This window comes from Nothobranchius furzeri, chromosome 1 (genome assembly GCF_043380555.1).
Source record: "Nothobranchius furzeri strain GRZ-AD chromosome 1, NfurGRZ-RIMD1, whole genome shotgun sequence".
NCBI lineage: Eukaryota > Metazoa > Chordata > Actinopteri > Cyprinodontiformes > Nothobranchiidae > Nothobranchius > Nothobranchius furzeri.
In genome coordinates, this window is record NC_091741.1 from 4,563,911 (window position 1) to 4,634,680 (window position 70,770).

Sequence of the window (70,770 nt, forward strand, 5' to 3'; positions counted from 1 at the left end):
CACGTGTCAACACTGGGTCTGATTGAGGGCCTTCTGGAGAGAGGCCCAAGCAAGACGCGCCCCGAGGAGCGTCTTGCCACATGTCAACAATGGGTCTTACTGAGGGCCTCCAGGAGAGAAGCCCAACCAACACGCGCCCCGAGGAGCTTCTTGCCACATGTCAGCACTCGGTCTGACTGAGCGCCTCCAGGAGAGAGGCCAAAGCAAGACGCGCCCCGAGGAGCGTCTTGACACATGTCAACACTGGGTCTGACAAAGGGCCTCCATGAGAGAAGTTCAAGCAAGACACGCCCCGAGGAGTGTCTTGCCACATGTCAACACTGGGTCTGACTGAGCGGCTCCAGGAGAGAGGCCCAAGCAAGACGCGCCCCGAGGAGCGTCTTGCCACGTGTCAACACTGGGTCTGACTGAGCGCCTCCAGGAGAGAGGCCCAAGCAAGACGCGCCCCGAGGAGCGTCTTGCCTTATGTCATCACTCGGTCTGACTGAGCGCCTCCAGGAGAGAGGCCCAAGCAAGACGCGCCCCGAGGAGCGTCTTGCGACATGTCACTACTCGGTCTAACTGAGCGCCTCCAGGAGAGAGGTCCAAGCAAGACGCACCCCGAGGAGCGTCTTGCCACATGTCACTACTCGGTCTGACTGAGTGCCTCCAGGAGAGAGGCCCAAGCAAGACGTGCCCCGAGGAGCGTCTTGCCACATGTCAACAATGGGTCTGACTGAGGGCCTCCAGGAGAGAAGCCCAAGCAAGACGCGCCCCGAGGAGCATCAGGCCACATGTCAACACTGGGTCTGACTGAGCGCCTCCAGGAGAGAGGCCCCAGCAAGACGCGCCCGGAGGAGCGTCTTGCCACATGTCAGCACTCGGTCTGACTGAGCGCCTCCAGGAGAGAGGCCCAAGCAAGAAGCGCCCCGAGGAGCTTCTTGCCACATGTCAACAATGGGTCTCACTGAGGGCCTCCAGGAGAGAAGCCCAACCAAGATGCGCCCCGAGGAGCGTCTTGCCACATGTCAACACTGGGTCTAATTGAGCGCCTCCAGGAGAGAGGCCCAAGCAAGACATACCCCGAGGAGCGTCTTGCCACATGTCACTACTCAGTCTGACTGAGCGCCTCCAGGAGAGAGGTCCAAGCAACACGTGCCCCGAGGAGCGTCTTGCCACATGTCAACAATGGGTCTGACTGAGGGCCTCCAGGAGAGAAGCCCAAGCAAGAAGCGCCCCGAGGAGCGTCTTGCCACATGTCAACACTGGGTCTGACTGAGCGCCTCCAGGAGAGAGGCCCAAGCAAGACGCGCCCCGAGGAGTGTCTTGCCACATGCCAACACTGGGTCTGACTGAGCGCCTCCAGGAGAGAGGCCCAAGTAAGACGCGCCCCGAGGAGCGTCTTGCCACATGTCAACACTGGGTCTGACTGAGCGCCTCCAGGAGAGAGGCCCAAGCAAGACGCGCCCCGAGGAGCGTCTTGCCACATGTCAACACTGGGTCTGACTGAGCACCTCCAGGAGACAGGCCCAAGCAAGACGCGCCCTGAGGAGCGTCTTGCCACATGTCAACAATGTGTCTGACTGAGGGCCTCCAGGAGAGAGGCCCAAGCAAGATGTGCCCGGAGGAGCGTCTTGCCACATGTCAACACTGGGTCTGACAGAGGGCCTCCAGGAGAGAAGCCCAAGCAAGACGCGCCCCGAGGAGCGTCTTGCCACATGTCAACAATGGGTCTGACTGAGGGCCTCCAGGAGAGAGGCCCAAGCAAGATGCTCCCCGAGGAGCGTCTTGACACATGTCAACACTGGGTATGACTGAGGGCCTCCAGGAGAGAGGCCCAAACAAGACGCGCCCCGAGGAGCGTCATGCCACATGTCACCTCTGGTTCTGACTGAGCGCCTCCAGGAGAGAGGCCCAAGCAAGACGCGCCCCGAGGAGCGTCTTGTCACATGTCAACACTGGGTCTGTCTGAGCGCCTCCAGGAGAGAAGCCCAAGCAAGACACGCCCCGAGGAGCGTCTTGCCACATGTCAACAATGGGTCTGACTGAGGGCCTCCAGGAGAGAGGCCCAAGCAAGACGCGCCCCGAGGAGCGTCTTGACACATGTCAACACTGGGTATGACTGAGGGCCTCCAGGAGAGAGGCCCAAGCAAGACGCGCCCCGAGGAGTGTCTTGCCACATGTCACCACTGGGTCTGACTGAGCGCCTCCAGGAGAGAGGCCCAAGCAAGACGCGCCCCGAGGAGCGTCTTGCCACATGTCAGCACTCGGTCTGACTGAGCGCCTCCAGGAGAAAGGCCCAAGCAAGACGCGCCCTGAGGAGCGTCTTGCCACATGTCAACAATGGGTCTGACTGAGGGCCTCCAGGAGAGAGGCCCAAGCAAGATGTGCCCGGAGGAGCGTCTTGCCACATGTCAACACTGGGTCTGACAGAGGGCCTCAAGGAGAGAGGCCCAAGCAAGACGCGCCCCGAGGAGCGTCTTTCCACATGTCAGCACTCGGTCTGACTGAGCGCCTCCAAGAGAGAGGCCCAAGCAAGACGCGCCCAAAGGAGCGTCTTGCAACATGTCAACAATGGGTCTGACTGAGCGCCTCCAGGAGAGAGGCCCAAGCAACACGCGCCCCGAGGAGCGTCAGGCCACATGTCACTACTCAGTCTGACTGAGCGCCTCCAGGAGAGAGGCCCAAGCAAGATGCGCCCCGAGGAGCGTCTTGCCACGTGTCAACACTGGGTCTGATTGAGGGCCTTCTGGAGAGAGGCCCAAGCAAGACGCGCCCCGAGGAGCGTCTTGCCACATGTCAACAATGGGTCTTACTGAGGGCCTCCAGGAGAGAAGCCCAACCAACACGCGCCCCGAGGAGCTTCTTGCCACATGTCAGCACTCGGTCTGACTGAGCGCCTCCAGGAGAGAGGCCAAAGCAAGACGCGCCCCGAGGAGCGTCTTGACACATGTCAACACTGGGTCTGACAGAGGGCCTCCATGAGAGAGGCCCAAGCAAGACACGCCCCGAGGAGTGTCTTGCCACATGTCAACACTGGGTCTGACTGAGCGGCTCCAGGAGAGAGGCCCAAGCAAGACGCGCCCCGAGGAGCGTCTTGCCACGTGTCAACACTGGGTCTGACTGAGCGCCTCCAGGAGAGAGGCCCAAGCAAGACGCGCCCCGAGGAGCGTCTTGCCTTATGTCAGCACTCGGTCTGACTGAGCGCCTCCAGGAGAGAGGCCCAAGCAAGACGCGCCCCGAGGAGCGTCTTGCGACATGTCACTACTCGGTCTAACTGAGCGCCTCCAGGAGAGAGGTCCAAGCAAGACGCACCCCGAGGAGCGTCTTGCCACATGTCACTACTCGGTCTGACTGAGAGCCTCCAGGAGAGAGGCCCAAGCAAGACGTGCCCCGAGGAGCGTCTTGCCACATGTCAACAATGGGTCTGACTGAGGGCCTCCAGGAGAGAAGCCCAAGCAAGACGTGCCCCGAGGAGCGTCAGGCCACATGTCAACACTGGGTCTGACTGAGCGCCTCCAGGAGAGAGGCCCCAGCAAGACGCGCCCCGAGGAGCGTCTTGCCACATGTCAGCACTCGGTCTGACTGAGCGCCTCCAGGAGAGAGGCCCAAGCAAGAAGCGCCCCGAGGAGCTTCTTGCCACATGTCAACAATGGGTCTCACTGAGGGCCTCCAGGAGAGAAGCCCAACCAAGACGCGCCCCGAGGAGCGTCTTGCCACATGTCAACACTGGGTCTAATTGAGCGCCTCCAGGAGAGAGGCCCAAGCAAGACATACCCCGAGGAGCGTCTTGCCACATGTCACTACTCGGTCTGACTGAGCGCCTCCAGGAGAGAGGTCCAAGCAACACGTGCCCCGAGGAGCGTCTTGCCACATGTCAACAATGGGTCTGACTGAGGGCCTCCAGGAGAGAAGCCCAAGCAAGAAGCGCCCCGAGGAGCGTCTTGCCACATGTCAACACTGGGTCTGACTGAGCGCCTCCAGGAGAGAGGCCCAAGCACAACACGCCCCGAGGAGCGTCTTGACACATGTCAACACTGGGTCTGACTGAGGGCCTCCATGAGAGAAGCCCAAGCAAGACGCGCCCCGAGGAGAGTCTTGCCACATGTCAACACTGGGTCTGACAGAGGGCATCCAGGAGAGAGGCCCAAGCAATACGCGCCCCGAGGAGCGTCTTGCCACATGTCAACAATGGGTCTGACTGAGGGCCTCCAGGAGAGAAGCCAAAGCAAGACGCGCCCCGAGGAGCTTCTTTCCACATGTCAACAATGGGTCTTACTGAGGGCTTCCATGAGAGAAGCCCAAGCAAGACGCGCCCCGAGGAGTGTCTTGCCACATGTCAACACTGTGTCTGACTGAGCGCCTCCAGGAGAGAGGCCCAAGCAAGACGCGCCCCGAGGAGCGTCTTGCCACGTGTCAACACTGGGTCTGACTTAGCGCCTCCAGGAGAGAGGCCCAAGCAAGATGCGCCTCGAGGAGCGTCTTGCCACGTGTCATCACTGAGTCTGACTGAGCTCCTCCAGGAGAGAGGCCCAAGCAAGACGCGCCCAGAGGAGCGTCTTTCCACGTGTCACCACTGGGTCTGATTGAGCACCTCCAGGAGAGAGGCCCCAGCAAGACGCGCCCCGAGGAGCGTCTTGCCAAATGTCACTACTCGGTCTGACTGAGCGCCTCCAGGAGGGAGGTCCAAGCAAGACGCGCCCCGAGGAGCGTCTTGCCACATGTCACTACTCGGTCTGACTGAGCGCCTCCAGGAGAGAGGCCCAAGCAAGACGTGCCCCGAGGAGCGTCTTGCCATATGTCAACAATGGGTCTGACTGAGTGCCTCCAGGAGAGAAGCCCAAGCAAGACGCGCCCAGAGGAGCGTCTTGCCACATGTCAACACTGGGTCTGACTGAGCACCTCCAGGAGAGAGGCCCAAGCAAGACACGCCCCGAGGAGCGTCTTGACACATGTCAACACTGGGTCGGACTGAGGGCCTCCATGAGAGAAGCCCAAGCAAGACGCGCCCCGAGGAGAGTCTTGCCACATGTCAACACTCGGTCTGACAGAGGGAATTCAGGAGAGAGGCCCAAGCAATGAGCGCCCCGAGGAGCGTCTTGCCTTATGTCAGCACTCGGTCTTACTGAGCGCCTCCAGGAGAGAGGCCCAAGCAAGACGCGCCCCGAGGAGCGTCTTGCCACATGTCAACAATGGGTCTGACTGAGGGCCTCCAGGAGAGAGGCCCAAGCAAGATGCGCCCGGAGGAGCGTCTTGCCACATGTCAACACTGGGTCTGACAGCGGGCCTCCAGGAGAGAGGCCCAAGCAAGACGCGCCCCGAGGAGCGTCTTGTCACATGTCACCTCTGGTTCTGACTGAGCGCCTCCAGGAGAGAGGCCCAAGCAAGACGCGCCCCGAGGAGCGTCTTGTCACATGTCAACACTGGGTCTGTCTGAGCGCCTCCAGGAGAGAAGCCCAAGCAAGACGCGCCCCGAGGAGTGTCTTGCCAAATGTCAGCACTCGGTCTGACTGAGCGCCTCCAGGAGAGAGGCCCAAGCAAGACGCGCCCCGAGGAGCGTCTTGCCACATGTCAACAATGGGTCTGACTGAGGGCCTCCAGGAGAGAAGCCCAAGCAACACGCGGCCCGAGGAGCGTCTTGCCACATGTCTGCACTCGGTCTGACTGAGCGCCTCCAGGAGAGAGGCCAAAGCAAGACGCGCCCCGAGGAGCGTCTTGACACATGTCAACACTGGGTCTGACAGAGGGCCTCCATGAGAGAGGCCCAAGCAAGACGCGCCCCGAGGAGCGTCTTGCCACATGTCACCTCTGGTTCTGACTGAGCGCCTCCAGGAGAGAGGCCCAAGCAAGACGCGCCCCGAGGAGCGTCTTGTCACATGTCAACACTGGGTCTGTCTGAGCGCCTCCAGGAGAGAAGCCCAAGCAAGACGCGCCCCGAGGAGTGTCTTGCCAAATGTCAGCACTCGGTCTGACTGAGCGCCTCCAGGAGAGAGGCCCAAGCAAGACGCGCCCCGAGGAGCGTCTTGCCACATGTCAACAATGGGTCTGACTGAGGGCCTCCAGGAGAGAAGCCCAAGCAAGACGCGCCCTGAGGAGCGTCTTGTCACATGTCAACACTGGGTCTGTCTGAGCGCCTCCAGGAGAGAAGCCCAAGCAAGACGCGCCCCGAGGAGTGTCTTGCCAAATGTCAGCACTCGGTCTGACTGAGCGCCTCCAGGAGAGAGGCCCAAGCAAGACGCGCCCCGAGGAGCGTCTTGCCACATGTCAACAATGGGTCTGACTGAGGGCCTCCAGGAGAGAAGCCCAAGCAACACGCGGCCCGAGGAGCGTCTTGCCACATGTCAGCACTCGGTCTGACTGAGCGCCTCCAGGAGAGAGGCCAAAGCAAGACGCGCCCCGAGGAGCGTCTTGACACATGTCAACACTGGGTCTGACAGAGGGCCTCCATGAGAGAGGCCCAAGCAAGACGCGCCCCGAGGAGTGTCTTGCCACATGTCAACACTGGGTCTGACAGAGGGCCTCCAGGAGAGAGGCCCAAGCAAGACGCGCCCCGAGAAGTGTCTTGCCACATGTCACCACTTGGTCTGACTGAGCGCCTCCAGGAGAGAGGCCCAAGCAACACGCGCCCCGAGGAGCGTCAGACCGCATGTCACTACTCATTCTGACTGAGCGCCTCCAGGAGAGAGGCCCAAGCAAGACGTGCCCCGAGGAGCGTCTTGCCACGTGTCAACACTGGGTCTGATTGAGGGCCTTCTGGAGAGAGGCCCAAGCAAGACGCGCCCCGAGGAGCGTCTTGCCACATGTCACCACTTGGTCTGACTGAGCGCCTCCAGGAGAGAGGCCCAAGCAACACGCGCCCCGAGGAGCGTCAGGCCACATGTCACTACTCAGTCTGACTGAGCGCCTCCAGAAGAGAGGCCCAAGCAAGACGCGCCCCGAGGAGCGTCTTGCCACATGTCAACAATGGGTCTTACTGAGGGCCTCCAGGAGAGAAGCCCAAGCAAGACACGCCCCGAGGAGCTTCTTGCCACATGTCAGCACTCGGTCTGACTGAGCGCCTCCAGGAGAGAGGCCAAAGCAAGACGCGCCCCGAGGAGCGTCTTGACACATGTCAACACTGGGTCTGACAGAGGGCCTCCATGAGAGAGGCCCAAGCAAGACGCGCCCCGAGGAGTGTCTTGCCACATGTCAACACTGGGTCTGACAGAGGGCCTCCAGGAGAGAGGCCCAAGCAAGACGCGCCCCGAGGAGTGTCTTGCCACATGTCACCACTTGGTCTGACTGAGCGCCTCCAGGAGAGAGGCCCAAGCAAGACGCGCCCCGAGGAGCGTCTTGCCACGTGTCAACACTGGGTCTGATTGAGGGCCTTCTGGAGAGAGGCCCAAGCAAGACGCGCCCCGAGGAGCGTCTTGCCACATGTCAACAATGGTTCTTACTGAGGGCCTCCAGGTGAGAAGCCCAAGCAAGACGCGCCCCGAGGAGCTTCTTGCCACATGTCAGCACTCGGTCAGACTGAGCGCCTCCAGGAGAGAGGCCAAAGCAAGACGCCCCCCGAGGAGCGTCTTGACACATGTCAACACTGGGTCTGACAGAGGGCCTCCATGAGAGAGGCCCAAGCAAGACGCGCCCCGAGGAGTGTCTTGCCAAATGTCAACACTGGGTCTGACTGAGCGCCTCAGGGATAGAGGTCCAAGCAAGACGCGCCCCGAGGAGCGTCTTGCCTCATGTCACTACTCGGTCTGACTGAGCGCCTCAGGGAGAGAGGTCCAAGCAAGACGCGCCCCGAGGAGCGTCTTGCCACATGTCAACACTGGATCTGACTGAGTGCCTCCATGAGAGAAGCCCCAGCAAGACGCGCCCCGAGGAGCGTCTTGCCACATGTCACTACTCGGTCTGTTTGAGCGCCTCCAGGAGAGAGGCCCAAGCAAGACACGCCCCGAGGAGCGTCTTGACACATGTCAACACTGGGTCTGACTGAGGGCCTCCATGAGAGAAGCCCAAGCAAGACGCGCCCCGAGGAGCGTCTTGCCACATGTCAACAATGGGTCTGACTGAGGGCCTCCAGGAGAGAAGCCCAAGCAAGACGCGCCCCGAGGAGCGTCTTGCCACATGTATACAATGGGTCTGACTGAGGGCCTCCAGGAGAGAAGCCCAAGCAAGACGCGCCCCGTGGAGCGTCTTGCCACATGTCACCTCTGGTTCTGACTGAGCGCCTCCAGGAGAGAGGCCCAAGCAAGACGTGCCCCGAGGAGCGTCTTGCCACATGTCAACACTGGGTCTGACACAGGGCCTCCATGAGAGAGGCCCAAGCAAGACGCGCCCCGAGGAGCGTCTTGCGACATGTCACTACTCGGTCTAACTGAGCGCCTCCAGGAGAGAGGTCCAAGCAAGACGCGACCCGAGGAGCGTCTTGCCACATGTCACTACTCGGTCTGACTGAGCGCCTCCAGGAGAGAGGCCCAAGCAAGACGTGCCCCGAGGAGCGTCTTGCCACATGTCAACAATGGGTCTGACTGAGGGCCTCCAGGAGAGAAGCCCAAGCAAGACGCGCCCCGTGGAGCGTCTTGCCACATGTCAACACTGGGTCTGACTGAGCGCCTCCAGGAGAGAGGCCCAAGCAAGACGCGCCCCGAGGAGCGTCTTGCCACATGTCAACACTGGGTCTGACAGAGGGCCTCCAGGAGAGAGGCCCAAGCAAGATGCGCCCCGAGGAGCGTCTTGCCACATGTCACCTCTGGTTCTGACTGAGCGTCTCCAGGAGAGAGGCCCAAGCAAGACGCGCCCCGAGGAGCGTCTTGCCACAAGTCAACAATGGGTCTGACTGAGGGCCTCCAGGAGAGAAGCCCAAGCAAGACGCGCCCCGTGGAGCGTCTTGACACATGTCAACACTGGGTCTGACAGAGGGCCTCCAGGAGAGGGGCCCAAGAAAGACGCGCCCCGAGGAGCGTCTTGCCACATGTCACCACTGGGTCTGACTGAGCGCCTCCAGGAGAGAGGCCCAGGCAAGACGCGCCCCGAGGAGCGTCAGGCCACATGTCACTACTCAGTCTGACTGAGCGCCTCCAGGAGAGAGGCCCAAGCAAGACGCGCCCCGAGGAGCGTCTTGCCACGTGTCAACACTGGGTCTGATTGAGGGCCTTCTGGAGAGAGGCCCAAGCAAGACGCACCACGAGGAGCGTCTTGCCACATGTCAACAATGGGTCTTACTGAGGGCCTCCAGGAGAGAAGCCCAAGCAAGACGCGCCCCGAGGAGCTTCTTGCCACATGTCAGCACTCGGTCTGACTGAGCGCCTCCAGGAGAGAGGCCAAAGCAAGACGCGCCCCGAGGAGCGTCTTGACACATGTCAACACTGGGTCTGACAGAGGGCCTCCATGAGAGAGGCCCAAGCAAGACGCGCCCCGAGGAGTGTCTTGCCACATGTCAACACTGGGTCTGACAGAGGGCCTCCAGGAGAGAGGCCCAAGCAAGACGCGCCCCGAGGAGTGTCTTGCCACATGTCACCACTTGGTCTGACTGAGCGCCTCCAGGAGAGAGGCCCAAGCAACACGCGGCCCGAGGAGCGTCTTGCCACATGTCAGCACTCGGTCTGACTGAGCGCCTCCAGGAGAGAGGCCAAAGCAAGACGCGCCCCGAGGAGCGTCTTGACACATGTCAACACTGGGTCTGACAGAGGGCCTCCATGAGAGAGGCCCAAGTAAGACGCGCCCCGAGGAGTGTCTTGCCACATGTCAACACTGGGTCTGACAGAGGGCCTCCAGGAGAGAGGCCCAAGCAAGACGCGCCCCGAGAAGTGTCTTGCCACATGTCACCACTTGGTCTGACTGAGCGCCTCCAGGAGAGAGGCCCAAGCAACACGCACCCCGAGGAGCGTCAGACCGCATGTCACTACTCATTCTGACTGAGCGCCTCCAGGAGAGAGGCCCAAGCAAGACGCGCCCCGAGGAGCGTCTTGCCACGTGTCAACACTGGGTCTGATTGAGGGCCTTCTGGAGAGAGGCCGAAGCAAGACGCGCCCCGAGGAGCGTCTTGCCACATGTCACCACTTGGTCTGACTGAGCGCCTCCAGGAGAGAGGCCCAAGCAACACGCGCCCCGAGGAGCGTCAGGCCACATGTCACTACTCAGTCTGACTGAGCGCCTCCAGGAGAGAGGCCCAAGCAAGACGCGCCCCGAGGAGCGTCTTGCCACATGTCAACAATGGGTCTTACTGAGGGCCTCCAGGAGAGAAGCCCAAGCAAGACGCGCCCCGAGGAGCTTCTTGCCACATGTCAGCACTCGGTCTGACTGAGCGCCTCCAGGAGAGAGGCCAAAGCAAGACACGCCCCGAGGAGCGTCTTGACACATGTCAACACTGGGTCTGACAGAGGGCCTCCATGAGAGAGGCCCAAGCAAGACACGCCCCGAGGAGTGTCTTGCCACATGTCAACACTGGGTCTGACAGAGGGCCTCCAGGAGAGAGGCCCAAGCAAGACGCGCCCCGAGGAGTGTCTTGCCACATGTCACCACTTGGTCTGACTGAGCGCCTCCAGGAGAGAGGCCCAAGCAAGACGCGCCCCGAGGAGCGTCTTGCCACGTGTCAACACTGGGTCTGATTGAGGGCCTTCTGGAGAGAGGCCCAAGCAAGACGCGCCCCGAGGAGCGTCTTGCCACATGTCAACAATGGTTCTTACTGAGGGCCTCCAGGTGAGAAGCCCAAGCAAGACGCGCCCCGAGGAGCTTCTTGCCACATGTCAGCACTCGGTCAGACTGAGCGCCTCCAGGAGAGAGGCCAAAGCAAGACGCCCCCCGAGGAGCGTCTTGACACATGTCAACACTGGGTCTGACAGAGGGCCTCCATGAGAGAGGCCCAAGCAAGACGCGCCCCGAGGAGTGTCTTGCCAAATGTCAACACTGGGTCTGAGTGAGCGCCTCAGGGAGAGAGGTCCAAGCAAGACGCGCCCCGAGGAGCGTCTTGCCACATGTCACTACTCGGTCTGACTGAGCGCCTCCAGGAGAGAGGCCCAAGCAAGACACGCCCCGAGGAGCGTCTTGCCACATGTCACTACTCGGTCTGTTTGAGCGCCTCCAGGAGAGAGGCCCAAGCAAGACACGCCCCGAGGAGCGTCTTGACACATGTCAACACTGGGTCTGACTGAGGGCCTCCATGAGAGAAGCCCAAGCAAGACGCGCCCCGAGGAGCGTCTTGCCACATGTCAACACTGGGTCTGATTGAGGGCCTTCTGGAGAGAGGCCCAAGCAAGACGCGCCCCGAGGAGCGTCTTGCCACGTGTATACAATGGGTCTGACTGAGGGCCTCCAGGAGAGAAGCCCAAGCAAGACGCGCCCCGTGGAGCGTCTTGCCACATGTCACCTCTGGTTCTGACTGAGCGCCTCCAGGAGAGAGGCCCAAGCAAGACGTGCCCCGAGGAGCGTCTTGCCACATGTCAACACTGGGTCTGACACAGGGCCTCCATGAGAGAGGCCCAAGCAAGACGCGCCCCGAGGAGCGTCTTGCGACATGTCACTACTCGGTCTAACTGAGCGCCTCCAGGAGAGAGGTCCAAGCAAGACGCGCCCCGAGGAGCGTCTTGCCACATGTCACTACTCGGTCTGACTGAGCGCCTCCAGGAGAGAGGCCCAAGCAAGACGTGCCCCGAGGAGCGTCTTGCCACATGTCAACAATGGGTCTGACTGAGGGCCTCCAGGAGAGAAGCCCAAGCAAGACGCGCCCCGTGGAGCGTCTTGCCACATGTCAACACTGGGTCTGACTGAGCGCCTCCAGGAGAGAGGCCCAAGCAAGACGCGCCCCGAGGAGCGTCTTGCCACATGTCAACAATGGGTCTGACTGAGGGCCTCCAGGAGAGAAGCCCAAGCAAGACGCGCCCCGTGGAGCGTCTTGCCACATGTCAACACTGGGTCTTATTGAGGGCCTTCTGGAGAGAGGCCCAAGCAATACGCGCCCCGAGGAGCGTCTTGCCACATGTCAACAATGGGTCTTACTGAGGGCCTCCAGGAGAGAGGCCCAAGCAAGACACGCCCCGAGGAGCGTCTTGACACATGTCAACACTGGGTCTGACTGAGGGCCTCCATGAGAGAAGCCCAAGCAAGACGCGCCCCGAGGAGCGTCTTGCCACATGTCAACACTGGGTCTGATTGAGGGCCTTCTGGAGAGAGGCCCAAGCAAGACGCGCCCCGAGGAGCGTCTTGCCACATGTATACAATGGGTCTTACTGAGGGCCTCCAGGAGAGAGAACCAAGCAAGATGCGCCCGGAGGAGCGTTTTGCCACATGTCAACACTGGGTCTGACAGAGGGCCTCCAGGAGAGAGGCCCAAGCAAGACGCACCCCGAGGAGCGTCTTGCCACATGTCACCTCTGGTTCTGACTGAGCGCCTCCAGGAGAGAGGCCCAAGCAAGACGCGCCCCGAGGAGCGTCTTGCGACATGTCACTACTCGGTCAAACTGAGCGCCTCCAGGAGAGAGGTCCAAGCAAGACGCGCCCCGAGGAGCGTCTTGCCACATGTCACTACTCGGTCTGACTGAGCGCCTCCAGGAGAAAGGCCCAAGCAAGACGTGCCCCGAGGAGCGTCTTGCCACATGTCAACAATGGGTCTGACTGAGGGCCTCCAGGAGAGCAGCCCAAGCAAGACGCGCCCCGTGGAGCGTCTTGCCACATGTCAACACTGGGTCTGACTGAGCGCCTCCAGGAGAGAGGCCAAAGCAAGACGCGCCCCGAGGAGCGTCTTGCCACATGTCAACAATGGGTCTGACTGAGGGCCTCCAGGAGAGAAGCCCAAGCAAGACGCGCCCCGTGGAGCGTCTTGCCACATGTCACCTCTGGTTCTGACTGAGCGCCTCCAGGAGAGAGGCCCAAGCAAGACGTGCCCCGAGGAGCGTCTTGCCACATGTCAACACTGGGTCTGACACAGGGCCTCCATGAGAGAGGCCCAAGCAAGACGCGCCCCGAGGAGCGTCTTGCGACATGTCACTACTCGGTCTAACTGAGCGCCTCCAGGAGAGAGGTCCAAGCAAGACGCGCCCCGAGGAGCGTCTTGCCACATGTCACTACTCGGTCTGACTGAGCGCCTCCAGGAGAGAGGCCCAAGCAAGACGTGCCCCGAGGAGCGTCTTGCCACATGTCAACAATGGGTCTGACTGAGGGCCTCCAGGAGAGAAGCCCAAGCAAGACGCGCCCCGTGGAGCGTCTTGCCACATGTCAACACTGGGTCTGACTGAGCGCCTCCAGGAGAGAGGCCCAAGCAAGACGCGCCCCGAGGAGCGTCTTGCCACATGTCAACAATGGGTCTGACTGAGGGCCTCCAGGAGAGAAGCCCAAGCAAGACGCGCCCCGTGGAGCGTCTTGCCACATGTCAACACTGGGTCTTATTGAGGGCCTTCTGGAGAGAGGCCCAAGCAATACGCGCCCCGAGGAGCGTCTTGCCACATGTCAACAATGGGTCTTACTGAGGGCCTCCAGGAGAGAGGCCCAAGCAAGACACGCCCCGAGGAGCGTCTTGACACATGTCAACACTGGGTCTGACTGAGGGCCTCCATGAGAGAAGCCCAAGCAAGACGCGCCCCGAGGAGCGTCTTGCCACATGTCAACACTGGGTCTGATTGAGGGCCTTCTGGAGAGAGGCCCAAGCAAGACGCGCCCCGAGGAGCGTCTTGCCACATGTATACAATGGGTCTTACTGAGGGCCTCCAGGAGAGAGAACCAAGCAAGATGCGCCCCGTGGAGCGTCTTGCCACATGTCAACACTGGGTCTGATTGAGGGCCTTCTGGAGAGAGGCCCAAGCAAGACGCGCCCCGAGGAGCGTCTTGCCACATGTCAACAATGGGTCTGACTGAGCGCCTCCAGGAGAGAGGCCCAAGCAAGACGTGCCCCGAGGAGCGTCTTGCCACATGTCAAAAATGGGTCTGACTGAGGGCCTCCAGGAGAGAAGCCCAAGCAAGAAGCGCCCCGAGGAGCGTCTTGCCACATGTCAACACTGGGTCTGACTGAGCGCCTCCAGGAGAGAGGCCCAAGCAAGACACGCCCCGAGGAGCGTCTTGACACATGTCAACACTGGGTCTGACTGAGGGCCTCCATGAGAGAAGCCCAAGCAAGACGCGCCCCGAGGAGAGTCTTGCCACATGTCAACACTGCGTCTGACAGAGGGCATCCAGGAGAGAGGCCCAAGCAATACGGGCCCCGAGGAGCGTCTTGCCACATGTCAACAATGGGTCTGACTGAGGGCCTCCAGGAGAGAAGCCAAAGCAAGACGCGCCCCGAGGAGCTTCTTTCCACATGTCAACAATGGGTCTTACTGAGGGCCTCCATGAGAGAAGCCCAAGCAAGACGCGCCCCGAGGAGTGTCTTGCCACATGTCAACACTGTGTCTGACTGAGCGCCTCCAGGAGAGAGGCCCAAGCAAGACGCGCCCCGAGGAGCGTCTTGCCACGTGTCAACACTGGGTCTGACTTAGCGCCTCCAGGAGAGAGGCCCAAGCAAGATGCGCCTCGAGGAGCGTCTTGCCACGTGTCACCACTGGGTCTGACTGAGCTCCTCCAGGAGAGAGGCCCAAGCAAGACGCGCCCCGAGGAGCGTCTTGCCAAATGTCACTACTCGGTCTGACTGAGCGCCTCCAGGAGGGAGGTCCAAGCAAGACGCGCCCCGAGGAGCGTCTTGCCACATTTCACTACTCGGTCTGACTGAGCGCCTCCAGGAGAGAGGCCCAAGCAAGACGTGCCCCGAGGAGCGTCTTGCCACATGTCAACAATGGGTCTGACTGAGGGCCTCCAGGAGAGAAGCCCAAGCAAGACGCGCCCAGAGGAGCGTCTTGCCACATGTCAACACTGGGTCTGACTGAGCGCCTCCAGGAGAGAGGCCCAAGCAAGACACGCCCCGAGGAGCGTCTTGACACATGTCAACACTGGGTCGGACTGAGGGCCTCCATGAGAGAAGCCCAAGCAAGACGCGCCCCGAGGAGAGTCTTGCCACATGTCAACACTCGGTCTGACAGAGGGCATTCAGGAGAGAGGCCCAAGCAATGAGCGCCCCGAGGAGCGTCTTGCCTTCTGTCAGCACTCGGTCTTACTGAGCGCCTCCAGGAGAGAGGCCCAAGCAAGACGCGCCCCGAGGAGCGTCTTGCCACATGTCAACAATGGGTCTGACTGAGGGCCTCCAGGAGAGAGGCCCAAGCAAGATGCGCCCGGAGGAGCGTCTTGCCACATGTCAACACTGGGTCTGACAGAGGGCCTCCAGGAGAGAGGCCCAAGCAAGACGTGCCCCGAGGAGCGTCTTGCCACATGTCACCTCTGGTTCTGACTGAGCGCCTCCAGGAGAGAGGCCCAAGCAAGACGCGCCCCGAGGAGCGTCTTGTCACATGTAACACTGGGTCTGTCTGAGCGCCTCCAGGAGAGAAGCCCAAGCAAGACGCTCCCCGAGGAGCGTCTTGCCAAATGTCAGCACTCGGTCTGACTGAGCGCCTCCAGGAGAGAGGCCCAAGCAAGACGCGCCCCGAGGAGCGTCTTGCCACATGTCAACAATGGGTCTGACTGAGGGCCTCCAGGAGAGAAGCCCAAGCAACACGCGGCCCGAGGAGCGTCTTGCCACATGTCAGCACTCGGTCTGACTGAGCGCCTCCAGGAGAGAGGCCAAAGCAAGACGCGCCCCGAGGAGCGTCTTGACACATGTCAACACTGGGTCTGACAGAGGGCCTCCATGAGAGAGGCCCAAGCAAGACGCGCCCCGAGGAGTGTCTTGCCACATGTCAACACTGGGTCTGACAGAGGGCCTCCAGGAGAGAGGCGCAAGCAAGACGCGCCCCGAGAAGTGTCTTGCCACATGTCACCACTTGGTCTGACTGAGCGCCTCCAGGAGAGAGGCCCAAGCAACACGCGCCCTGAGGAGCGTCAGACCGCATGTCACTACTCATTCTGACTGAGTGCCTCCAGGAGAGAGGCCCAAGCAAGACGTGCCCCGAGGAGCGTCTTGCCACTTGTCAACACTGGGTCTGATTGAGGGCCTTCTGGAGAGTGGCCCAAGCAAGACGCGCCCCGAGGAGCGTCTTGCCACATGTCACCACTTGGTCTGACTGAGCGCCTCCAGGAGAGAGGCCCAAGCAACACGCGCCCCGAGGAGCGTCAGGCCACATGTCACTACTCAGTCTGACTGAGCGCCTCCAGGAGAGAGGCCCAAGCAAGACGCGCCCCGAGGAGCGTCTTGCCACATGTCAACAATGGGTCTTACTGAGGGCCTCCAGGAGAGAAGCCCAAGCAAGACGCGCCCAGAGGAGCTTCTTGCCACATGTCAGCACTCGGTTTGACTGAGCGCCTCCAGGAGAGAGGCCAAAGCAAGACGCGACCCGAGGAGCGTCTTGACACATGTCAACACTGGGTCTGACAGAGGGCCTCCATGAGAGAGGCCCAAGCAAGACGCACCCCGAGGAGCGTCTTGCCACATGTCACTACTCGGTCTGACTGAGCGCCTCAGGGAGAGAGGTCCAAGCAAGACGCGCCCCGAGGAGCGTCTTGCCACATGTCAACACTGGATCTGACTGAGTGCCTCCATGAGAGAAGCCCCAGCAAGACGCGCCCCGAGGAGCGTCTTGCCACATGTCACTACTCGGTCTGTTTGAGCGCCTCCAGGAGAGAGGCCCAAGCAAGACACGCCCCGAGGAGCGTCTTGACACATGTCAACACTGGGTCTGACTGAGGGCCTCCATGAGAGAAGCCCAAGCAAGACGCGCCCCGAGGAGCGTCTTGCCACATGTCAACACTGGGTCTGATTGAGGGCCTTCTGGAGAGAGGCCCAAGCAAGACGCACCCAGAGGAGCTTCTTGCCACATGTCAGCACTCGGTCTGACTGAGCGCCTCCAGGAGAGAGGCCAAAGCAAGACGCGCCCCGAGGAGCGTCTTGACACATGTCAACACTGGGTCTGACAGAGGGCCTCCATGAGAGAGGCCCAAGCAAGACGCGCCCCGAGGAGCGTCTTGCCACGTGTCAACACTGGGTCTGATTGAGGGCCTTCTGGAGAGAGGCCCAAGCAAGACGCGCCCCGAGGAGCGTCTTGCCACATGTCAACAATGGTTCTTACTGAGGGCCTCCAGGTGAGAAACCCAAGCAAGACGCGCCCCGAGGAGCTTCTTGCCACATGTCAGCACTCGGTCAGACTGAGCGCCTCCAGGAGAGAGGCCAAAGCAAGACGCCCCCCGAGGAGCGTCTTGACACATGTCAACACTGGGTCTGACAGAGGGCCTCCATGAGAGAGGCCCAAGCAAGACGCGCCCCGAGGAGTGTCTTGCCAAATGTCAACACTGGGTCTGACTGAGCGCCTCAGGGAGAGAGGTCCAAGCAAGACGCGCCCCGAGGAGCGTCTTGCCACATGTCACTACTCGGTCTGACTGAGCACCTCAGGGAGAGAGGTCCAAGCAAGACGCGCCCCGAGGAGCGTCTTGCCACATGTCAACACTGGATCTGACTGAGTGCCTCCATGAGAGAAGCCCCAGCAAGACGCGCCCCGAGGAGCGTCTTGCCACATGTCACTACTCGGTCTGTTTGAGCGCCTCCAGGAGAGAGGCCCAAGCAAGACACGCCCCGAGGAGCGTCTTGACACATGTCAACACTGGGTCTGACTGAGGGCCTCCATGAGAGAAGCCCAAGCAAGACGCGCCCCGAGGAGCGTCTTGCCACATGTCAACACTGGGTCTGATTGAGGGCCTTCTTTAGAGAGGCCCAAGCAAGACGCGCCCCGAGGAGCGTCTTGCCACATGTACACAATGGGTCTTACTGAGGGCCTCCAGGAGAGAGGCCCAAGCAAGATGCGCCCGGAGGAGCGTTTTGCCACATGTCAACACTGTGTCTGACAGAGGGCCTCCAGGAGAGAGGCCCAAGCAAGACGCACCCCGAGGAGCGTCTTGCCACATGTCACCTCTGGTTCTGACTGAGCGCCTCCAGGAGAGAGGCCCAAGCAAGATGCGCCCCGAGGAGCGTCTTGCCACATGTCAACACTGGGTCTGACAGAGGGCCTCCATGAGAGAGGCCCAAGCAAGACGCGCCCCGAGGAGCGTCTTGCGACATGTCACTACTCGGTCTAACTGAGCGCCTCCAGGAGAGAGGTCCAAGCAAGACGTGCCCCGAGGAGCGTCTTGCCACATGTCAACAATGGGTCTGACTGAGGGCCTCCAGGAGAGAAGCACAAGCAAGACGCGCCCCGAGGAGCGTCTTGCCACATGTCAACAATGGGTCTGACTGAGGGCCTCCAGGAGAGAAGCCCAAGCAAGACGCGCCCCGTGGAGCGTCTTGCCACATGTCAACACTGGGTCTTATTGAGGGCCTTCTGGAGAGAGGCCCAAGCAATACGCGCCCCGAGGAGCGTCTTGCCACATGTCAACAATGGGTCTTACTGAGGGCCTCCAGGAGAGAGGCCCAAGCAAGATGCGCCCGGAGGAGCGTCTTGCCACATGTCAACACTAGGTCTGACAGAGGGCCACCAGGAGAGAGGCCCAAGCAAGACGCGCCCCGAGGAGCGTCTTGCCACATGTCACCTCTGGTTCTGACTGAGCGCCTCCAGGAGAGAGGCCCAAGCAAGACGCGCCCCGAGGAGCGTCTTGCCACATGTCAACAATGGGTCTGACTGAGGGCCTCCAGGAGAGAAGCCCAAGCAAGACGCGCCCCGTGGAGCGTCTTGACACATGTCAACACTGGGTCTGACAGAGGGCCTCCAGGAGAGGGGCCCAAGAAAGACGCGCCCCGAGGAGTGTCTTGCCACATGTCACCACTGGGTCTGACTGAGCGCCTCCAGGAGAGAGGCCCAGGCAAGACGCGCCCCGAGGAGCGTCAGGCCACATGTCACTACTCAGTCTGACTGAACGCCTCAAGGAGAGAGGCCCAAGCAAGACGCGCCCCGAGGAGCGTCTTGCCACGTGTCAACACTGGGTCTGATTGAGGGCCTTCTGGAGAGAGGCCCAAGCAAGACGCACCACGAGGAGCGTCTTGCCACATGTCAACAATGGGTCTTACTGAGGACCTCCAGGAGAGAAGCCCAAGCAAGAAGCGCCCCGAGGAGCTTCTTGCCGCATGTCAGCACTCGGTCTGACTGAGCGCCTCCAGGAGAGAGGCCAAAGCAAGACGCGCCACGAGGAGCGTCTTGACACATGTCAACACTGGGTCTGACAGAGGGCCTCCATGAGAGAGGCCCAAGCAAGACGCGCCCCGAGGAGTGTCTTGCCACATGTCAACACTGGGTCTGACAGAGGGTCTCCAGGAGAGAGGCCCAAGCAAGACGCGCCCCGAGGAGTGTCTTGCCACATGTCACCACTTGGTCTGACTGAGCACCTCCAGGAGAGAGGCCCAAGCAAGACGCGCCCCGAGGAGCGTCTTGCCACGTGTCAACACTGGGTCTGATTGAGGGCCTTCTGGAGAGAGGCCCAAGCAAGACGCGCCCCGAGGAGGGTCTTGCCACATGTCAACAATGGTTCTTACTGAGGGCCTCCAGGTGAGAAGCCCAAGCAAGACGCGCCCCGAGGAGCTTCTTGCCACATGTCAGCACTCGGTCAGACTGAGCGCCTCCAGGAGAGAGGCCAAAGCAAGACGCCCCCCGAGGAGCGTCTTGACACATGTCAACACTGGGTCTGACAGAGGGCCTCCATGAGAGAGGCCCAAGCAACACTCGCCCCGAGGAGTGTCTTGCCAAATGTCAACACTGGGTCTGACTGAGCGCCTCAGGGAGAGAGGTCCAAGCAAGACGCGCCCCGAGGAGCGTCTTGCCACATGTCACTACTCGGTCTGACTGAGCGCCTCAGGGAGAGAGGTCCAAGCAAGACACGCCCCGAGGAGCGTCTTGCCACATGTCAACACTGGATCTGACTGAGTGCCTCCATGAGAGAAGCCCCAGCAAGACGCGCCCCGAGGAGCGTCTTGCCACATGTCACTACTCGGTCTGTTTGAGCGCCTCCAGGAGAGAGGCCCAAGCAAGACACGCCCCGAGGAGCGTCTTGACACATGTCAACACTGGGTCTGACTGAGGGCCTCCATGAGAGAAGCCCAAGCAAGACGCGCCCCGAGGAGCGTCTTGCCACATGTATACAATGGGTCTTACTGAGGGCCTCCAGGAGAGAGGCCCACGAAAGATGCGCCCGGAGGAGCGTTTTGCCACATGTCAACACAGGGTCTGACAGAGGGCCTCCAGGAGAGAGGCCCAAGCAAGACGCACCCCGAGGAGCGTCTTGCCACATGTCACCTCTGGTTCTGACTGAGCGCCTCCAGGAGAGAGGCCCAAGCAAGACGCGCCCCGAGGAGCGTCTTGCCACATGTCAACACTGGGTCTGACAGAGGGCCTCCATGAGAGAGGCCCAAGCAAGACGCGCCCCGAGGAGCGTCTTGCGACATGTCAACACTGGGTCTGACTGAGCGCCTCCAGGAGAGAGGCCCAAGCAAGACGCGCCCCGAGGAGCGTCTTGCCACATGTCAACAATGGGTCTGACTGAGGGCCTCCAGGAGAGAAGCACAAGCAAGACGCGCCCCATGGAGCGTCTTGCCACATGTCAACACTGGGTCTTATTGAGGGCCTTCTGCAGAGAGGCCCAAGCAATACGCGCCCCGAGGAGCGTCTTGCCACATGTCAACAAAGGGTCTTACTGAGGGCCTCCAGGAGAGAGGCCCAAGCAAGATGCGCCCGGAGGAGTGTCTTGCCACATGTCACCTCTGGTTCTGACTGAGCGCCTCCAGGAGAGAGGCCCAAGCAAGATGCGCCCCGAGGAGCGTCTTGACACATGTCAACAATGGGTCTGACAGAGGGCCTCCAGGAGAGGGGCCCAAGAAAGACGCGCCCCGAGGAGTGTCTTGCCACATGTCACCACTGGGTCTGACTGAGCGCCTCCAGGAGAGAGGCCCAGGCAAGACGCGCCCCGAGGAGCGTCAGGCCACATGTCACTACTCAGTCTGACTGAGCGCCTCCAGGAGAGAGGCCCAAGCAAGACGCGCCCCGAGGAGCGTCTTGCCACGTGTCAACACTGGGTCTGATTGAGGGCCTTCTGGAGAGAGGCCCAAGCAAGACGCACCACGAGGAGCGTCTTGCCACATGTCAACAATGGGTCTTACTGAGGGCCTCCAGGAGAGAAGCCCAAGCAAGACGCGCCCCGAGGAGCTTCTTGCCACATGTCAGCACTCGGTCTGACTGAGCGCCTCCAGGAGAGAAGCCAAAGCAAGACGCGCCCCGAGGAGCGTCTTGACACATGTCAACACTGGGTCTGACAGAGGGCCTCCATGAGAGAGGCCCAAGCAAGACGCGCCCCGAGGAGTGTCTTTCCACATGTCAACACTGGGTCTGACTGAGCGCCTCCAGGAGAGAGGCCCAAGCAAGACGCGCCCCGAGGAGCTTCTTGCCACGTGTCACCACTGGGTCTGACTGAGCGCCTCCAGGAGAGAGGCCCAAGCAAGACGCGCCCCGAGGAGCGTCTTGCCACGTGTCACCACTGGGTCTGATTGAGCGCCTCCAGGAGAGAGGCCCCAGCAAGACCGGTCAGGCCTGCAGTGTACACATCAGAGACATGATGTTCTTTCACAGAACTGAGGTTGTTCATTACTAAATGACTTTTACAGGAATATTGTTATTATACTATTCAACAGGTTGATCATAATAATGTGTATTAAACCCACAACCTAGCACTGAGGACAGAGGGACTTTATTTAAATTAGTACTTAATGGAAACGATACATAATGATACACAAGAGCCATGTCATACATTCAGCCTAGGAATAGTAGCATTGTGCACTATTAAAAATATACACATCAATTGCTCGAATCCCATTGTTGCAAAGTAAAACTCTAATAAAACTCTAGTCTGACATCAACAGAGAAGACTTAGTGTATGCACTACAAATACAGCATTAGGATTTCGAGTGGACCGTGCACCTTGTGAACCATCAGAGGCTTATGACGCAACATATCTTCCAGTTGCTATTAGACAAGTTATAATTCTCGACCATTTTTCGGAACTGGTTTCTTGGGTCTGTGAGTAAATGCCAAATGAGATAATAGTCCTTAAGTAAGTTCCTTGCGATCCCATGTCACGCTCTTGCCCATCAGCCGGTGAACGCTGAGATGGAACTCGATGAGAGCGATGTATTTTTTAAGTGCTCCGAATGTACTTCTAACAAGCGTGCGATTCACTTCGTGAGTAAACCGCAGCTGCAGCTGATTCAAACAGTCGAGCCAACTTTCTACATCACAATATTCGTTTTGTAGTTAGTCGAGTTACCTTTTGTGTGGCGCATGCACGGGTCGTTAGCGTCCAGCTCCCAGCTTAGAGAGTCCTGTATTGACACAGACGTCAATACATCTCGATGTCATGCAACACACAAAGTCTGTCGCATACAGGTGGGTTAACACATGTACGATACCTTTTGTGTGGCGCATGCACGGGTCGTTAGCGTCCAGCTCCCGGCTTATAGAGAGTCCTGTATTGACACAGACGTCAATACATCTCGATGTCATGCAACACACAAAGTCTGTTGCATACAGGTGGGTTAACACACATGTACGATGTGTGCGATGGCACGCCCAGTTTACAATGGGACACGACGATGATCATTGTTAACCAAACTCTTGTTTCTCACGACAGGTGGTAGCGTTGTCTCCTGCACCTGGTCTTCGTGCACAGAGGGTGCTGTAATGTGCTCGTCATAGTCGCGATCGTTGTCACTCGAATCCGTTGTTCTCACGACAGGTGGTAGCGTTGTCTCCTGCATGTTGTCTTCGCGTGCGGCAAGCGTTGTGCTGTGCTCGTTATAATGGTTGTCTTCGTACAAAGGGGGTGTTGAATACTCCTTCGCGAGTAGTGTAGGAGGTGGTGTGATGGGACGTATCTCAGAGGCGTTATGTGAGCGTACCACCATGGCCTGAGCAACTGCGACTACTGAGAGTACACCCAGTACAGACAGCGAGATCATTTTTTTACTTGGGTGTTGTACGTGTGGGTACAGCCGCTTTAATGGCAGTGAGAGCAAGTGGTCAAATGTATTTATAGGTCACTATCAGAAACTAAGGCACATGGTCAGAGTGTAATCGTAACCACCGTAGCTCTTGTCATAATTTAATTAACATAGAAATCAGAAACGGGCATGTCAGGATAGACATCGCGAGTGATAATGCGGCCAGTATCTGTGTGCGCTTGAGAGCTCCTTGTTGTTCTACTGTGGTGCCCACGCCGCCGGGTCTGTAAATGTCATCGACCTTCTTTATATACGCATACGCTAAAGACCGTATATTCTCTATGGATTTGAACACGTCCTTTGTTTTGCGTAACACTTGAGCTGTCTCGAGCGTGATTTTGTGAGTGTACGCCAGTGTTTCGCGTGCACCGAGGTCCGAAAGGGCGTGCGCTACAACTATTAACCTTGGTTTGGGAGTGTGGCGAAACGCTCGCTCCGCTGTAATGGGCAGATGCAATGTTATCACCTGGTACGTTTCGTTAGTCGGGTCGTAACACACCGGTCCGTGACACGGACCGTCACATTGTATGGGGCTTATACTATTCAACAGGTTGATCATAATAATGTGTATTAAACCCACAACCTAGCACTGAGGACAGAGGGACTTTATTTAAATTAGTACTTAATGGAAACGATACATAATGATACATAAGAGCCATGTCATACATTCAGCCTAGGAATAGTAGCATTGTGCACTATTAAAAATATACACATCAATTGCTCGAATCCCATTGTTGCAAAGTAAAACTCTAATAAAACTCTAGTCTGACATCAACAGAGAAGACTTAGTGTATGTACTACAAATACAGCATTAGGATTTCGAGTGGACCGTGCACCTGGTGAACCATCAGAGGCTTATGACGCAACATATCTTCCAGTTCTGACTGAGCGCCTCCAGGAGAGAGGCCCAAGCAAGACCCGCCCCGACGAGCGTCTTGCCACATGTCACTACTCGGTCTAACTGAGCGCCTCCAGGAGAGAGGTCCAAGCAAGACACGCCCCGAGGAGCGTCTTGCCACATGTCACTACTCGGTCTGACTGAGCGCCTCCAGGAGGGAGGTCCAAGCAAGACGCGCCCCGAGGAGCGTCTTGCCACATGTCACTACTCGGTCTGACTGAGTGCCTCCAGGAGACAGGCCCAAGCAAGACGTGCCCCGAGGAGCGTCTTGCCACATGTCAACAATGGGTCTGACTGAGGGCCTCCAGGAGAGAAGCCCAAGCAAGACGCGCCCCGAGGAGCGTCTTGCCACATGTCAACACTGGGTCTGACTGAGGGCCCCCAGGAGAGAGGCCCAAATAAGACGCGCCCCGAGGAGCGTTTTGCCACATGTCAACACTGGGTCTGACTGAGGGCCTCCAGGAGAGAAGCCCAAGCAAGATGCGCCCCGAGGAGCGTCTTGCCACATATCAGCACTCGGTCTGACTGAGCGCCTCCAGGAAGGAGGCCCAAGCAAGACGCGCCCCGAGGAGCGTCTTGCCACATGTCAACACTGGGTCTGACTGAGCGCCTCCAGGAGAGAGGCCCAAGCAAGACGCGCCCCGAGGAGCGTCTTGCCACATGTGAACACTGGGTCTGACTGAGCGCCTCCAGGAGAGAGGCCCAAGCAAGACGCGCCCGGAGGAGCGTCTTGCAACATGTCAGCACTCGGTCTGACTGAGCGCCTTCAGGAGAGAGGCCCAAGCAAGACGCTCCCCGAGGAGCGTCTTGACACATGTCTCCTCTGGGTCTGACTGAGCGCCTCCAGGAGAGAGGCCCAAGCAAGACGTGCCCCGAGGAGCATCTTGCCACATGTCAACACTGGGTCTGACTGAGTGCCTCCATGAGAGAAGCCCCAGCAAGACGCGCCCCGAGGAGCGTCTTGCCACATGTCAACACTGGGTCTGACTGAGCACCTCCAGGAGAGAGGCCCAAGCAAGACGCGCCCCGAGGAGCGTCTTGCCACATGTCAACACTGGGTCTGACTGAGCGCCTCCAGGAGAGAGGCCCGAGGAGCGTCTTGCCACATGTCACCTCTGGGTCTGACTGAGCGCCTCCAGGAGAAGGCGCAAGCAAGAAACGCCCGAGGAGCGTCTTGACACATGTCAACACTGGGTCTGACTGAGCGCCTCCAGGAGAGAGGCCCCAGCAAGACGCGCCCCGAGGAGCGTCTTGCCACATGTCACTACTCGGTCTGACTGAGCGCCTCCAGGAGAGAGGTCCAAGCAACACGCGCCCCGAGGAGCGTCTTGCCACATGTCAACACTGGGTCTGACTGAGTGCCTCCATGAGAGAAGCCCCAGCAAGACGCGCCCCGAGGAGCGTCTTGCCACATGTCACTACTCGGTCTGACTGAGCGCCTCCAGGAGAGAGGCCCAAGCAAGACGTGCCCCGAGGAGCGTCTTGCCACATGTCAACAATGGGTCTTACTGAGGGCCTCCAGGAGAGAAGCCCAAGCAAGAAGCGCCCCGAGGAGCTTCTTTCCAGATGTCAACAATGGGTCTTACTGTGGGCCTCCATTAGAGAAGCCCAAGCAAGACGCGCCCCGAGGAGTGTCTTGCCACATGTCAACACTGTGTCTGACTGAGCGCCTCCAGGAGAGAGGCCCAAGCAAGACGCGCCCCGAGGAGCGTCTTGCCACGTGTCAACACTGGGTCTGACTTAGCGCCTCCAGGAGAGAGGCCCAAGCAAGATGCGCCCCGAGGAGCGTCTTGCCACGTGTCACCACTGGGTCTGACTGAGCTCCTCCAGGAGAGAGGCCCAAGCAAGACGCGCCCAGAGGAGCGTCTTGCCACGTGTCACCACTGGGTCTGATTGAGCACCTCCAGGAGAGAGGCCCCAGCAAGACGCGCCCCGAGGAGCGTCTTGCCTTATGTCAGCACTCGGTCTGACTGAGCGCCTCCAGGAGAGAGGCCCAAGCAAGACGCGCCCCGAGGAGCGTCTTGCCACATGTCACTACTCGGTCTAACTGAGCGCCTCCAGGAGAGAGGTCCAAGCAAGACGCGCCCCGAGGAGCGTCTTGCCAAATGTCACTACTCGGTCTGACTGAGCGCCTCCAGGAGGGAGGTCCAAGCAAGACGCGCCCCGAGGAGCGTCTTGCCACATGTCACTACTCTGTCTGACTGAGCGCCTCCAGGAGAGAGGCCCAAGCAAGACATGCCCCGAGGAGCGTCTTGCCACATGTCAACAATGGGTCTGACTGAGGGCCTCCAGGAGAGAAGCCCAAGCAAGACGCGCCCAGAGGAGCGTCTTGCCACATGTCAACACTGGGTCTGACTGAGCGCCTCCAGGAGAGAGGCCCAAGCAAGAGACGCCCCGAGGAGCGTCTTGACACATGTCAACACTGGGTCGGACTGAGGGCCTCCATGAGAGAAGCCCAAGCAAGACGCGCCCCGAGGAGAGTCTTGCCACATGTCAACACTCGGTCTGACAGAGGGCATTCAGGAGAGAGGCCCAAGCAATACGCGCCCCGAGGAGCGTCTTGCCACGTGTCACCACTGGGTCTGAATGAGCGCCTCCAGGAGAGAGGCCCAAGCAAGATGCGCCCCGAGGAGCGTCTTGCCACGTGTCACCACTGGGTCTGACTGAGCTCCTCCAGGAGAGAGGCCCAAGCAAGACGTGCCCAGAGGAGCGTCTTGCCACGTGTCACCACTAGGTCTGATTGAGCACCTCCAGGAGAGAGGCCCCAGCAAGACGCGCCCCGAGGAGCGTCTTGCCTTATGTCAGCACTCGGTCTGACTGAGCGCCTCCAGGAGAGAGGCCCAAGCAAGACGCGCCCCGAGGAGCGTCTTGCCACATGTCACTACTCGGTCTAACTGAGCGCCTCCAGGAGAGAGGTCCAAGCAAGACGCGCCCCGAGGAGCGTCTTGCCAAATGTCACTACTCGGTCTGACTGAGCGCCTCCAGGAGGGAGGTCCAAGCAAGACGCGCCCCGAGGAGCGTCTTGCCACATGTCACTACTCTGTCTGACTGAGCGCCTCCAGGAGAGAGGCCCAAGCAAGACATGCCCCGAGGAGCGTCTTGCCACATGTCAACAATGGGTCTGACTGAGGGCCTCCAGGAGAGAAGCCCAAGCAAGACGCGCCCAGAGGAGCGTCTTGCCACATGTCAACACTGGGTCTGACTGAGCGCCTCCAGGAGAGAGGCCCAAGCAAGAGACGCCCCGAGGAGCGTCTTGACACATGTCAACACTGGGTCGGACTGAGGGCCTCCATGAGAGAAGCCCAAGCAAGACGCGCCCCGAGGAGAGTCTTGCCACATGTCAACACTCGGTCTGACAGAGGGCATTCAGGAGAGAGGCCCAAGCAATACGCGCCCCGAGGAGCATCTTGCCACATGTCACCACTGGGTCTGAATGAGCGCCTCCAGGAGAGAGGCCCAACCAAGACGCGCCCCGAGGAGTGTCTTGCCACATGCCAATACTGGGTCTGACTGAGCGCCTCCAGGAGAGAGGCCCAAGCAAGACGCGCCCCGAGGAGCGTCTTGCCACGTGTCAACACTGGGTCTGACTGAGCGCCTCCAGGAGAGAGGCCCAAGCAAGACGTGCCCCGAGGAGCATCTTTCCACGTGTCACCACTGGGTCTGACTGAGCGCCTCCAGGAGAGAGGCCCAAGCAAGACGCGCCCCGAGGAGCGTCTTGCCACATGTCAACACTGGGTCTGACTGAGCGCCTCCAGGAGAGAGGCCCAAGCAAGACGCGCCCCGAGGAGCGTCTTGCCACATGTCAACAATGGGTCTGACTGAGGGCCTCCAGGAGAGAGGCCCAAGCAAGATGCGCCCGAAGGAGCGTCTTGCCACATGTCAACACTGGGTCTGACAGAGGGCCTCCAGGAGAGAGGACCAAGCAAGACGCGCCCCGAGGAGCGTCTTGCCACATGTCACCTCTGGTTCTGACTAAGCGCCTCCAGGAGAGAGGCCCAAGCAAGACGCTCCCCGAGGAGCGTCTTGCCACATGCCAACAATGGGTCTGACTGAGGGCCTCCAGGAGAGAAGCCCAAGCAAGACGCGCCCCGAGGAGCGTCTTGACACATGTCAACACTGGGTATGACAGAGGGCCTCCAGGAGAGAGGCCCAAGCAAGACGCGCCCCGAGGAATGTCTTGCCACATGTCACCACTTGGTCTGACTGAGCGCCTCCAGGAGAGAGGCCCAAGCAACACGTGCCCCGAGGAGCGTCAGGCCACATGTCAACAATGGGTCTGACTGAGGGCCTCCAGGAGAGAAGCCCAAGCAACACGCGCCCCGAGGAGCGTCTTGCCACATGCCAACAATGGGTCTGACTGAGGGCCTCCAGGAGAGAAGCCCAAGCAAGACGCGCCCCGAGGAGCGTCTTGACACATGTCAACACTGGGTATGACAGAGGGCCTCCAGGAGAGAGGCCCAAGCAAGAAGCGCCCCGAGGAGTGTCTTGCCACATGTCACCACTTGGTCTGACTGAGCGCCTGCAGGAGAGAGGCCCAAGCAACACGCGCCCCGAGGAGCGTCAGGCCACATGTCACTACTCGGTCTGACTGAGCGCCTCCAGGAGAGAGGCCCAAGCAGGACGCGCCCCGAGGAGCGTCTTGCCACATGTCAACAATGGGTCTTACTGAGGGCCTCCAGGAGAGAAGCCCAAGCAAGACGCGCCCCGAGGAGCTTCTTGCCACATGTCAGCACTCGGTCTGACTGAGCGCCTCCAGGAGAGAGGCCAAAGCAAGACGCGCCCCGAGGAGCGTCTTGACACATGTCAACACTGGGTCTGACAGAGGGCCTCCATGAGAGAGGCCCAAGCAAGATGCGCCCCGAGGAGTGTCTTGCCACATGTCAACACTGGGTCTGACAGAGAGCCTCCAGGAGAGAGGCCCAAGCAAGATGCGCCCCGAGGATTGTCTTGCCACATGTCACCACATGGTCTGACTGAGCGCCTCCAGGAGAGAGGCCCAAGCAACACGCGCCCCGAGGAGCGTCAGGCCACATGTCACTACTCAGTCTGACTGAGCGCCTCCAGGAGAGAGGCCCAAGCAAGACGCGCCCCGAGGAGCGTCTTGCCACGTGTCAACACTGGGTCTGATTGAGGGCCTTCTGGAGAGAGGCCCAAGCAAGACGCGTCCCGAGGAGCGTCTTGCCACATGTCAACAATGGTTCTTACTGAGGGCCTCCGGGAGAGAAGTCCAAGCAAGACGCGCCCCGAGGAGCTTCTTGCCACATGTCAGCACTCGGTCTGACTGAGTGCCTCCAGGAGAGAGGCCAAAGCAAGACGCCCCCCGAGGAGCGTCTTGACACATGTCAACACTGGGTCTGACTGAGTGCCTCCATGAGAGAAGCCCCAGCAAGACGCGCCCAGAGGAGCGTCTTGCCACATGTCACTACTCGGTCTGTTTGAGCGCCTCCAGGAGAGAGGCCCAAGCAAGACGTGCCCCGAGGAGCATCTTGCCACATGTCAACAATGGGTCTGACTGAGGGCCTCCAGGAGAGAAGCCCAAGCAAGACGCGCCCCGAGGAGCGTCTTGCCACATGTCAACACTGGGTCTGACTGAGCGCCTCCAGGAGAGAGGCCCAAGCAAGACACGCCCCGAGGAGCGTCTTGACACATGTCAACACTGGGTCTGACTGACGGCCTCCATGAGAGAAGCCCAAGCAAGACGCGCCCCGAGGAGAGTCTTGCCACATGTCAACACTCGGTCTGACAGAGGGCATCCAGGAGAGAGGCCCAAGCAATATGCGCCCCGAGGAGCGTCTTGCCACTTAAACCCACAACCTAGCACTGAGGACAGAGGGACTTTATTTAAATTAGTACTTAATGGAAACGATACATAATGATACATAAGAGCCATGTCACACATTCAGCCTAGGAATAGTAGCATTGTGCACTATTAAAAATATACACATCAATTGCTCGAATCCCATTGTTGCAAAGTAAAACTCTAATAAAACTCTAGTCTGACATCAACAGAGAAGACTTAGTGTATGTACTACAAATACAGCATTAGGATTTAGAGTGGACCGTGCACCTTGTGAACCATCAGAGGCTTATGACGCAACATATCTTCCAGTTGCTATTAGACAAGTTATAATTCTCGACCATTTTTCGGAACTGGTTTCTTGGGTCCGTGAGTAAATGCCAAATGAGATGATAGTCCTTAAGTAAGTTCCTGGCGATCCCATGTCACGCTCTTGCCTATCAGCCGGTGAACGCTGAGACGGAACTCGATGAGAGCGATGTATTTTTTAAGTGCTCCGAATGTACTTCTAACAAGCGTGCGATTCACTTTGTGAGTAAACCGCAGCTGCAGCTGATTCAAACAGTCGAGTCAACTTTCTACATCACAATATGCGTTTTGTAGTTAGTCGAGTTACCTTTTGTGTGGCGCATGCACGGGTCGTTATCGTCCAGCTCCCAGCTTAGAGAGTCCTGTATTGACACAGACGTCAATACATCTCGATGTCATGCAACACACAAAGTCTGTCGCATACAGGTGGGTTAACACATGTACGATACCTTTTGTGTGGCGCATGCACGGGTTGTTAGCGTCCAGCTCCCAGCTTAGAGAGTCCTGTATTGACACAGACGTCAATACATCTCGATGTCATGCAACACACAAAGTCTGTCGCATACAGGTGGGTTAGCAGATGTACGATACCTTTTGTGTGGCGCATGCACGGGTCGTTAGCGTCCAGCTCCCGGCTTATAGAGAGTCCTGTATTGACACAGACGTCAATACATCTCGATGTCATGCAACACACAAAGTCTGTCGCATACAGGTGGGTTAACACACATGTACGATGTGTGCGATGGCACGCCCAGTTTACAATGGGACACGACGATGATCATTGTTAACCAAACTCTTGTTTCTCACGACAGGTGGTAGCGTTGTCTCCTGCACCTGGTCTTCGTGCACAGAGGGTGCTGTAATGTGCTCGTCATAGTCGCGATCGTTGTCACTCGAATCCGTTGTTCTCACGACAGGTGGTAGCGTTGTCTCCTGCATGTTGTCTTCACGTGCGGCAAGCGTTGTGCTGTGCTCGTTATAATGGTTGTCTTCGTACAAAGGGGGTGTTGAATACTCCTTCGCGAGTAGTGTAGGAGGTGGTGTGATGGGACGTATCTCAGAGGCGTTATGTGAGCGTACCACCATGGCCTGAGCAACTGCGACTACTGAGAGTACACCCAGTACAGACAGCGAGATCTTTTTTTTTCTTGCGTGTTGTACGTGTGGGTACAGCCGCTTTAATGGCAGTGAGAGCAAGTGGGCAAATGTATTTATAGGTCACTAGCAGAAACTAAGGCACGTGGTCAGAGTGTAATCGTAACCACCGTAGCTCTTGTCATAATTTAATATACATAGAAATCAGAAACAGGCATTTCAGGATAGACATCGCGAGTGATAATGCGGCCAGTATCTGTGTGCGCTTGAGAGCACCTTGTTGTTCTACTGTGGTGCCCACGCCGCCAGGTCTGTAAATGTCATCGACCTCCTTTATATACGCATTCGCTAAAGACCGTATATTCTCTATGGATTTGAACACGTCCTTTGTTTCGCGTAACGCTTGAGCTGTCTCGAGCGTGATGTGGTGAGTGTACGCCAGTTTTTCACGTGCACCGAGGTCCGAAAGGGCGTGCGCTACAACTATTAACCTTGGTTTGGGAGTGTGGCAAAACGCTCGCTCCGCTGTAATGGGCGGATGCAATGTTATCACCTGGTACGTTTCGTTAGTCGGGTCGTAACACACCGGTCCGTGAAACGGACCGTCACATTGTATGGGGCACAGTAAGGACAACACGCCGCCGACCGTGACTTCGCACTCGACCGCGGTGGTGTTATCGATTTGCAAAGGATCACATACGCCTCTCCAGTCGCAATGAGGCACATTGTAGTCGACGCGACCGTCGGTCACCATAGCTTTCATCAGCCAACACACTCGATTGCCCTTCGAAACATCGGCGATCAACGTGAGCTTAGAGGTCGACGTCGCTTTACTGTACGCCAGGATATCCGTGTGTGAGTGCACGCTCGACGTCGATTGACAACCGTTCATGTCAGACCTGATCAGACCTTCCGAACACATGACCATTAGTTGTTGTGCGGCCGAGAGTATCGCGATCATACCGTTGAGATGTGTAGAAAGCGCGTACACGCCAGCCTTCCACGTTTCCAAAATTTCCAGCAGTCTAGAGGGACTTGTCTTAGCGCGCACGGCTGTGCTGAATTTGCGTTGGGTAGACACAACGGCTTCTACCTCGCTTAGGATCTGTGGGCTCATGTACTCGTGGTAGGCCAAGACGTGTATAGTCGAGCGCGGTGACGCCCCGAACACTTGACCCGGTTTTGTTGTGGCGATATGCGTGTCCAGTAACGCGGCAAAGTCCGCCTGTCTAGCGTGTATTGATTTTACAGCTCGCTCATACCCCAACAGTACGGTCCGTAGAAGTTCGTTCACTTGTTTCCATGCGCTCGTGGAACACAGGACATCGCAACCTCTGTGATACTCAAGTAAAGCGTCAAACACCAGCTGCTTGCACGTTGTAAATACAATCGGTAGTAACTTCTTACTCCACTCTAATTTGAACTCGTATAGTATGTATATGGGTGGTTGCGGCGGTTTGCGCATTTTCTATCTACCCTCCGCTAATATGACTCTGTGGTCTGTCTCCTGAGATGGTGCGGTTGGAACTTGCGAGAGTGCACTATCGACGGTCGGCGTTTCCATTTCGTCAACTGCCATTTTCAGCCGCTGGCAAACGGCCGTCGACGGTCGATGCGAGACACCAACATAACGTTAAACCGCGACCCTCATGCCAGTTTTCTGTAGTACTGGTTGTAGTTTCTGGTGCACACTCGAAACGCCATTACGATCACAATTACGTTGATTAATAAATCCAGTGTTGTAGCGACTCCTGCCAGCGCCGTCGCGCAACTTGTGTCGGTGTTATCTCTCGATACTTTCATTCGTATCCGAGCGTATGCAGAATCTACGGATCTGGTGAAGTTGCTTGTCACTAGCTTGCGCACGTTTGATATGGCACTTTGCGCGAGACTCGCACAACCTGCAGTGGCGACCGTCGCGTCAGTGCAAAGTTTTTCCAATATATCGCTCGCAACATCGTTTGTCATTTGCTGTACACTGCGCACACTGGCCGCGAGGTCGCGGAGAGGGTCTTCGTTACGAGCTACTCTGGTAGCGCCGTGGTTGATGAGGACGATCATCTTTAGCAATAGTTCATCTCGAAGCGCAACGATGGTGAGGGCGACGGGTTGGCCGGTTCCGCCTTCAGGCCACACGGTTGCCGCTAGATTGCCCAATGCCACACACGCAGACGAACCCTGTACACACTCAATGACCCGTGTGCGATCGTTGATTTCTGCTAGTACGTTTGCTAGGTTTACGTGCTTCCACGGATCGGGCGTGGGCACGCGCTTGTTTTTAGAGGCGTTTTCGTGCAGCCTCTACCCTGCACGACCGCTCGTGGCCGCACTAGCTATATTTATCTTAATTTGTTTCACACACACACACACACACACACACACACACACACACACACACACACACACACACACACACACACACACACACACACACACACACACAGGCCCTTGCGTGCAAACCCCGGTCAGGCCTGCAGTGTACACATCAGAGACATGATGTTCTTTCACAGAACTGAGGTTGTTCATTACTAAATGACTTTTACAGGAATATTGTTATTATACTGTTCAACAGGTTGATCATAATAATGTGTATTAAACCCACAACCTAGCACTGAGGACAGAGGGACTTTATTTAAATTTGTACTTAATGGAAACGATACATAATGATACATAAGAGCCATGTCGTACATTCAGCCTAGGAATAGTAGCATTGTGCACTATTAAAAATATACACATCAATTGCTCGAATCCCATTGTTGCAAAGTAAAACTCTAATAAAACTCTACTCTGACATCAACAGAGAAGACTTAGTGTATGTACTACAAATACAGCATTAGGATTTCGAGTGGACCGTGCACCTTGTGAACCATCAGAGGCTTATGACGCAACATATCTTCCAGTTGCTATTAGACAAGTTATAATTCTCGACCATTTTTCGGAACTGGTTTCTTGGGTCCGTGAGTAAATGCCAAATGAGATGATAGTCCTTAAGTAAGTTCCTGGCGATCCCATGTCACGCTCTTGCCCATCAGCCGGTGAACGCTGAGACGGAACTCGATGAGAGCGATGTATTTTTTAAGTGCTCCGAATGTACTTCTAACAAGCGTGCGATTCACTTCGTGAGTAAACCGCAGCTGCAGCTGATTCAAACAATCGAGCCAACTTTCTACATCACAATATTCGTTTTGTAGTTAGTCGAGTTGCCTTTTGTGTGGCGCATGCACGGGTCGTTAGCGTCCAGCTCCCAGCTTAGAGAGTCCTGTATTGACACAGACGTCAATACATCTCGATGTCATGCAACACACAAAGTCTGTCGCATACAGGTGGGTTAACACATGTACGATACCTTTTGTGTGGCGCATGCACGGGTCGTTAGCGTCCAGCTCCCGGCTTATAGAGAGTCCTGTATTGACACAGACGTCAATACATCTCGATGTCATGCAACACACAAAGTCTGTCGCATACAGGTGGGTTAACACACATGTACGATGTGTGCAATGGCGCGCCCGTTTACAATGGGACACGACGATGATCATTGTTAACCAAACTCTTGTTTCTCACGACAGGTGGTAGCGTTGTCTCCTGCACCTGGTCTTCGTGCACAGAGGGTGTTGTAATGTGCTCGTCATAGTCGCGATCGTTGTCACTCGAATCCGTTGTTCTCACGACAGGTGGTAGCGTTGTCTCCTGCATGTTGTCTTCGCGTGCGGCAAGCGTTGTGCTGTGCTCGTTATAATGGTTGTCTTCGTACAAAGGGGTTGTTGAATACTCCTTCGCGAGTAGTCTAGGAGGTGGTGTGATGGGACGTATCTCAGAGGCGTTATGTGAGCGTACCACCATGGCCTGAGCAACTGCGACTACTGAGAGTACACCCAGTACAGACAGCGAGATCATTTTTTTTCTTGGGTGTTGTAAGGGCGCAAGGGCCTGTGTGTGTGTGTGTGTGTGTGTGTGTGTGTGTGTGTGTGTGTGTGTGTGTGTGTGTGTGTGTGTGTGTGTGTGTGTGTGTGTGTGTGTGAAACAAATAAAGATAAATATAGCTAGTGCGGCCACGAGCGGTCGTGCAGGGTAGAGGCTGCGCGAAATTGCCTCTAAAACAAGCGCGTGCCCACGCCCGATCCGTGGAAGCACGTAGAACTAGCAAACGTACTAGCAGAAATCAACGATCGCACACGGGTCATTGAGTGTGTACAGGGTTCGTCTGCGTGTGTGGCATTGGGCAATCTAGCGGCAACCGAGTGGCCTGAAGGCGGAACCGGCCAACCCGTCGCCCTCACCATCGTTGTGCTTCGAGATGAACTATTGCTAAAGATGATCGTCCTCGTCAACCACGGCGCTACCAGAGTTACCACGACATGCGCCTTAAAAGCGTTCTCGTTTGGGTCAGCGCCACCAGAATTGAATCGGCAAGTCAGCGGATATTACACAACTCGTAACGAAGACCCTCTCCGCGACCTCGCGGCCAGTGTGCGCAGTTTACAGCAAATGACAACCGATGTTGCGAGCGATATATCGGAAAAACTTTGCACTGACGCGACGGTCGCCACTGCAGGTTGTGTGAGTCTCGCGCAAAGTGCCATATCAAACGTGCGCAAGCTAGTGACAAGCAACTTCACCAGATCCGTAGATTCTGCATACGCTTGGATACGAATGAAAGTATCGAGAGATAACACCGACACGAGTTGCGCGACGGCGCTGGCTGCAGTCGCTCCAACACTGGATTTAATAATCAACGTAATTGTGATCGTAATGGCGTATCGAGTGTGCACCAGAAACTAAAACCAGTTCTACAGAAAACTGGCATGAGGGTCGCGGTCTAACGTTATGTTGGTGTCTCGCATCGACCGTCGACGGCCGTTTGCCAGCGGCTAAAAATGGCACAGTTGACGAAATGGAAACGCCGACCGTCGATAGTGCACTCTCGCAAGTTCCAACCGCACCATCTCAGGAGACAGACCACAGAGTCATATTAGCGGAGGGTAGATAGAAAATGCGCAAACCGCCACAACCGCCCATATACATACTATACGAGTTCAACATAGAGTGGAGTAAGAAGTTACTACCGATTGTATTTACAACGTGCAAGCAGCTGGTGTGTGACCCTCGACTATACACGTCTTGGCCTACCACGAGTACATGAGCCCACAAGATCCTAAGCGAAGTCGAAGCCGTTGTGTCTACCCAACGCAAATTCAGCACAGCCGTGCGCGCTAAGACAAGTCCCTCTAGACTGCTGGAAACTTTGGAAACGTGGAAGGCTGGCGTGTACGCGCTTTCTACAAATCTCAACGGTATGATTGCGATACTTTCGGCCGCACAACAACTAATGGTCATGTGTTCGGAAGGTCTGATCAGGTCTGACATGACCGGTTGTCAATCGACGTCGAGCGTGCACTCACACACGGATATCCTGGCGTACAGTAAAGCGACAGCGACGTCTACGCTCACGTTGATCGCCGATGTTTCGAAGGGCAATCGAGTGTGTTGGCTGACGAAAGCTATGGTGACCGACGGTCGCGTCGACTACAATGTGCCTCATTGCGACTGGAGAGGCGTATGTGATCCTTTGCAAATCGACAACACCACCGCGGTCGAGTGCGAAGTCATGGTGGGCGGCGTGTTGTCCTTACTGTGCCCCATACAATGTGACGGTCCGTGTCACGGACCGGTGTGTTACGACCCCACTAACGAAACGTACCAGGTGATAACATTGCATCTGCCCATTACAGCGGAGTGAGCGTTTCGCCACACTCCCAAACCAAGGTTAATAGTTGTAGCGCACGCCCTTTCGGACCTCGGTGCACGCGAAACACTGGCGTACACTCACAACATCACGCTCGAGACAGCTCAAGTGTTACGCGAAACAAAGGACGTGTTCAAATCCATAGAGAATATACGGTCTTTAGCGTATGCGTATGTAAAGAAGGTCGATGACATTTACAGACCCGGCGGCGTGGGCACCACAGTAGAACAACAAGGTGCTCTCAAGTGCACACAGATACTGACCGCATTATCACTCGCGATGTCTATCCTGACATGCCCGTTTCTGATTTCTATGTATATTAAATTATGACAAGAGCTACGGTGGTTACGATTACACTCTGACCACGTGCCTTAGTTTCTGCTAGTGACCTATAAATACATTTGACCACTTGCTCTCACTGCCATTAAAGCGGCTGTACCCACACGTACAACACCCAAGAAAAAAAATGATCTCGCTGTCTGTACTGGGTGTACTCTCAGTAGTCGCAGTTGCTCAGGCCATGGTGGTACGCTCACATAACGCCCCTGAGATACGTCCCATCACACCACCTCCTAGACTACTTGCGAAGGAGTATTCAACATCCCCTTTGTACGAAGACAACCATTATAACGAGCACAGCACAACGCTTGCCGCACGCGAAGACAACATGCAGGAGACAACGCTACCACCTGTCTTGAGAACAACGGATTCGAGTGACAACGATCGCGACTATGACGAGCACATTACAACACCCTCTGTGCACGAAGACCAGGTGCAGGAGACAATGCTACCACCTGTCGTGAGAAACAAGAGTTTGGTTAACAATGATCATCGTCGTGTCCCATTGTAAACGGGCCTGCCATCGCACACATCGTACATGTGTGTTAACCCACCTGTATAGGACAGACTTTGTGTGTTGCATGACATCGAGATGTATTGACGTCTGTGTCAATACAGGACTCTCTATAAGCCAGGAGCTGGACGCTAACGACCTGTGCATGCGCCACACATTAGGTATCGTACATGTGTTAACCCACCTGTATGCGACAGACTTTGTGTGTTGCATGACATCGAGATGTATTGACGTCTGTGTCAATACAGGACTCTCTAAGCTGGGAGCTGGACGCTAACGACCCGTGCATGCGCCACACAAAAGGTTACTCGACTAACTACAAAACGCATATTGTGATGTAGAAAGTTGGCTCGACTGTTTGAATCAGCTGCAGCTGCGGTTTACTCACGAAGTGAATCGCACGCTTGTTAGAAGTACATTCGGAGCACTTAAAAAATACATCGCTCTCATCGAGTTCCGTCTCAGCATTCACCGGCTGATGGGCAAGAGCGTGACATGGGATCGCCAGGAACTTACTTAAGGACTATCATCTCATTTGGCATTTACTCACGGACCCAAGAAACCAGTTCCGAAAAATGGTCGAGAATTATAACTTGTCTAATAGCAACTGGAAGATATGTTGCGTCATAAGCCTCTGATGGTTCACAAGGTGCACGGTCTACTCGAAATCCTAATGCTGTATTTGTAGTACATACACTAAGTCTTCTCTGTTGATGTCAGACTAGAGTTTTATTAGAGTTTTACTTTGCAACAATGGGATTCGAGCAATTGATCTGTATATTTTTAATAATGCACAATGCTACTATTCCTAGGCTGAATGTATGACATGGCTCTTATGTATCATTATGTATCGTTTCCATTAAGTACTAATTTAAATAAAGTCCCTCTGTCCTCAGTGCTAGGTTGTGGGTTTAATACACATTATTATGATCAACCTGTTGAATAGTATAATAACAATATTCCTGTAAAAGTCATTTAGTAATGAACAACCTCAGTTCTGTGAAAGCACATCATGTCTCTGATGTGTACACTGCAGGCCTGACCGGGGTTTGCACGCAAGGGCCTGTGTGTGTGTGTGTGTGTGTGTGTGTGTGTGCGTGCGTGCGTGTGTGTGTGTGTGTGTGTGTGTGTGTGTGTGTGTGTGTGTGTGTGTGTGTGTGTGTGTGTGTGTGTGTGTGTGTGTGTGTGAAACAAATAAAGATAAATATAGGTAGTGCGGCCACGAGCGGTTGTGCAGGGTAGAGGCTGCGCGAAAACGCCTCTAAAACAAGCGCGTGCCCACGCCCGATCCGTGGAAGCACTTAGAACTAGCAAACGTACTAGCAGAAATCAACGATCGCACACGTGTCATTGAGTGTGTACAGGGTTCATCTGCGTGTGTGGCATTGGGCAATCTAGCGGCAATCGAGTGGCCTGAAGGCGGAACCGGCCAACCCGTCGCCCTCACCATCGTTGTGCTTCGAGATGAACTATTGCTAAAGATGATCGTCCTCGTCAACCACGGCGCTACCAGAGTAGCTCGTAACGAAGACCCTCTCCGCGACCTCGCGGCCAGTGTGCGCAGTGTACAGCAAATGACAAACGATGTTGCGAGCGATATATCGGAAAAACTTTGCACTGACGGGACGGTCGCCACTGCAGGTTGTGTGAGTCTCGCGCAAAGTGCCATATCAAACGTGCGCAAGCTAGTGACAAGCAACTTCACCAGATCTGTAGATTCTGCATACGCTTGAATACCAACGAAAGTATCGAGAGATAACACCGACACGAGTTGCGCGACGGCGCTGGCTTCAGTCGCTACAACACTGGATTTATTAATCAACGTAATTGTGATCGTAATGGCGTATCGAGTGTGCACCAGAAACTACAACCAGTACTACAGAAAACTGGCATGAGGGTCGCGGTCTAACGTTATGTTGGTGTCTCGCATCGACCGTCGACGGCCGTTTGCCAGCTGCTGAAAATGGCACAGTTGACGAAATGGAAACGCCGACCGTCCATAGTGCAGTCTCGCAAGTTCCAACCGCACCATCTCAGGAGACAGACCACAGAGTCATATTAGCGGAGGGTAGATAGAAAATGCGCAAACCGCCGCAACCGCCCATATACATACTATACGAGTTCAACATAGAGTGGAGTAAGAAGTTACTACCGATTGTATTTACAACGTGCAAGCAGCTGGTGTGTGACGCTTTACTTGATTATCACAGAGGTTGCGATGTCCTGTGTTCCACGAGCGCATGGAAACAAGTGAACGAACTTCTACGGACCGTACTGTTGGGGTATGAGCGAGCTGTAAAATCAATACACGCTAGACACGCGGACTTTGCCGCGTTACTGGACACGCATATCGCCACAACAAAACCGGGTCAAGTGTTCGGGGCGTCACCGCGCTCGACTATACACGTCTTGGCCTACCACGGGTACATTAGCCCACAAGATCCTAAGCGAGGTAGAAGCCGTTGTGTCTACCCAACGCAAATTCAGCACAGCCGTGCGCGCTAAGACAAGTCCCTCTAGATTGCTGGAAACTTCGGAAACGTGGAAGGCTGGCGTGTACGCGCTTTCTACACATCTCAACGGTATGATCGCGATACTCTCGGCCGCACAACAACTAATGGTCATGTGTTCGGAAGGTCTGATCAGGTCTGACATGACCGGTTGTCAATCGACGTCGAGCGTGCACTCACACACGGATATCCTGGTGTACAGTAAAGCGACAGCGACCTCTACGCTCACGTTGATCGCCGATGTTTCGAAGGGCAATCGAGTGTGTTGGCTGACGAAAGCTATGGTGACCGACGGTCGCGTTGACTACAATGTGCCTCATTGCGACTGGAGAGGCGTATGTGATCCTTTGCAAATCAACAACACCACCGCGGTCGAATGCGAAGTCACGGTCGGCGGCGTGCTGTCCTTACTGTGCCCCATACAATGTGACGGTCCGTGTCACGGACCGGTGTGTTACGACCCGACTAACGAAACGTACCAGGTGATAACATTGCATCTGCCCATTACAGCGGAGCGAGCGTTTCGCCACACTCCCAAACCAAGGTTAATAGTTGTAGCGCACGCCCTTTCGGACCTCGGTGCACGCGAAACACCTGCGTACACTCACAAAATCACGCTCGAGACAGCTCAAGTGTTACGCAAAACAAAGGACGTGTTCAAATCCATAGAGAATATACGGTCTTTAGCGTATGCGTATATAAACAAGGTCGATGACATTTACAGACCTGGCGGCGTGAGCACACAGTAGAACAACAAGGTGCTCTCAAGCGCACACAGATACTGGCCGCATTATCACTCGCGATGTCTATCCTGACATGCCCGTTTCTGATTTCTATGTTAATTAAATTATGACAAGAGCTACGGTGGTTACGATTACACTCTGACCACGTGCCTTAGTTTCTGCTAGTGACCTATAAATACATTTGACCACTTGCTCTCACTGCCATTAAAGCGGCTGTACCCACACGTACAAGACCCAAGTAAAAAAATGATCTCACTGTCTGTACTGGGTGTACTCTCAGTAGTCGCAGTTGCTCAGGCCATGGTGGTACGCTCACATAACGCCTCTGAGATACGTCCCATCACACCACCTCCTACACAACCTGCAGTGGCGACCGTCGCGTCAGTGCAAAGTTTTTCCGATATATCGCTCGCAACATCGTTTGTCATTTGCTGTACACTGCGCACACTGGCCGCGAGGTCGCGGAGAGGGTCTTCGTTACGAGTTGTGTAATATCCGCTGACTTGCCGATTCAATTCTGGTGGCGCTGACCCAAACGAGAACGCTTTTAAGGCGCATGTCGTGGTAACTCTGGTAGCGCCGTGGTTGACGAGGACGATCATCTTTAGCAATAGTTCATCTCGAAGCACAACGATGGTGAGGGCGACGGGTTGGCCGGTTCCGCCTTCAGGCCACTCGGTTGCCGCTAGATTGCCCAATGCCACACACGCAGACGAACCCTGTACACACTCAATGACCCGTGTGCGATCGTTGATTTCTGCTAGTACGTTTGCTAGTTCTACGTGCTTCCACGGATCGGGCGTGGGCACGCGCTTGTTTTAGAGGCAATTTCGCGCAGCCTCTACCCTGCACGACCGCTCGTGGCCGCACTAGCTATATTTATCTTTATTTGTTTCACACACACACACACACACACACACACACACACACACACACACACACACACACACACACACACACACACACACACACGCACACACACACACACACACACACACACAGGCCCTTGCGCCCTTACAACACCCAAGAAAAACAATGATCTCGCTGTCTGTACTGGGTGTACTCTCAGTAGTCGCAGTTGCTCAGGCCATGGTGGTACGCTCACATAACGCCTCTGAGATACGTCCCATCACACCACCGCCTACACTACTCGAGAAGGAGTATTCAACACCCCCTTTGTACGAAGACAACCATTATAACGAGCACAGCACAACGCTTGCCGCACGCGAAGACAACATGCAGGAGACAACGCTACCACCTGTCGTGAGAACAACGGATTCGAGTGACAACGATCGCGACTATGACGAGCACATTACAGCACCCTCTGTGCACGAAGACCAGGTGCAGGAGACAACGCTAACACCTGTCATGAGAAACAAGAGTTTGGTTAACAATGATCATCGTCGTGTCCCATTGTAAACTGGGCGTGCCATCGCACACATCGTACATGTGTGTTAACCCACCTGTATGCGACAGACTTTGTGTGTTGCATGACATCGAGATGTATTGACGTCTGTGTCAATAAAGGACTCTCTATAAGCCGGGAGCTGGACGCTAACGACCCGTGCATGCGCCACACAAAAGGTATCGTACATGTGTTAACCCACCTGTATGCGACAGACTTTGTGTGTTGCATGACATCGAGATGTATTGACGTCTGTGTCAATACAGGACTCTCTAAGCTGGGAGCTGGACGCTAACAACCCTTGCATGCGCCACACAAAAGGTAACTCGACTAACTACAAAACGAATATTGTGATGTAGAAAGTTGGCTCGACTGCTTGAATCAGCTGCAGCTGCGGTTTACTCACGAAGTGAATGGCACGCTTGTTAGAAGTACATTCGGAGCACTTAAAAAATACATCGCTCTCATCGAGTTCCGTCTCAGCGTTCACCGGCTGATGGGCAAGAGCGTGACATGGGATCGCAAGGAACTTACTTAAGGACTATCATCTCATTTGGCATTTACTCACGGACCCAAGAAACCAGTTCCGAAAAATGGTCGAGAATTATAACTTGTCTAATAGCAACTGGAAGATATGTTGCGTCATAAGCCTCTGATGGTTCACAAGGTGCACGGTCCACTCGAAATCCTAATGCTGTATTTGTAGTGCATACACTAAGTCTTCTCTGTTGATGTCAGACTAGAGTTTTATTAGAGTTTTACTTTGCAACAATGGGATTCGAGCAATTGATGTGTATATTTTTAGTAGTGCACAATGCTACTATTCCTAGGCTGAATGTATGACATGGCTCTTGTGTATCATTATGTATCGTTTCCATTAAGTACTAATTTAAATAATGTCCCTCTGTCCTCAGTGCTAGGTTGTGGGTTTAATACACATTATTATGATCAACCTGTTGAATAGTATAATAACAATGTTCCTGTAAAAGTCATTTAGTAATGAACAACCTCAGTTCTGTGAAAGAACATCATGTCTCTGATGTGTACATAGCAGGCCTGACCGGTCTTGCTGGGGGCTCTCTCCTGGAGGCGCACAATCAGACCCTGTGGTGACACGTGGCAAGACGCTCCTCGGGGCGCGTCTTGCTTGGGCCTCTCTCCTGGAGGCGCTCAGTCAGACCCAGTGGTGACACGTGGCAAGAAGCTCCTCGGGGCGCGTCTTGCTTGGGCCTCTCTCCTGGAGGCGCTCAGTCAGACCCAGTGTTGACATGTGGAAAGACACTCCTCGGGGCGCGTCTTGCTTGGGCCTCTCTCATGGAGGCCCTCTGTCAGACCCAGTGTTGAAATGTGTCAAGACGCTCCTCGGGGCGCGTCTTGCTTTGGCTTCTCTCCTGGAGGCGCTCAGTCAGACCGAGTGCTGACATGTGGCAAGAAGCTCCTCGGGGCGCGTCTTGCTTGGGCTTCTCTCCTGGAGGCCCTCAGTAAGATCCATTGTTGACATGTGGCAAGACGCTCCTCGTGGTGCGTCTTGCTTGGGCCTCTCTCCAGAAGGCCCTCAATCAGACCCAGTGTTGACTTGTGGCAAGACGCTCCTCCGGGCGCGTCTTGCTTGGGCCTCTCTCCTGGAGGCGCTCAGTCAGACTGACTAGTGACATGTGGCCTGACGCTCCTTGGGGCGCGTCTTGCTTGGGCCTCTCTCCTGGAGGAGCTCAGTCAGACCCAGTGGTGACATGTGGCAAGACACTCCTCGGGGCGCGTCTTGCTTGGGCCTCTCTCCAGAAGGCCCTCAATCAGACCCAGTGTTGACATGTGGCAAGACGCTCCTCGGGGTGCATCTTGCTTGGGCCTCTCTCCTGGAGGCGCTCAGTCAGACTGAGTAGTGACATGTGGCCTGACGCTCCTCGGGGCGCGTCTTGCTTGGGCCTCTCTCCTGGAGGCGCTCAGTCAGACCCAGTGTTGACATGTGGCAAGACGCTCCACGGGGCGCGTCTTGCTTCGGCTTCTCTCCTGGAGGCCCTCAGTCAGAACCATTGTTGACATGTGGCAAGACGCTCCTCGGGGCACGTCTTGCTTGGGCCTCTCTCCTGGAGGCGCTCAGTCAGACCGAGTAGTGACATGTGGCAAGACGCTCCTCGGGGCGCGTCTTGCTTGGGCCTCTCTCCTGGAGGCGCTCAGTCAGACCCAGTGGTGACATGTGGCAAGACGCTCCTCGGGGCGCATCTTGCCTGGGCCTCTCTCCTGGAGGCGCTCAGTCAGACCCAGTGTTGACACGTGGCAAGACGCTCCACGGGGCGCGTCTTGCTTGGGCCTCTCTCCTGGAGCCGCTCTGTCAGACCCAGTGTTGACATGTGGCAAGACACTCCTCGGGGCGTGTCTTGCTTGGGCCTCTCTCATGGAGGCCCTCTGTCAGACCCAGTGTTGACATGTGTCAAGACGCTCTTCGGGGCGCGTCTTGCTTTGGCCTCTCTCCTGGAGGCGCTCAGTCAGACCGAGTGCTGACATGTGGCAAGAAGCTCCTCGGGGGGCGTGTTGCTTGGGCTTCTCTCCTGGAGGCCCTCAGTAAGACCCATTGTTGACATGTGGCAAGACGCTCCTCGGGGCGCGTCTTGCTTGGGCCTCTCTCCAGAAGGCCCTCAATCAGACCCAGTGTTGACACGTGGCAAGACGCTCCTCGGGGCGCGTCTTGCTTGGGCCTCTCTCCTGGAGGCGCTCAGTCAGACTGAGTAGTGACATGTGGCCTGACGCTCCTCGGGGCGCGTGTTGCTTGGGCCTCTCTCCTGGAGGAGCTCAGTCAGACCCATTGTTGACATGTTGCAAGACGCTCCTTTGGGCGCGTCTTGCTTGGGCCTCTCTCCTGGAGGCGCTCAGTCAGACCGAGTGCTGACATGTGGAAAGACGCTCCTCGGGGCGCGTCTTGCTTGGGCGTCTCTCCTGGAGGCGCTCAGGAAGACCCAGTGTTGACATGTGACAAGACGCTCCTCGGGGTGCGTCTTGCTTGGGCCTCTCTCCTGGAGGCGCTCAGTCAGACCCAGTGGTGACTTGTGGCAAGACACTCCTCGGGGCGCGTCTTGCTTGGGCCTCTCTCCTGGAGGCCCTCTGTCAGACCCAGTGTTGGCATGTGGCAAGACGCTCCTCAGGGCGCGTCTTGGTTGGGCCTCTCTCCTGGAGGCACTCAGTCAGACCAAGTGGTGACATGTGGCAAGACGCTCCTCGGGGCGTGTCTTGCTTGGGCCTCTCTCCTGGAGGCGCTCAGTCAGACCCAGTGTTGACATGTGGCAAAACGCTCCTCGGGGCGCGTCTTGCTTGGGCCTCTCTCCTGGAGGCGCTCAAACAGACCGAGTAGTGACATGTGGCAAGACGCTCCTCGGGGCGCGTCTTGCTGGGGCTTCTCTCATGGAGGCACTCAGTCAGATCCAGTGTTGACATGTGGCAAGACGCTCCTCGGGGCGCGTCTTGCTTGGACCTCTCTCCCTGAGGCGCTCAGTCAGACCCAGTGTTGACATTTGGCAAGACACTCCTCGGGGCGCGTCTTGCTTGGGCCTCTTTCATGGAGGCCCTCTGTCAGACCCAGTGTTGACATGTGTCAAGACGCTCCTCGGGGGGCGTCTTGCTTTGGCCTCTCTCCTGGAGGCGCTCAGTCAGACCGAGTGCTGACATGTGGCAAGAAGCTCCTCGGGGGGCGTCTTGCTTGGGCTTCTCTCCTGGAGGCCCTCAGTAAGAACCATTGTTGACATGTGGCAAGACGCTCCTCGTGGTGCGTCTTGCTTGGGCCTCTCTCCAGAAGGCCCTCAATCAGACCCAGTGTTGACTTGTGGCAAGACGCTCCTCCGGGCGCGTCTTGCTTGGGCCTCTCTCCTGGAGGCGCTCAGTCAGACTGACTAGTGACATGTGGCCTGACGCTCCTTGGGGCGCGTCTTGCTTGGGCCTCTCTCCTGGAGGAGCTCAGTCAAACCCAGTGGTGACATGTGGCAAGACACTCCTCGGGGCGCGTCTTGCTTGGGCCTCTCTCCAGAAGGCCCTCAATCAGACCCAGTGTTGACATGTGGCAAGACGCTCCTCGGGGTGCATCTTGCTTGGGCCTCTCTCCTGGAGGCGCTCAGTCAGACTGAGTAGTGACATGTGGCCTGACGCTCCTCGGGGCGCGTCTTGCTTGGGCCTCTCTCCTGGAGGCGCTCAGTCAGACCCAGTGTTGACATGTGGCAAGACGCTCCACGGGGCGCGTCTTGCTTTGGCTTCTCTCCTGGAGGCCCTCAGTCAGAACCATTGTTGACATGTGGCAAGACGCTCCTCGGGGCACGTCTTGCTTGGGCCTCTCTCCTGGAGGCGCTCAGTCAGACCGAGTAGTGACATGTGGCAAGACGCTCCTCGGGGCGCGTCTTGCTTGGGCCTCTCTCCTGGAGGCGCTCAGTCAGACCCAGTGGTGACATGTGGCAAGACGCTCCTCGGGGCGCATCTTGCCTGGGCCTCTCTCCTGGAGGCGCTCAGTCAGACCCAGTGTTGACACGTGGCAAGACGCTCCACGGGGCGCGTCTTGCTTGGGCCTCTCTCCTGGAGCCGCTCAGTCAGACCCAGTGTTGACATGTGGCAAGACACTCCTCGGGGCGTGTCTTGCTTGGGCCTCTCTCATGGAGGCCCTCTGTCAGACCCAGTGTTGACATGTGTCAAGACGCTCTTCGGGGCGCGTCTTGCTTTGGCCTCTCTCCTGGAGGCGCTCAGTCAGACCGAGTGCTGACATGTGGCAAGAAGCTCCTCGGGGCGCGTGTTGCTTGGGCTTCTCTCCTGGAGGCCCTCAGTAAGACCCATTGTTGACATGTGGCAAGACGCTCCTCGGGGCGCGTCTTGCTTGGGCCTCTCTCCAGAAGGCCCTCAATCAGACCCAGTGTTGACACGTGGCAAGACGCTCCTCGGGGCGCGTCTTGCTTGGGCCTCTCTCCTGGAGGCGCTCAGTCAGACTGAGTAGTGACATGTGGCCTGACGCTCCTCGGGGCGCGTGTTGCTTGGGCCTCTCTCCTGGAGGAGCTCAGTCAGACCCATTGTTGACATGTTGCAAGACGCTCCTTTGGGCGCGTCTTGCTTGGGCCTCTCTCCTGGAGGCGCTCAGTCAGACCGAGTGCTGACATGTGGAAAGACGCTCCTCGGGGCGCGTCTTGCTTGGGCGTCTCTCCTGGAGGCGCTCAGGAAGACCCAGTGTTGACATGTGACAAGACGCTCCTCGGGGTGCGTCTTGCTTGGGCCTCTCTCCTGGAGGCGCTCAGTCAGACCCAGTGGTGACTTGTGGCAAGACACTCCTCGGGGCGCGTCTTGCTTGGGCCTCTCTCCTGGAGGCCCTCTGTCAGACCCAGTGTTGGCATGTGGCAAGACGCTCCTCAGGGCGCGTCTTGGTTGGGCCTCTCTCCTGGAGGCGCTCAGTCAGACCAAGTGGTGACATGTGGCAAGACGCTCCTCGGGGCGTGTTTTGCTTGGGCCTCTCTCCTGGAGGCGCTCAGTCAGACCCAGTGTTGACATGTGGCAAGACGCTCCTCGGGGCGCGTCTTGCTTGGGCCTCTCTCCTGGAGGCGCTCAAACAGACCGAGTAGTGACATGTGGCAAGACGCTCCTCGGGGCGCGTCTTGCTGGGGCTTCTCTCATGGAGGCACTCAGTCAGATCCAGTGTTGACATGTGGCAAGACGCTCCTCGGGGCGCGTCTTGCTTGGACCTCTCTCCCTGAGGCGCTCAGTCAGACCCAGTGTTGACATTTGGCAAGACACTCCTCGGGGCGCGTCTTGCTTGGGCCTCTTTCATGGAGGCCCTCTGTCAGACCCAGTGTTGACATGTGTCAAGACGCTCCTCGGGGGGCGTCTTGCTTTGGCCTCTCTCCTGGAGGCGCTCAGTCAGACCGAGTGCTGACATGTGGCAAGAAGCTCCTCGGGGGGCGTCTTGCTTGGGCTTCTCTCCTGGAGGCCCTCAGTAAGAACCATTGTTGACATGTGGCAAGACGCTCCTCGGGGCGCGTCTTGCTTGGGCCTCTCTCCAGAAGGCCCTCAATCAGACCCAGTGTTGACATGTGGCAAGACGCTCCTCGGGGCGTGTCTTGCTTGGGCCTCTCTCCTGGAGGCGCTCAGTCAGACTGAGTAGTGACATGTGGCCTGACGCTCCTCGGGGCGCGTGTTTCTTGGGCCTCTCTCCTGGAGGCGCTCAGTCAGACCAAGTGGTGACCTGTGGCAAGACACTCCTCGGGGCGCGTCTTGCTTGGGCCTCTCTCCTGGAGGCCCTCTGTCAGACCCAGTGTTGACATGTGGCAAGACACTCCTCGGGGCGCGTCTTGCTTGGGCCTCTCTCATGGAGGCCCTCTGTCAGACCCAGTGTTGACATGTGTCAAGACGCTCCTCGGGGCGCGTCTTGCTTCTGCCTCTCTCCTGGAGGCGCTCAGTCAGACCAAGTGCTGACATGTGGCAAGAAGCTCCTCGGGGCGTGTCTTTCTTGGGCTTCTCTCCTGGAGGCCCTCAGTAAGACCCATTGTTGACATGTTGCAAGACGCTCCTCGGGGCGCATCTTGCTTGGGCCTCTCTCCTGGAGGCGCTCAGTCAGATTTAGTAGTGACATGTGGTCTGACGCTCCTCGGGGCGCGTGTTGCTTGGGCCTCTCTCCTGGAGGCGCTCAGTCAGACCAAGTGGTGACATGTGGCAAGACACTTCTTGGGGCGCGTCTTGCTTGGGCCTCTCTCCTGGAGGCCCTCTGTCAGACCCAGTGTTGACATGTGGCAAGACACTCCTCGGGGCGCGTCTTGCTTTGGCCTCTCTCCTGGAGGCGCTCAGTCAGACCGAGTGCTGACATGTGGCAAGACGCTCCTCGGGCCGCGTGTTGCTTGGGCTTCTCTCCTGGAGGCCCTCAGTCAGACCCATTGTTGACATGTGGCAAGACGCTCCTCGGGGCGCGTCTTGCTTGGGCCTCTCTCCTGGAGGCGCTCAGTCAGACCGAGTGCTGACATGTGGCAAGAAGCTCCTCGGGGCGCGTCTTGCTTGGGCTTCTCTCCTGGAGGCCCTCAGTAAGACCCATTGTTGACATGTGGCAAGACGCTCCTCGTGGCGCGTCTTGCTTGGGCCTCTCTCCAGAAGGCCCTCAATCAGACCCAGTGTTGACACGTGGCAAGATGCTCCTCGGGGCGCATCTTGCTTGGGCCTCTCTCCTGGAGGCGCTCAGTCAGACTGAGTAGTGACATGTGGCCTGACGCTCCTCGGGGCGCGTCTTGCTTAGGCCTCTCTCCTGGAGGCGCTCAGTCAGACCCAGTGGTGACATGTGGCAAGACACTCCTCGGGGCGCGTCTTGCTTGGGCCTCTCTCCTGGAGGCCCTCTGTCAGACCCAGTGTTGACATGTGTCAAGACGCTCCTCGGGGCGCGTGTTGCTTGGGCCTCTCTCCTGGAGGCGCTCAGTCAGACCAAGTGGTGACCTGTGGCAAGACACTCCTGGGGCGCGTCTTGCTTGGGCCTCTCTCCTGGAGGCCCTCTGTCAGACCCAGTGTTGACATGTGGCAAGACACTCCTCGGGTCGCGTCTTGCTTGGGCCTCTCTCATGGAGGCCCTCTGTCAGACCCAGTGTTGACATGTGTCAAGACGCTCCTCGGGGCGCGTCTTGCTTTGGCCTCTCTCCTGGAGGCGCTCAGTCAGACCGAGTGCTGACATGTGGCAAGAAGCTCCTCGGGGCGTGTCTTTCTTGGGCTTCTCTCCTGGAGGCCCTCAGTAAGACCCATTGTTGACATGTTGCTAGACGCTCCTCGGGGCGCGTCTTGCTTGGGCCTCTCTCCTGGAGGCGCTCAGTCAGACTGAGTAGTGACATGTGGCCTGACGCTCCTCGGGGCGCGTGTTCCTTGGGCCTCTCTCCTGGAGGCGCTCAGTCAGACCAAGTGGTGACATGAGGCAAGACGCAGATCGGGGCGCGTCTTGCTCGGGCCTCTCTCCAGAAGGCCCTCAATCAGACCCAGTGTTGACACGTGGCAAGACGCTCCTCGGGGCGCGTCTTGCTTGGGCCTCTCTCCTGGAGGCGCTCAGTCAGATTTAGTAGTGACATGTGGTCTGACGCTCCTCGGGGCGCGTGTTGCTTGGGTCTCTCTCCTGGAGGCGCTCAGTCAGACCAAGTGGTGACATGTGGCAAGACACTTCTTGGGGCGCGTCTTGCTTGGGCCTCTCTCCTGGAGGCCCTCTGTCAGACCCAGTGTTGACATGTGGCAAGACACTCCTCGGGGCGCGTCTTGCTTGGGCCTCTCTCATGGAGGCCCTCTGTCAGACCCAGTGTTGACATGTGTCAAGACGCTCCTCGGGGTGCGTCTTGCTTTGGCCTCTCTCCTGGAGGCGCTCAGTCAGACCGAGTGCTGACATGTGGCAAGACGCTCCTCGGGCCGCGTGTTGCTTGGGCTTCTCTCCTGGAGGCCCTCAGTCAGACCCATTGTTGACATGTGGCAAGACGCTCCTCGTGGCGCGTCTTGCTTGGGCCTCTCTCCAGAAGGCCCTCAATCAGACCCAGTGTTGACACGTGGCAAGACGCTCCTCGGGGCGCGTCTTGCTTGGGCCTCTCTCCTGGAGGCGCTCAGTCAGACTGAGTAGTGACATGTGGCCTGACGCTCCTCGGGGCGCGTCTTGCTTAGGCCTCTCTCCTGGAGGCGCTCAGTCAGACCCAGTGGTGACATGTGGCAAGACACTCCTCGGGGCGCGTCTTGCTTGGGCCTCTCTCCTGGAGGCCCTCTGTCAGACCCAGTGTTGACATGTGTCAAGACGCTCCACAGGGCGCGTCTTGCTTGGGCTTCTCTCCTGGAGGCCCTCAGTCAGACCCATTGTTGACATGTGGCAAGACGCTCCTCGGGGCGCGTCTTGCTTGGGCCTCTCTCCTGGAGGCGCTCAGTCAAAACCAGAGGTGACATGTGGCAAGACGCTCCTCGGGGCGTGTCTTGCTTGGGCCTCTCTCCTGGAGGCCCTCTGTCAGACCCAGTGTTGACATTTGGCAAGACGCTCCTCCGGGCGCATCTTGCTTGGGCCTCTCTCCTGGAGGCCCTCAGTAAGACCCATTGTTGACATGTGGCAATACGCTCCTCGGGGCGCGTCTTGCTTGGGCCTCTCTCCAGAAGGCCCTCAATCAGACCCAGTGTTGACACGTGGCAAGACGCTCCTCGGGGCGCGTCTTGCTTGGGCCTCTCTCCTGGAGGCGCTCAGTCAGACTGAGTAGTGACATGTGGCCTGACGCTCCTCGGGGCGCGTGTTGCTTGGGCCTCTCTCCTGGAGGAGCTCAGTCAGACCCATTGTTGACATGTTGCAAGACGCTCCTTTGGGCGCGTCTTGCTTGGGCCTCTCTCCTGGAGGCGCTCAGTCAGACCGAGTGCTGACATGTGGAAAGACGCTCCTCGGGGCGCGTCTTGCTTGGGCGTCTCTCCTGGAGGCGCTCAGGAAGACCCAGTGTTGACATGTGACAAGACGCTCCTCGGGGTGCGTCTTGCTTGGGCCTCTCTCCTGGAGGCGCTCAGTCAGACCCAGTGGTGACTTGTGGCAAGACACTCCTCGGGGCGCGTCTTGCTTGGGCCTCTCTCCTGGAGGCCCTCTGTCAGACCCAGTGTTGGCATGTGGCAAGACGCTCCTCAGGGCGCGTCTTGGTTGGGCCTCTCTCCTGGAGGCGCTCAGTCAGACCAAGTGGTGACATGTGGCAAGACGCTCCTCGGGGCGTGTTTTGCTTGGGCCTCTCTCCTGGAGGCGCTCAGTCAGACCCAGTGTTGACATGTGGCAAGACGCTCCTCGGGGCGCGTCTTGCTTGGGCCTCTCTCCTGGAGGCGCTCAAACAGACCGAGTAGTGACATGTGGCAAGACGCTCCTCGGGGCGCGTCTTGCTGGGGCTTCTCTCATGGAGGCACTCAGTCAGATCCAGTGTTGACATGTGGCAAGACGCTCCTCGGGGCGCGTCTTGCTTGGACCTCTCTCCCTGAGGCGCTCAGTCAGACCCAGTGTTGACATTTGGCAAGACACTCCTCGGGGCGCGTCTTGCTTGGGCCTCTTTCATGGAGGCCCTCTGTCAGACCCAGTGTTGACATGTGTCAAGACGCTCCTCGGGGGGCGTCTTGCTTTGGCCTCTCTCCTGGAGGCGCTCAGTCAGACCGAGTGCTGACATGTGGCAAGAAGCTCCTCGGGGGGCGTCTTGCTTGGGCTTCTCTCCTGGAGGCCCTCAGTAAGAACCATTGTTGACATGTGGCAAGACGCTCCTCGGGGCGCGTCTTGCTTGGGCCTCTCTCCAGAAGGCCCTCAATCAGACCCAGTGTTGACATGTGGCAAGACGCTCCTCGGGGCGTGTCTTGCTTGGGCCTCTCTCCTGGAGGCGCTCAGTCAGACTGAGTAGTGACATGTGGCCTGACGCTCCTCGGGGCGCGTGTTTCTTGGGCCTCTCTCCTGGAGGCGCTCAGTCAGACCAAGTGGTGACCTGTGGCAAGACACTCCTCGGGGCGCGTCTTGCTTGGGCCTCTCTCCTGGAGGCCCTCTGTCAGACCCAGTGTTGACATGTGGCAAGACACTCCTCGGGGCGCGTCTTGCTTGGGCCTCTCTCATGGAGGCCCTCTGTCAGACCCAGTGTTGACATGTGTCAAGACGCTCCTCGGGGCGCGTCTTGCTTCTGCCTCTCTCCTGGAGGCGCTCAGTCAGACCAAGTGCTGACATGTGGCAAGAAGCTCCTCGGGGCGTGTCTTTCTTGGGCTTCTCTCCTGGAGGCCCTCAGTAAGACCCATTGTTGACATGTTGCAAGACGCTCCTCGGGGCGCATCTTGCTTGGGCCTCTCTCCTGGAGGCGCTCAGTCAGATTTAGTAGTGACATGTGGTCTGACGCTCCTCGGGGCGCGTGTTGCTTGGGCCTCTCTCCTGGAGGCGCTCAGTCAGACCAAGTGGTGACATGTGGCAAGACACTTCTTGGGGCGCGTCTTGCTTGGGCCTCTCTCCTGGAGGCCCTCTGTCAGACCCAGTGTTGACATGTGGCAAGACACTCCTCGGGGCGCGTCTTGCTTTGGCCTCTCTCCTGGAGGCGCTCAGTCAGACCGAGTGCTGACATGTGGCAAGACGCTCCTCGGGCCGCGTGTTGCTTGGGCTTCTCTCCTGGAGGCCCTCAGTCAGACCCATTGTTGACATGTGGCAAGACGCTCCTCGGGGCGCGTCTTGCTTGGGCCTCTCTCCTGGAGGCGCTCAGTCAGACCGAGTGCTGACATGTGGCAAGAAGCTCCTCGGGGCGCGTCTTGCTTGGGCTTCTCTCCTGGAGGCCCTCAGTAAGACCCATTGTTGACATGTGGCAAGACGCTCCTCGTGGCGCGTCTTGCTTGGGCCTCTCTCCAGAAGGCCCTCAATCAGACCCAGTGTTGACACGTGGCAAGATGCTCCTCGGGGCGCATCTTGCTTGGGCCTCTCTCCTGGAGGCGCTCAGTCAGACTGAGTAGTGACATGTGGCCTGACGCTCCTCGGGGCGCGTCTTGCTTAGGCCTCTCTCCTGGAGGCGCTCAGTCAGACCCAGTGGTGACATGTGGCAAGACACTCCTCGGGGCGCGTCTTGCTTGGGCCTCTCTCCTGGAGGCCCTCTGTCAGACCCAGTGTTGACATGTGTCAAGACGCTCCTCGGGGCGCGTGTTGCTTGGGCCTCTCTCCTGGAGGCGCTCAGTCAGACCAAGTGGTGACCTGTGGCAAGACACTCCTGGGGCGCGTCTTGCTTGGGCCTCTCTCCTGGAGGCCCTCTGTCAGACCCAGTGTTGACATGTGGCAAGACACTCCTCGGGTCGCGTCTTGCTTGGGCCTCTCTCATGGAGGCCCTCTGTCAGACCCAGTGTTGACATGTGTCAAGACGCTCCTCGGGGCGCGTCTTGCTTTGGCCTCTCTCCTGGAGGCGCTCAGTCAGACCGAGTGCTGACATGTGGCAAGAAGCTCCTCGGGGCGTGTCTTTCTTGGGCTTCTCTCCTGGAGGCCCTCAGTAAGACCCATTGTTGACATGTTGCTAGACGCTCCTCGGGGCGCGTCTTGCTTGGGCCTCTCTCCTGGAGGCGCTCAGTCAGACTGAGTAGTGACATGTGGCCTGACGCTCCTCGGGGCGCGTGTTCCTTGGGCCTCTCTCCTGGAGGCGCTCAGTCAGACCAAGTGGTGACATGAGGCAAGACGCAGATCGGGGCGCGTCTTGCTCGGGCCTCTCTCCAGAAGGCCCTCAATCAGACCCAGTGTTGACACGTGGCAAGACGCTCCTCGGGGCGCGTCTTGCTTGGGCCTCTCTCCTGGAGGCGCTCAGTCAGATTTAGTAGTGACATGTGGTCTGACGCTCCTCGGGGCGCGTGTTGCTTGGGTCTCTCTCCTGGAGGCGCTCAGTCAGACCAAGTGGTGACATGTGGCAAGACACTTCTTGGGGCGCGTCTTGCTTGGGCCTCTCTCCTGGAGGCCCTCTGTCAGACCCAGTGTTGACATGTGGCAAGACACTCCTCGGGGCGCGTCTTGCTTGGGCCTCTCTCATGGAGGCCCTCTGTCAGACCCAGTGTTGACATGTGTCAAGACGCTCCTCGGGGTGCGTCTTGCTTTGGCCTCTCTCCTGGAGGCGCTCAGTCAGACCGAGTGCTGACATGTGGCAAGACGCTCCTCGGGCCGCGTGTTGCTTGGGCTTCTCTCCTGGAGGCCCTCAGTCAGACCCATTGTTGACATGTGGCAAGACGCTCCTCGTGGCGCGTCTTGCTTGGGCCTCTCTCCAGAAGGCCCTCAATCAGACCCAGTGTTGACACGTGGCAAGACGCTCCTCGGGGCGCGTCTTGCTTGGGCCTCTCTCCTGGAGGCGCTCAGTCAGACTGAGTAGTGACATGTGGCCTGACGCTCCTCGGGGCGCGTCTTGCTTAGGCCTCTCTCCTGGAGGCGCTCAGTCAGACCCAGTGGTGACATGTGGCAAGACACTCCTCGGGGCGCGTCTTGCTTGGGCCTCTCTCCTGGAGGCCCTCTGTCAGACCCAGTGTTGACATGTGTCAAGACGCTCCACAGGGCGCGTCTTGCTTGGGCTTCTCTCCTGGAGGCCCTCAGTCAGACCCATTGTTGACATGTGGCAAGACGCTCCTCGGGGCGCGTCTTGCTTGGGCCTCTCTCCTGGAGGCGCTCAGTCAGAACCAGAGGTGACATGTGGCAAGACGCTCCTCGGGGCGTGTCTTGCTTGGGCCTCTCTCCTGGAGGCCCTCTGTCAGACCCAGTGTTGACATTTGGCAAGACGCTCCTCCGGGCGCATCTTGCTTGGGCCTCTCTCCTGGAGGCCCTCAGTAAGACCCATTGTTGACATGTGGCAATACGCTCCTCGGGGCGCGTCTTGCTTGGGCCTCTCTCCAGAAGGCCCTCAATAAGACCCAGTGTTGACATGTGGCAAGACGCTCCACGGGGCGCGTCTTGCTTGGGCTTCTCTCCTGGAGGCCCTCAGTCAGACGCATTGTTGACATGTGGCAAGATGCTCCTCGGGGCGCGTCTTGCTTGGGCCTCTCTCCTGGAGGCGCTCAGTCAGACCCAGTGTTGACATGTGGCAAGACGCTCCACGGGGCGCGTCTTGCTTGGGCTTCTCTCCTGGAGGCCCTCAGTCAGACCCATTGTTGACATGTGGCAAGACGCTCCTCGGGGCACGTCTTGCTTGGACCTCTCTCCTGGAGGCGCTCAGTCAGACCGAGTAGTGACATAGGGCAAGACGCTCCTCGGGGCGCGTCTTGCTTGGACCTCTCTCCTGGAGGCGCTCAGTTAGACCGAGTAGTGACATGTCGCAAGACGCTCCTCGGGGCGCGTCTTGCTTGGGCCTCTCTCATGGAGGCCCTCTGTCAGACCCAGTGTTGACATGTGGCAAGACGCTCCTCGGGGCGCATCTTGCTTGGGCCTCTCTCCTGGAGGCGCTCAGTCAGAACCAGAGGTGACATGTGGCAAGACGCTCCTCGGGGTGCGTCTTGCCTGGGCCTCTCTCCTGGAGGCCCTCTGTCAGACCCAGTGTTGACATGTGGCAAAACGCTCCTCCGGGCGCATCTTGCTTGGGCCTCTCTCCTGGAAGCCCACAGTAAGACCCATTGTTGACATGTGGCAAGACGCTCCTCGGGGCGCGTCTTGCTTGGGCCTCTCTCCAGAAGGCCCTCAATCAGACCCAGTGTTGACATGTGGCAAGACGCTCCTCGGGGCGCGTCTTGCTTGGGCCTCTCTCCTGGAGGCGCTCAGTCAGACTGAGTAGTGACATGTGGCCTGACGCTCCTCGGGGCGCGTCTTGCTTGGGCCTCTCTCCTGGAGGCGCTCAGTCAGACCCAGTGTTGACATGTGGCAAGACGCTCCACGGGGCGCGTCTTGCTTGGGCTTCTCTCCTGGAGGCCCTCAGTCAGACCCATTGTTGACATGTGGCAAGACGCTCCTCGGGGCACGTCTTGCTTGGACCTCTCTCCTGGAGGCGCTCAGTTAGACCGAGTAGTGACATGTCGCAAGACGCTCCTCGGGGCGCGTCTTGCTTGGGCCTCTCTCCTGGAGGCGCTCAGTCAGACCGAGTGCTGACATAAGGCAAGATGCTCCTCGGGGCGCGTCTTGCTTGGGCCTCTCTCCAGGAGGCGCTCAGTCAGACCCAGTGGTGACCTGTGGCAAGACGCTCCTCGGGGCGCATCTTGCTTGGGCCTCTCTCCTGGAGGCGCTCAGTCAGACCCAGTGTTGACACGTGGCAAGACACTCCTCGGGGCGCGTCTTGCTTGGGTCTCTCTCCTGGAGGCGCTCAGTCAGACCGAGTGCTGACATGTGGAAAGACGCTCCTTGGGGCGCGTCTTGCTTGGGCTTCTCTCCTGGAGGCGCTCAGAAAGACCCAGTGTTGACATGTGACAAGACGCTCCTTGGGGCACGTCTTGCTTGGGCCTCTCTCCTGGAGGCGCTCAGTCAGACCCAGTGGTGACATGTGGCAAGACACTCCTCGGGGCGCGTCTTGCTTGGGCCTCTCTCCCCTGGAGGCCCTCTGTCAGACCCAGTGTTGGCATGTGTCAAGACGCTCCTCGGGGGGCGTCTTGGTTGGGCCTCTCTCCTGGAGGCGCTCAGTCTGACCGAGTGCTGACATGTGGCAAGAAGCTCCTCGGGGCGCGTCTTGCTTGGGCTTCTCACCTGGAGGCCCTCAGTAAGAACCATTGTTGACATGTGGCAAGACGCTCCTCGGGGCGCGTCTTGCTTGGGCCTCTCTCCAGAAGGCCCTCAATCAGACCCAGTGTTGACACGTGGCAAGACGCTCCTCGGGGCGCGTCTTGCTTGGGCCTCTCTCCTGGAGGCGCTCAGTCAGACCAAGTGGTGACATGTGGCAAGACACTCCTCGGGGCGCGTCTTGCTTGGGCCTCTCTCCTGGAGGCCCTCTGTCAGACCCAGTGTTGACATGTGGCAAGACACTCCTCGGGGCGCGTCTTGCTTGGGCCTCTCTCATGGAGGCCCTCTGTCAGACCCAGTGTTGACATGTGTCAAGACGCTCCTCGGGGCGCGTCTTGCTTTGGCCTCTCTCATGGAGGCGCTCAGTCAGACCGAGTGCTGACATAAGGCAAGAAGCTCCTCGGGGCGCGTCTTGCTTGGGCTTCTCTCCTGGAGTTCCTCAGTAAGACCCATTGTTGACATGTGGCAAGACGCTCCTCGTGGTGCGTCTTGCTTGGGCCTCTCTCCAGAAGGCCCTCAATCAGACCCAGTGTTGACACGTGGCAAGACGCTCCTCGGGGCGCGTCTTGCTTGGGCCTCTCTCCTGGAGGCGCTCAGTCAGACTGAGTAGTGACATGTGGCCTGACGCTCCTCGGGGCGCGTCTTGCCTGGGCCTCTCTCCTGGAGGCGCTCAGTCAGACCCAGTGGTGACATGTGGCAAGACACTCCTCGGGGCACGTCTTTCTTGGGCCCCTCTCCTGGAGGCCCTCTGTCAGACCCAGTGTTGACATGTGTCAAGACGCTCCACGGGGCGCGTCTTGCTTGGGCTTCTCTCCTGGAGGCCCTCAGTCAGACCCATTGTTGACATGTGGCAAGACGCTCCTCGGGGCGCGTCTTGCTTGGGCCTCTCTCCTGGAGGCGCTCAGTCAGAACCAGAGGTGACATGTGGCAAGACGCTCCTCGGGGCACGTCTTGCTTTGGCCTCTCTCCTGGAGGCCCTCTGTCAGACCCAGTGTTGACATGTGGCAAGACGCTCCTCCGGGCGCGTCTTGCTTGGGCCTCTCTCCTGGAGAACCTCAGTAAGACCCATTGTTGACATGTGGCAAGACGCTCCTCGGGGCGCGTATTGCTTGGGCCTCTCTCCAGAAGGCCCTCAATAAGACCCAGTGTTGACATGTGGCAAGACGCTCCACGGGGCGCGTCTTGCTTGGGCTTCTCTCCTGGAGGCCCTCAGTCAGACCCATTGTTGACATGTGGCAAGACGCTCCTCGGGGCGCGTCTTGCTTGGGCCTCTCTCCTGGAGGCGCTCAGTCAGACCCAGTGTTGACATGTGGCAAGACGCTCCACGGGGCGCGTCTTGCTTGGGCTTCTCTCCTGGAGGCCCTCAGTCAGACCCATTGTTGACATGTGGCAAGACGCTCCTCGGGGCGCGTCTTGCTTGGGCCTCTCTCCAGAAGGCCCTCAATAAGACCCAGTGTTGACATGTGGCAAGACGCTCCACGGGGCGCTTCTTGCTTGGGCTTCTCTCCTGGAGGCCCTCAGTCAGACCCATTGTTGACATGTGGCAAGACGCTCCTCGGGGCGCGTCTTGCTTGGGCCTCTCTCCTGGAGGCCCTCAGTAAGACCCATTGTATACATGTGGCAAGACGCTCCTCGGGGCGCGTCTTGCTTGGGCCTCTCTCCAGAAGGCCCTCAATCAGACCCAGTGTTGACATGTGGCAAGACGCTCCTCGGGGCGCGTCTTGCTTGGGCTTCTCTCATGGAGGCCCTCAGTCAGACCCAGTGTTGACATGTGTCAAGACGCTCCTCGGGGCGTGTCTTGCTTGGGCCTCTCTCCTGGAGGCGCTCAAACAGACCGAGTAGTGACATGTGGCAAGACGCTCCTCGGGGCGCGTCTTGCTGGGGCTTCTCTCATGGAGGCACTCAGTCAGATCCAGTGTTGACATGTGGCAAGACGCTCCTCGGGGCGCGTCTTGCTTGGGCTTCTCTCATGGAGGCCCTCAGTAAGACCCATTGTATACATGTGGCAAGACGCTCCTCGGGGCGCGTCTTGCTTGGGCCTCTCTCCTGGAGGCGCTCAGTCAGACCCAGTGTTGACATGTGGCAAGACGCTCCACGGGGCGCGTCTTGCTTGGGCTTCTCTCCTGGAGGCCCTCAGTCAGACCCATTGTTGACATGTGGCAAGACGCTCCTCGGGGCGCGTCTTGCTTGGGCCTCTCTCCAGAAGGCCCTCAATAAGACCCAGTGTTGACATGTGGCAAGACGCTCCACGGGGCGCTTCTTGCTTGGGCTTCTCTCCTGGAGGCCCTCAGTCAGACCCATTGTTGACATGTGGCAAGACGCTCCTCGGGGCGTGTCTTGCTTGGGCCTCTCTCCTGGAGGCCCTCAGTAAGACCCATTGTATACATGTGGCAAGACGCTCCTCGGGGCGCGTCTTGCTTGGGCCTCTCTCCAGAAGGCCCTCAATCAGACCCAGTGTTGACATGTGGCAAGACGCTCCTCGGGGCGCGTCTTGCTTGGGCTTCTCTCATGGAGGCCCTCAGTCAGACCCAGTGTTGACATGTGTCAAGACGCTCCTCGGGGCGTGTCTTGCTTGGGCCTCTCTCCTGGAGGCGCTCAAACAGACCGAGTAGTGACATGTGGCAAGACGCTCCTCGGGGCGCGTCTTGCTGGGGCTTCTCTCATGGAGGCACTCAGTCAGATCCAGTGTTGACATGTGGCAAGACGCTCCTCGGGGCACGTCTTGCTTGGACCTCTCTCCCTGAGGCGCTCAGTCAGACCGAGTAGTGACATGTGGCAAGACGCTCCTCGGGGCGCGTCTTGCTTGGACCTCTCTCCCTGAGGCGCTCAGTCAGACCCAGTGTTGACATTTGGCAAGACACTCCTCGGGGCGCGTCTTGCTTGGGCCTCTCTCATGGAGGCCCTCTGTCAGACCCAGTGTTGACATGTGTCAAGACGCTCCTCGGGGGGCGTCTTGCTTTGGCCTCTCTCCTGGAGGCGCTCAGTCTGACCGAGTGCTGACATGTGGCAAGAAGCTCCTCGGGGCGCGTCTTGCTTGGGCTTCTCACCTGGAGGCCCTCAGTAAGAACCATTGTTGAGATGTGGCAAGACGCTCCTCGGGGTGCGTCTTGCTTGGGCCTCTCTCCAGAAGGCCCTCAATCAGACCCAGTGTTGACACGTGGCAAGACGCTCCTCGGGGCGCGTCTTGCTTGGGCCTCTCTCCTGGAGGCGCTCAGTCAGACCAAGTGGTGACATGTGGCAAGACACTCCTCGGGGCGCGTCTTGCTTGGGCCTCTCTCCTGGAGGCCCTCTGTCAGACCCAGTGTTGACATGTGGCAAGACACTCCTCGGGGCGCGTCTTGCTTGGGCCTCTCTCATGGAGGCGCTCAGTCAGACCGAGTGCTGACATGTGGCAAGAAGCTCCTCGGGGCGCATCTTGCTTGGGCTTCTCTCCTGGAGGCCCTCAGTAAGACTCATTGATGACATGTGGCAAGACGCTCCTCGGGGCGCGTCTTGCTTGGGCCTCTCTCCTGGAGGCGCTCAGTCAGAATGAGTAGTGACATGCGGTCTGACGCTCCTCGGGGCGCGTGTTGCTTGGGCCTCTCTCCAGGAGGCGCTCAGTCAGACCAAGTGGTGACATGTGGCAAGACACTTCTCGGGGCGCGTCTTGCTTGGGCCTCTCTCCTGGAGGCCCTCTGTCAGACCCAGAGGAGACATGTGGCAAGACGCTCCACGGGGCGCGTCTTGCTTGGGCTTCTCTCCTGGAGGCCCTCAGTCAGACCCATTGTTGACATGTGGCAAGACGCTCCTCGGGGCACGTCTTGCTTGGGCCTCTCTCCTGGAGGCGCTCAGTCAGACCGAGTAGTGACATGTGGCAAGACGCTCCTCGGGGCGCGTCTTGCTTGGACCTCTCTCCTGGAGGCGCTCAGTTAGACCGAGTAGTGACATGTCGCAAGACGCTCCTCGGGGCGCGTCTTGCTTGGGCCTCTCTCATAGAGGCCCTCTGTCAGACCCAGTGTTTACATGTGGCAAGACGCTCCTTGGGGTGCGTCTTGCTTGGGCCTCTCTCCTGGAGGCCCTCTGTCAGACCCAGTGTTGACATGTGGCAAAACGCTCCTCCGGGCGCATCTTGCTTGGGCCTCTCTCCTGGAGGCCCTCAGTAAGACCCATTGTATACATGTGGCAAGACGCTCCTCGGGGCGCGTCTTGCTTGGGCCTCTCTCCAGAAGGCCCTCAATCAGACCCAGTGTTGACATGTGGCAAGACGCTCCTCGGGGCGCGTCTTGCTTGGGCTTCTCTCATGGAGGCCCTCAGTCAGACCCAGTGTTGACATGTGTCAAGACGCTCCTCGGGGCGTGTCTTGCTTGGGTCTCTCTCCTGGAGGCGCTCAAACAGACCGAGTAGTGACATGTGGCAAGATGCTCCTCGGGGCGCATCCTCCTGGGGCTTCTCTCATGGAGGCACTCAGTCAGATCCAGTGTTGACATGTGGCAAGACGCTCCTCGGGGCACGTCTTGCTTGGACCTCTCTCCCTGAGGCGCTCAGTCAGACCGAGTAGTGACATGTGGCAAGACGCTCCTCGGGGCGCGTCTTGCTTGGACCTCTCTCCCTGAGGCGCTCAGTCAGACCCAGTGTTGACATTTGGCAAGACACTCCTCGGGGCGCGTCTTGCTTGGGCCTCTCTCATGGAGGCCCTCTGTCAGACCCAGTGTTGACATGTGTCAAGACGCTCCTCGGGGGGCGTCTTGCTTTGGCCTCTCTCCTGGAGGCGCTCAGTCTGACCGAGTGCTGACATGTGGCAAGAAGCTCCTCGGGGCGCGTCTTGCTTGGGCTTCTCACCTGGAGGCCCTCAGTAAGAACCATTGTTGACATGTGGCAAGACGCTCCTCGGGGTGCGTCTTGCTTGGGCCTCTCTCCAGAAGGCCCTCAATCAGACCCAGTGTTGACACGTGGCAAGACGCTCCTCGGGGCGCGTCTTGCTTGGGCCTCTCTCCTGGAGGCGCTCAGTCAGACCGAGTGCTGACATGTGTCAAGAAGCTCCTCGGGGCGCGTCTTGCTGGGGCTTCTCTCATGGAGGCACTCAGTCAGATCCAGTGTTGACATGTGGCAAGACGCTCCTCGGGGCACGTCTTGCTTGGACCTCTCTCCCTGAGGCGCTCAGTCAGACCGAGTAGTGACATGTGGCAAGACGCTCCTCGGGGCGCGTCTTGCTTGGACCTCTCTCCCTGAGGCGCTCAGTCAGACCCAGTGTTGACATTTGGCAAGACACTCCTCGGGGCGCGTCTTGCTTGGGCCTCTCTCATGGAGGCCCTCTGTCAGACCCAGTGTTGACATGTGTCAAGACGCTCCTCGGGGGGCGTCTTGCTTTGGCCTCTCTCCTGGAGGCGCTCAGTCCGACCGAGTGCTGACATGTGGCAAGAAGCTCCTCGGGGCGCGTCTTGCTTGGGCTTCTCACCTGGAGGCCCTCAGTAAGAACCATTGTTGACATGTGGCAAGACGCTCCTCGGGGCGCGTCTTGCTTGGGCCTCTCTCCAGAAGGCCCTCAATCAGACCCAGTGTTGACATGTGGCAAGACACTCCTCGGGGCGCGTCTTGCTTGGGCCTCTCTCCTGGAGGCCCTCTGTCAGACCCAGTGTTGACATGTGGCAAGACACTCCTCGGGGCGCGTCTTGCTTGGGCCTCTCTCATGGAGGCGCTCAGTCAGACCGAGTGCTGACATGTGTCAAGAAGCTCCTCGGGGCGCGTCTTGCTTGGGCTTCTCTCCTGGATGCCCTCAGTAAGACTCATTGTTGACATGTGGCAAGACGCTCCTCGGGGCGCGTCTTGCTTGGGCCTCTCTCCTGGAGGCGCTCAGTCAGACTGAGTAGAGACATGTGGCCTGACGCTCCTCGGGGCGCGTGTTGCTTGGGCCTCTCTCCTGGAGGCGCTCAGTCAGACCAAGTGGTGACATGTGGCAAGACGCTCCTCGGGGCGCGTCTTGCTTGGGCCTCTCTCCAGAAGGCCCTCAATCAGACCCAGTGTTGACACGTGGCAAGACGCTCCTCGGGGCGCGTCTTGCTTGGGCCTCTCTCCTGGAGGCCCTCTGTCAGACCCAGTGTTGACATGTGGCAAGACACTCCTCGGGGCGCGTCTTGCTTGGGCCTCTCTCATGGAGGCCCTCTGTCAGACCCAGTGTTGACATGTGGCAAGACACTCCTCGGGTCGCGTCTTGCTTGGGCCTCTCTCATGGAGGCCCTCTGTCAGACCCAGTGTTGACATGTGTCAAGACGCTCCTCGGGGCGCGTCTTGCTTTGGCCTCTCTCCTGGAGGCGCTCAGTCAGACCGAGTGCTGACATGTGGCAAGAAGCTCCTCGGGGCGTGTCTTTCTTGGGCTTCTCTCCTGGAGGCCCTCAGTAAGACCCATTGTTGACATGTTGCTAGACGCTCCTCGGGGCGCGTCTTGCTTGGGCCTCTCTCCTGGAGGCGCTCAGTCAGACTGAGTAGTGACATGTGGCCTGACGCTCCTCGGGGCGCGTGTTCCTTGGGCCTCTCTCCTGGAGGCGCTCAGTCAGACCAAGTGGTGACATGAGGCAAGACGCAGATCGGGGCGCGTCTTGCTCGGGCCTCTCTCCAGAAGGCCCTCAATCAGACCCAGTGTTGACACGTGGCAAGACGCTCCTCGGGGCGCGTCTTGCTTGGGCCTCTCTCCTGGAGGCGCTCAGTCAGATTTAGTAGTGACATGTGGTCTGACGCTCCTCGGGGCGCGTGTTGCTTGGGTCTCTCTCCTGGAGGCGCTCAGTCAGACCAAGTGGTGACATGTGGCAAGACACTTCTTGGGGCGCGTCTTGCTTGGGCCTCTCTCCTGGAGGCCCTCTGTCAGACCCAGTGTTGACATGTGGCAAGACACTCCTCGGGGCGCGTCTTGCTTGGGCCTCTCTCATGGAGGCCCTCTGTCAGACCCAGTGTTGACATGTGTCAAGACGCTCCTCGGGGTGCGTCTTGCTTTGGCCTCTCTCCTGGAGGCGCTCAGTCAGACCGAGTGCTGACATGTGGCAAGACGCTCCTCGGGCCGCGTGTTGCTTGGGCTTCTCTCCTGGAGGCCCTCAGTCAGACCCATTGTTGACATGTGGCAAGACGCTCCTCGTGGCGCGTCTTGCTTGGGCCTCTCTCCAGAAGGCCCTCAATCAGACCCAGTGTTGACACGTGGCAAGACGCTCCTCGGGGCGCGTCTTGCTTGGGCCTCTCTCCTGGAGGCGCTCAGTCAGACTGAGTAGTGACATGTGGCCTGACGCTCCTCGGGGCGCGTCTTGCTTAGGCCTCTCTCCTGGAGGCGCTCAGTCAGACCCAGTGGTGACATGTGGCAAGACACTCCTCGGGGCGCGTCTTGCTTGGGCCTCTCTCCTGGAGGCCCTCTGTCAGACCCAGTGTTGACATGTGTCAAGACGCTCCACAGGGCGCGTCTTGCTTGGGCTTCTCTCCTGGAGGCCCTCAGTCAGACCCATTGTTGACATGTGGCAAGACGCTCCTCGGGGCGCGTCTTGCTTGGGCCTCTCTCCTGGAGGCGCTCAGTCAGAACCAGAGGTGACATGTGGCAAGACGCTCCTCGGGGCGTGTCTTGCTTGGGCCTCTCTCCTGGAGGCCCTCTGTCAGACCCAGTGTTGACATTTGGCAAGACGCTCCTCCGGGCGCATCTTGCTTGGGCCTCTCTCCTGGAGGCCCTCAGTAAGACCCATTGTTGACATGTGGCAATACGCTCCTCGGGGCGCGTCTTGCTTGGGCCTCTCTCCAGAAGGCCCTCAATAAGACCCAGTGTTGACATGTGGCAAGACGCTCCACGGGGCGCGTCTTGCTTGGGCTTCTCTCCTGGAGGCCCTCAGTCAGACGCATTGTTGACATGTGGCAAGATGCTCCTCGGGGCGCGTCTTGCTTGGGCCTCTCTCCTGGAGGCGCTCAGTCAGACCCAGTGTTGACATGTGGCAAGACGCTCCACGGGGCGCGTCTTGCTTGGGCTTCTCTCCTGGAGGCCCTCAGTCAGACCCATTGTTGACATGTGGCAAGACGCTCCTCGGGGCACGTCTTGCTTGGACCTCTCTCCTGGAGGCGCTCAGTCAGACCGAGTAGTGACATAGGGCAAGACGCTCCTCGGGGCGCGTCTTGCTTGGACCTCTCTCCTGGAGGCGCTCAGTTAGACCGAGTAGTGACATGTCGCAAGACGCTCCTCGGGGCGCGTCTTGCTTGGGCCTCTCTCATGGAGGCCCTCTGTCAGACCCAGTGTTGACATGTGGCAAGACGCTCCTCGGGGCGCATCTTGCTTGGGCCTCTCTCCTGGAGGCGCTCAGTCAGAACCAGAGGTGACATGTGGCAAGACGCTCCTCGGGGTGCGTCTTGCCTGGGCCTCTCTCCTGGAGGCCCTCTGTCAGACCCAGTGTTGACATGTGGCAAAACGCTCCTCCGGGCGCATCTTGCTTGGGCCTCTCTCCTGGAAGCCCACAGTAAGACCCATTGTTGACATGTGGCAAGACGCTCCTCGGGGCGCGTCTTGCTTGGGCCTCTCTCCAGAAGGCCCTCAATCAGACCCAGTGTTGACATGTGGCAAGACGCTCCTCGGGGCGCGTCTTGCTTGGGCCTCTCTCCTGGAGGCGCTCAGTCAGACTGAGTAGTGACATGTGGCCTGACGCTCCTCGGGGCGCGTCTTGCTTGGGCCTCTCTCCTGGAGGCGCTCAGTCAGACCCAGTGTTGACATGTGGCAAGACGCTCCACGGGGCGCGTCTTGCTTGGGCTTCTCTCCTGGAGGCCCTCAGTCAGACCCATTGTTGACATGTGGCAAGACGCTCCTCGGGGCACGTCTTGCTTGGACCTCTCTCCTGGAGGCGCTCAGTTAGACCGAGTAGTGACATGTCGCAAGACGCTCCTCGGGGCGCGTCTTGCTTGGGCCTCTCTCCTGGAGGCGCTCAGTCAGACCGAGTGCTGACATAAGGCAAGATGCTCCTCGGGGCGCGTCTTGCTTGGGCCTCTCTCCAGGAGGCGCTCAGTCAGACCCAGTGGTGACCTGTGGCAAGACGCTCCTCGGGGCGCATCTTGCTTGGGCCTCTCTCCTGGAGGCGCTCAGTCAGACCCAGTGTTGACACGTGGCAAGACACTCCTCGGGGCGCGTCTTGCTTGGGTCTCTCTCCTGGAGGCGCTCAGTCAGACCGAGTGCTGACATGTGGAAAGACGCTCCTTGGGGCGCGTCTTGCTTGGGCTTCTCTCCTGGAGGCGCTCAGAAAGACCCAGTGTTGACATGTGACAAGACGCTCCTTGGGGCACGTCTTGCTTGGGCCTCTCTCCTGGAGGCGCTCAGTCAGACCCAGTGGTGACATGTGGCAAGACACTCCTCGGGGCGCGTCTTGCTTGGGCCTCTCTCCCCTGGAGGCCCTCTGTCAGACCCAGTGTTGGCATGTGTCAAGACGCTCCTCGGGGGGCGTCTTGGTTGGGCCTCTCTCCTGGAGGCGCTCAGTCTGACCGAGTGCTGACATGTGGCAAGAAGCTCCTCGGGGCGCGTCTTGCTTGGGCTTCTCACCTGGAGGCCCTCAGTAAGAACCATTGTTGACATGTGGCAAGACGCTCCTCGGGGCGCGTCTTGCTTGGGCCTCTCTCCAGAAGGCCCTCAATCAGACCCAGTGTTGACACGTGGCAAGACGCTCCTCGGGGCGCGTCTTGCTTGGGCCTCTCTCCTGGAGGCGCTCAGTCAGACCAAGTGGTGACATGTGGCAAGACACTCCTCGGGGCGCGTCTTGCTTGGGCCTCTCTCCTGGAGGCCCTCTGTCAGACCCAGTGTTGACATGTGGCAAGACACTCCTCGGGGCGCGTCTTGCTTGGGCCTCTCTCATGGAGGCCCTCTGTCAGACCCAGTGTTGACATGTGTCAAGACGCTCCTCGGGGCGCGTCTTGCTTTGGCCTCTCTCATGGAGGCGCTCAGTCAGACCGAGTGCTGACATAAGGCAAGAAGCTCCTCGGGGCGCGTCTTGCTTGGGCTTCTCTCCTGGAGTTCCTCAGTAAGACCCATTGTTGACATGTGGCAAGACGCTCCTCGTGGTGCGTCTTGCTTGGGCCTCTCTCCAGAAGGCCCTCAATCAGACCCAGTGTTGACACGTGGCAAGACGCTCCTCGGGGCGCGTCTTGCTTGGGCCTCTCTCCTGGAGGCGCTCAGTCAGACTGAGTAGTGACATGTGGCCTGACGCTCCTCGGGGCGCGTCTTGCCTGGGCCTCTCTCCTGGAGGCGCTCAGTCAGACCCAGTGGTGACATGTGGCAAGACACTCCTCGGGGCACGTCTTTCTTGGGCCCCTCTCCTGGAGGCCCTCTGTCAGACCCAGTGTTGACATGTGTCAAGACGCTCCACGGGGCGCGTCTTGCTTGGGCTTCTCTCCTGGAGGCCCTCAGTCAGACCCATTGTTGACATGTGGCAAGACGCTCCTCGGGGCGCGTCTTGCTTGGGCCTCTCTCCTGGAGGCGCTCAGTCAGAACCAGAGGTGACATGTGGCAAGACGCTCCTCGGGGCACGTCTTGCTTTGGCCTCTCTCCTGGAGGCCCTCTGTCAGACCCAGTGTTGACATGTGGCAAGACGCTCCTCCGGGCGCGTCTTGCTTGGGCCTCTCTCCTGGAGAACCTCAGTAAGACCCATTGTTGACATGTGGCAAGACGCTCCTCGGGGCGCGTATTGCTTGGGCCTCTCTCCAGAAGGCCCTCAATAAGACCCAGTGTTGACATGTGGCAAGACGCTCCACGGGGCGCGTCTTGCTTGGGCTTCTCTCCTGGAGGCCCTCAGTCAGACCCATTGTTGACATGTGGCAAGACGCTCCTCGGGGCGCGTCTTGCTTGGGCCTCTCTCCTGGAGGCGCTCAGTCAGACCCAGTGTTGACATGTGGCAAGACGCTCCACGGGGCGCGTCTTGCTTGGGCTTCTCTCCTGGAGGCCCTCAGTCAGACCCATTGTTGACATGTGGCAAGACGCTCCTCGGGGCGCGTCTTGCTTGGGCCTCTCTCCAGAAGGCCCTCAATAAGACCCAGTGTTGACATGTGGCAAGACGCTCCACGGGGCGCTTCTTGCTTGGGCTTCTCTCCTGGAGGCCCTCAGTCAGACCCATTGTTGACATGTGGCAAGACGCTCCTCGGGGCGCGTCTTGCTTGGGCCTCTCTCCTGGAGGCCCTCAGTAAGACCCATTGTATACATGTGGCAAGACGCTCCTCGGGGCGCGTCTTGCTTGGGCCTCTCTCCAGAAGGCCCTCAATCAGACCCAGTGTTGACATGTGGCAAGACGCTCCTCGGGGCGCGTCTTGCTTGGGCTTCTCTCATGGAGGCCCTCAGTCAGACCCAGTGTTGACATGTGTCAAGACGCTCCTCGGGGCGTGTCTTGCTTGGGCCTCTCTCCTGGAGGCGCTCAAACAGACCGAGTAGTGACATGTGGCAAGACGCTCCTCGGGGCGCGTCTTGCTGGGGCTTCTCTCATGGAGGCACTCAGTCAGATCCAGTGTTGACATGTGGCAAGACGCTCCTCGGGGCGCGTCTTGCTTGGGCTTCTCTCATGGAGGCCCTCAGTAAGACCCATTGTATACATGTGGCAAGACGCTCCTCGGGGCGCGTCTTGCTTGGGCCTCTCTCCTGGAGGCGCTCAGTCAGACCCAGTGTTGACATGTGGCAAGACGCTCCACGGGGCGCGTCTTGCTTGGGCTTCTCTCCTGGAGGCCCTCAGTCAGACCCATTGTTGACATGTGGCAAGACGCTCCTCGGGGCGCGTCTTGCTTGGGCCTCTCTCCAGAAGGCCCTCAATAAGACCCAGTGTTGACATGTGGCAAGACGCTCCACGGGGCGCTTCTTGCTTGGGCTTCTCTCCTGGAGGCCCTCAGTCAGACCCATTGTTGACATGTGGCAAGACGCTCCTCGGGGCGTGTCTTGCTTGGGCCTCTCTCCTGGAGGCCCTCAGTAAGACCCATTGTATACATGTGGCAAGACGCTCCTCGGGGCGCGTCTTGCTTGGGCCTCTCTCCAGAAGGCCCTCAATCAGACCCAGTGTTGACATGTGGCAAGACGCTCCTCGGGGCGCGTCTTGCTTGGGCTTCTCTCATGGAGGCCCTCAGTCAGACCCAGTGTTGACATGTGTCAAGACGCTCCTCGGGGCGTGTCTTGCTTGGGCCTCTCTCCTGGAGGCGCTCAAACAGACCGAGTAGTGACATGTGGCAAGACGCTCCTCGGGGCGCGTCTTGCTGGGGCTTCTCTCATGGAGGCACTCAGTCAGATCCAGTGTTGACATGTGGCAAGACGCTCCTCGGGGCACGTCTTGCTTGGACCTCTCTCCCTGAGGCGCTCAGTCAGACCGAGTAGTGACATGTGGCAAGACGCTCCTCGGGGCGCGTCTTGCTTGGACCTCTCTCCCTGAGGCGCTCAGTCAGACCCAGTGTTGACATTTGGCAAGACACTCCTCGGGGCGCGTCTTGCTTGGGCCTCTCTCATGGAGGCCCTCTGTCAGACCCAGTGTTGACATGTGTCAAGACGCTCCTCGGGGGGCGTCTTGCTTTGGCCTCTCTCCTGGAGGCGCTCAGTCTGACCGAGTGCTGACATGTGGCAAGAAGCTCCTCGGGGCGCGTCTTGCTTGGGCTTCTCACCTGGAGGCCCTCAGTAAGAACCATTGTTGAGATGTGGCAAGACGCTCCTCGGGGTGCGTCTTGCTTGGGCCTCTCTCCAGAAGGCCCTCAATCAGACCCAGTGTTGACACGTGGCAAGACGCTCCTCGGGGCGCGTCTTGCTTGGGCCTCTCTCCTGGAGGCGCTCAGTCAGACCAAGTGGTGACATGTGGCAAGACACTCCTCGGGGCGCGTCTTGCTTGGGCCTCTCTCCTGGAGGCCCTCTGTCAGACCCAGTGTTGACATGTGGCAAGACACTCCTCGGGGCGCGTCTTGCTTGGGCCTCTCTCATGGAGGCGCTCAGTCAGACCGAGTGCTGACATGTGGCAAGAAGCTCCTCGGGGCGCATCTTGCTTGGGCTTCTCTCCTGGAGGCCCTCAGTAAGACTCATTGATGACATGTGGCAAGACGCTCCTCGGGGCGCGTCTTGCTTGGGCCTCTCTCCTGGAGGCGCTCAGTCAGAATGAGTAGTGACATGCGGTCTGACGCTCCTCGGGGCGCGTGTTGCTTGGGCCTCTCTCCAGGAGGCGCTCAGTCAGACCAAGTGGTGACATGTGGCAAGACACTTCTCGGGGCGCGTCTTGCTTGGGCCTCTCTCCTGGAGGCCCTCTGTCAGACCCAGAGGAGACATGTGGCAAGACGCTCCACGGGGCGCGTCTTGCTTGGGCTTCTCTCCTGGAGGCCCTCAGTCAGACCCATTGTTGACATGTGGCAAGACGCTCCTCGGGGCACGTCT